Source organism: Thermobia domestica, chromosome 15, assembly GCF_964235325.1.
Source record: "Thermobia domestica chromosome 15, izTheDome1.hap1.1, whole genome shotgun sequence".
NCBI classification, from domain to species: Eukaryota; Metazoa; Arthropoda; class Insecta; order Zygentoma; family Lepismatidae; genus Thermobia; species Thermobia domestica.
This window is the reverse complement of record NC_137468.1, coordinates 29,307,923-29,380,011: the sequence shown is the minus strand read 5'-3', so window position 1 is coordinate 29,380,011 and position 72,089 is coordinate 29,307,923. Positions and strand designations below refer to the sequence as shown.

Genomic DNA, 72,089 nt, shown 5'->3' with positions numbered 1-72,089 from the left:
AATTTAATTTTAGGGGGTTGGCAACGAATTACGGGGAGAAGTACGGTCTATACTACTGTTCTGGCTAAACTTTAAGTGTCTGGAACTTCTATGATCCTAATACTGGTGCTTCTACTTCTGACAGTGATACACACAGTGGCGGATATAGAAGGCAAACACTTTGAGGGGGGGAGGGTAGCCAGAACGAGTGTAGGACAAAATCCAAGCGGACAAAATCCAAGCGGACAAAATCCAAGCGGACAAAATCCAAGAGGACAAAATCCAAGCGGACAAAATCCAAGAGGACAAAATCCAAGCTAAATTCTGGTAAGTCGGACAAAATCCAAGTGGGTAAAATCTAAGTAACAGTACCATGTGCGTAGCTGTGGTATGTGCCTGTGAACACCCTAATTAAATTGTGTGTTTGTTTCTTTCTTCAATTGTAAATTGCATTCTAAAATTTTATCTGTAATTCTTCAATTTATTGAAATAACATTTCATTTACTTTTAAAGAACTGAAAATCGAATAAAATATGAAAGATTGTCACAGTAAGAGTGCAGATGAGCTTTAATTACTCATAAAATATTCTGGCTACTGCTAGGACATGCCCAGGTGGATCCAATTTAGGGTGATCAGAAATATTTTGACTAAAAAGAGTATATTCACATAAATAACCAGAAAATGAAAGCACTGACTTGCTAAATCAGAGATAACAAATAACAGCAAAGCAGCCCATTCTTAAAAAGAATACACTTACGAAATTCTATTCTATTCATTAAGAATTAAAGTAGAAATAAAATTAAAAAGATATAATTTAGATTAAAAAAAATACTTCTCTACCCTCAAAGTATTTACATCAGTTACATTTTTGAAAATAACCAATAATATATATACTTTCATTTAGTTTGTCTAGACACATTTTCACATTTCGATTTTCTAGATAACACTTTTACATTATTTAATTCACAAACATTATTACATTATTACATTATTATAAATACACACTTCAATAACATTCAAACATAATAAATGGTGGATAGCAACGAGTTAAAAAAGAAAAAAAAAACATTCAGCATTCTACCATTACCATATTCACATTTTCATCTTGATAGATACATCTATATCTCACTTATTTAAAGTATAAGCGAAACACGAGAATACAATAAATAAATAAATAAATAAATAAAATAAAACAGCATTCTACAACTACCGTACATATTTCACATTTTGATCATTTCTGACGAAAATTTGATCAGTATATCAGAATTATTTGTTTCAAAATACTGTGTATAATAAAATTGAGATGAAAATACATACTTTTACAATGTATTTGTACATACATAATACTTTTACATACTTTCATATGGATATGATAAGTAATTAAAGCTCATCTGCACTCTTACTGTGACAATCTTACATGTTCTATTGGATTTTCAGTTCTTTAAAAGTAAATGAGATGTTATTTCAATAAATTGAAGAATTACAGAAAAAACTTTAGAATGCAATTTACAATTGAAGAAAGAAACAAACACAATTTAATTAGGGTGTTCGCAGGCAGATACCACACTACGCACATGATACTGTTCCTTGGATTTTATCCGCTTGGATTTTGTTCGCCTTGCCAATATTTAGCTTGGATTTTGTCCTCTTGGATTTTGTCCACTTGGATTTTGTCCTCTTGGATTTTGTCCTCTTGGATTTTGTCCGCTTGGATTTTGTCCGCGCCCCAGCCAGAACCCAGTCTATGATAGGTATATCATGAGTTTAAAATTTTTCATGGAACCCGGAGAAGTTTCCAACTTAACTCTCTCCCGATAGATATTATGGCTATAGCACGGCCAACAAGAGATGATATCTGACGTTTCTTACCACATGCGGTGGGACATTGCAGCCAATACTTTGATACCAGTGTTACCAACCACGATCACTCTGTCTTATACCATTAATTAAATTGCCACTAGAGTTGCACCGAAAAAAACCTTGACACGCGAGTAGTGGCAATATCACTGCGAGCTGTCAGAGACGTTCTCTTACTGGACGCACTATAGGTTGGCCGTTGACATTGTGGACCTCAAATATTGTTTTACACATTGCATAACAGAAACACTGCAACTGAAACTATATCTAATGTTTTACAAATTTTCTAATAAAGAATAAAAAAGAACGCTTACTATAAGCTGTCAAAAATATATAAAAAATAACTTCAATCACTTTTGTGACTCAAAGAACTGGGGGAACTTGGGCGCCCCGGCTCCGGACTGGATCCGCCACTGGATATACGCACTACTTATGCATCATGCAAATGAATTATCGTTTCATTCTATGATTTCTCCCAAAGTCTAACTTGAAAACATTAGTATAATAAATGGGAATGGAATGGACTAATAAAACACCAAGAAATTGTAAAGCCACAAAAAGTTTGTTTCTCGAATAAGAGATGTCGTTACTTTCGGTCAATCTTGTTTATACGTAAATTACATTTAATTTCGTCGTTGCGCCTCGAAAAACCACTGTTACACTTCCGTCAAAGATAATTATACACTACAAATATGGGACAGAAAGTTATGTTGCATTTTGCTTTATACTATTCCTATATGTGAATTTTTAAAATGAAAAATGAAAATTAAATTAAATCTGTTTTACGTCCCACAATATGCCGGCAGGCTGTAGGAGACGGTGATGATGAGAAATGAAGGCAATGGTGGATGAGGTAAGTGGGAGGAAACGGGAGAACCCCGAGAAAACACACGCACACGGTGTTTGTCCACGACAAAATTAACTTGGTGCAAGCTGGGATCGAACGATGTATATTGGGGGATAACCTGAATTCATTTTACATTCGATGTTCCTTACTACATAATACTAATACATAATACTATTATGAATTGCGATGTTCCTTTCATGAGTTACGAAACAACAAAAGCATTTGAACTGTATTGAACAAGTATTACAGTTTAATGTAATTATAAAAAAAGCTTCTGAAAATTTCCAATTTAATTACAAAGTGAATATAAAAAATACCTACATGTAGAAGACAAAACCAGCTGGATTTTTTTTTTTTTTTTTTTTTTTTTTAATGAGAAGCAGAAAAAGGATTTAGGATTTAGGATTTAGATTTGTGGGCTTTCGGCATCTAAGACCATTTAGCCCGTCACGATTTGAGGGATGACGTCCCTCGACGAGCACACAATCCGGGGAAAGGGAAGGAAGAAAGGATTGGGAAGGGAAGGAAGCGGCCTGGGACCTGTAAGTTAGGTACCACCCCGGCATTTGCCTGGTGTGAATGAGGAAAACCCAGGAAAACCTCATTCAGGGTGGCTGGCCTGAAAAAGCGTGTTACACTTTTTCGACCGAGTGACCCAACGAGAAGCAGAAAAAGGAAATATTGAACTACCAGATTAGCATAATAAATAAATAAAATAAAGAAAAGGCATTCTTGCTTCACAGTTACCAGGAATAGTTAAATTCAATGGCAGCAACCTCAACGATAACAGAGCGATCAATCAAATAATAATAATAATAATAATAATAATAATAATAATAATAATAATAATAATAATAATAATAATAATAATAATAATAATAATAATAATAATAATAATAATAATAATAAATTAATTGGTATCTCTATTCCGTCCCAGTGTCAAATCTGAACTTTTTATCTCTCTTGCAACGAAGTAAACTATAAGAATTACTTGACTCAATATTGTTGGTGCGTATATTTATCTAAACAAATAACTAAAAGTTCCGTATGTTCAAGGCTGCAAGAATAGCGTTATCATTATCATAAGGCATACTCTTAAAAAAATAAGGGGGGGAAGACTTTTTATAAATAATTTATATTACTTGACAAACTCAACAATCAAACTTTACAATAATGATTATGGAAACATTCCTTCCTTCACGCTTACCCCTCTGGATGTTATATATATTTCCTTGCAAATTACACATTACAACAATATTTAATATCAACAATTATTTACAAGCTGATTGCATCATCCAGAAAGAGGATGTTTCCCTATTTTCCTAAAAAAAAAAAAAAAAAAAAAAAAAAAAAAACTCTCTGGGACTATTTCCAGGGCCCAAATGAGGGCATCTGGTAACCCTAAGGGGTTTAACTTCACTAGCCACCCCTAGCTACGAGTTTGATGAGGTCTAGAAATAAAACAGAAAGAACAAATAATTCATTTGTCATTATTTATTTAATTTAGTTATTTAGTTATCGAACTTCAAGAAAAGAATCCCTATTTTTAAAAGATAAAAAATATTTTCATTCGGACAACACAGAAAAAAAAATCTTTTGGACATTCCGTTAAAAGGAAAATAGTAATAAAAAATGTACGGAATGAGGCGGCGATATAACACAGAACTTGCATTTCAACTTCATTTTTTTCTTTTTTTCCTTCTTTTCTGCCTCCTACTTCGCTTGAGTCGTCCATTGGGGAAGGAGGAGACGGAATATGAGTAAGCAAGAGATGTCTCCGAAAAAAACAAAAAAAAAAGTAAAACATGCTTAGCCCATCTGGGAAGAAAGAAAAAATCATAAGAAAAAGATAGTGAGTGGAGTGGGACAAAACCAGCGTTACCAACCGTTACTAAAACTTCATTTATTGTATAATGTCAGAGATTTGACTTATTTCTCCATTGTGGTTATATAATGGTGTTTATAATAGAGGTAAGTGTAAAGCTTCACTATCACCGATAGATGGCAGCATGTGCCTCTATCTTTCCAATGTATTTCGTAGGGAGTGACAATATTCAAAATAATTCAAAAATCTTTAAGATACCACGATTATGCCTGTTAGGCTAAGGGAGACGTTGATTAAAGGAAGTGAATAATAATGGAAGCATTGCTGGAATGAGAAGGTGGGAGGAAAGGGAAATACCCCGAGAAAACTCACTAGTATAATGTCGTCCACCACAAACTTACTTCGCCGGGGATCGAATCAGGGTCCCCTGCACCAGAGGTAAGCGCTCTAACACTGAGCCACCGTGCCCTCTCAAAATAATTCAATCCAAAAGACGACAGATGAATATTCAAACATTATACAAAGCCAAGTTGAATAAATAACCAGAGATTAATCCGTGCAGTTTGTTGATATTTTGTTTCTTTTATTTTTTTATTAGAGCAGTAATGGGCAAACTACATACCGCTGAAAGAGTTAAAAGGCTCTCGACATTATTCCTAATCTGATGAGTGAAGAAACAATTGAGATACTTTGAAAGAGTTACGCTTTTTTTTTCCTGTTTGGTAACATTTCCCTGTTTAAAATAGGAAAGTTATGCTGTATCTGGGAATTTGTTCAATAAATAAATAAATAAATAAATAAATTAGAAACAGATTGACACATGAGTATATTTAACTTCACTTCCGAGAATCAGTGAATCTCTGTTCGAATCAGATTATGAAAAATTCAACCATTAATATGAATTAGTGTTACAAAAATTCTGTAAAATATACTACATTATTTTTAATAATATTGGCCGGCCTAGACTTTTTTCTGTTTTATTTGGCCCTATCCTAGAAAAGTTTGGCCATCACTGATTTACAAAGTCACTATTGGGAACACGTTTTGTGAGTAAAATTAAATGCTCTTAGCAATGAAAGAAACAATGTATGTATAGATCTGGCGAATACGGAGGGTGGGAAACAATAACCGACCCCTCAGAGTCCAAATAGCTGTTCATAGGCAAGGCATTTCCCTTAAAATGGTGAACAATAACAGAAAATCGGAAATGAGCGAGGACTCTCTTGCAGCCTTTTAGTCAAGTAGAATGTGAGAATATTCAAAAACTACAAGACAAAGGATTATATTCTTTGTCTTTGGATAAAATTTGAATGTTCATCTCTTGACTGATTGATTTTATTGTTAATATTATGGATATTTACGAGTGTTACTCACGAAATGAGAAACATTACAATTCTCATCTTGTTTCCGAGACAACACGAGAAATTTCTTGAATCTCGTAGACGCAGACAACACTAGTTCACCCAAAGCCTTAGTTGTCGCGAGAAGCGGTGCCCCAGTGTTACTAGACATTGAGTAAAATAATAATCATTCAGGGTGTTGTATGACCACTTTGTTTCCTTTGCGGTTAAAAAAAAAAAAGTGATAAAATTGGAAAATAAAACAAAATGGAGTGCTCGAGTGAAGGAATAAATTTGATGATTAGAATTAGGAATGCCATGCATACAAACAACTGAGTGATTATGGGATTATGGGACACATGTAAAATCCAATTCCAGATGCTAGGCAATATTTTTCCAATACAATAATTGGACTTCCTGGGTCTGATAATTTCTAGCTACAGAGTTGGCAATCCTATATGAAAGACTGCGAGGGAAAGGAGAGGGATAGGACAGAGGGAGATGAGGGACAAGGCTAAAAAGGCTGCTGCACGACGTCGACGAGCAGCAAACGCGTTCCCACGGTCTCTCTAGGCTACGACCTTCACTCCTGCTAACCACTATACAATACATTACACCTACACGCTGCTGGCTACATGCTGCATACTATACATACATTATTAGATGCATTCATATATACAGTACATATCGCGGGCTTATTTATCCTGGCTGTCACAATCCTTTTCTGTACGATTACATGCCATCAGTTCTTCCGACCAAAGAAAGAAGGAAAAGATAGAATAATAAAAACAAACGTAGTACTACTTAATGCATACTTGGATTATGAACGATACTTCAGTTAGAATGCCTTAGTTTTTATATTTATTTATTTATTTACTTTTATGAAGATAAACTTACTGTACGAGAATTGCAAGTGCCGATCAAAGGTATTTATTCATTTATTTCCAACCAGAATTCTTTTAAAATCGTTATTTGAATAACGAATATTCAAAGACTCTATTACTTGAATAACGAATATTTGAAGTATTCATTATTCAAATAACGTATATTCAAAGAATCCATTATTTGAATAACAAATATTCGAAAAATCAATTATTCGAATAACGTATATTCGAAAAATCCAAGGGGTATAGTAGCTCAGAGGCAGAGCACTTACCTCTGGTGTATGAGGTCTCAGGTTCGATCCCACGCTAAACAAACTTGTGGTCCACAAGATCGTGTCCGTGGGTTTTCTCAGGGTACTACCGTTTCCTCTCACATTCTCATTCCACCAAATTCTTCGATCATCATTCACTTGTATTAATCATCGTCTCTCTCTTAGTCTAAAGGGCGTAATCGTGGTAGTAAAAGATTCACTGGACTGAAAGATTTTGTCCTCTCCTTATTTTTCCTTCTACCTTGTTTCCTATCACTGCAATCGTGATTTTCCAGTACTTAGTAATCTACATACTATTGAAAGAGAATTCTTCGAGATAATTTTCATAACAAATTACGAGACGAGACACCACTTTCACGCCTTTTCGAAATTAGAAAGTCTCAACTTTTGTCTCGAAGGCAACCCTAATCTACAATTGCATATTTCTCTCCTTACTTTTTTTTAATTATATATTTTTTAAAGCATTTCCAGATTTCTTTTTCGTTCTCTCGTAATATTTTTCTTCTTATTTATTTTTTGTCTTCTCGTTTTTAATACCTAACTAGTCATTCTTTTCAGTTTTTTTCTTTTTCTTTCTTTTTTCTTTTTTTTTTTCATGGGGAAACATCCATGATTCTGTTTCGTGTACAGCACAATACTCCATACACACGAAAAACATCTGATTACTTTGGAATGCAAGTAAATACCTTTAAATCAACCAGTGTAAGCACACGAGAAATTAGTTTTAAAATATTAAAAAGAAGAATGAGAGAGAGAAAAAAGTAGTTGGTCCACAGCTTCTGCAGACTAAAGTGAGCTTCTGTAGTACATTAGCTTGTCGTCTACAAGCTATAAGCAGCAGTAAAGAAAGAAAGAAAGAAAGAAACAAGAAATTACCTCCTCGCCTACATTTCAAATAATATATCAGGTTTCCCTAAGCAACTTTTTTTCATTTCTTTGAAATATTTACAAAAAGAAAATGAAAAGAAGCAGGAATTTAAAAACTTGTTTGAACGAGGAAGGTTTTGCAGATACCAAAAACGTTTCAACTAGTTTGAATGAATTCATTATATATACGGTATATGCTAATTAGGATATTCTGTTCTTTTTTTCGTGTGAGTATGTGTGTGTTTTCTTCCCTTCATTTGGTAAATTGGGACCCATTAGAAAAGTTGCTCCTTCACTTTTCTTTGGGAATGTTTCGTAAATTGTTCATGGTGTAAGTGGTGAAGCGTGTTCATCTCTTAATTGCAAGGTTTCCTCCCCTCCCTGCTTCCTTGAGTATATTAGTCATTAACGTTATGTCTGGAATGTGGAATGTATGTGGGAAAATATTACAAATGCCATTTACATTTTTGGAAAAAGAATCTTCAGTACGGTAACTAATACTTATTTCAGAATTCTAATTATATTTAAAGAACTAAAGACGTCATGGCCGCAGAAACAGTGAATTCTAACTTATGGCATTCCAATGCAAATCTACATGTGTCAGAAACATGTACGTTACGTAAAAACGATGTAAAACGACTGGGAACTTACGAAATGCGGGTGTGGAGAAGGCTGGAGAGAATTAGGTGGGTTAAGCAGAACATGTGAGAGGGTGTTAGAATGGTGGGAGAGAAAAGTGCAATTTTAGATATTATCAAGAACAGGAAGAGAAATTCTTTGGGACATTGGATAAGAAGGAACTATATCATGAGGGGCGTACTGGAGAGTATATAGTGGCAGGAAAGTAAGGGAGGGGGCGAAGGAGACTACAATTAATGATCAATATCAAAACAGAAAAATCGTAGGCCTACATGAAGACGAAGAGATTAGTAGAAAGTCATGGAGCATAGGAGATTCTCAGTTGACCTACTAAGAACGGCAAAATATCTATGATGATGACAATCTTCTCAACTTTTTTATTATATTGTCCCCCCCACTTTCTCATTGGTCTAGCCGAAGGGCTCTTTCACAAAAGCTTCCCTATTAAAACTTTGCACATAATAGTAACACATCCTGTCATAGATATATCTGGAGCAACGGGTCGTGGGTTCAATCCCAAACCATATGAGTTATTGATGAAGAAAATCGTGGGTTTCCTCAGGATTCTCCGGCTTCCTTTTACAGTCCCAGTCCGTATATTCTTCCATAATAATTCCCTTTCATTAATCACCCTTTAGGCTAAAGAACATAGTCGTTACATTAAAGATTTCATTATTTGAAAGCTCTTATGCCTCTCGATTTAAAAGGTTATTGACTTAAAATTCCTGGAAAAATTATAATTTTGAGTTCACATGCATATACTATATAACCCAGCATCATATTATAGATTTTATACTTCAGTTCTATGCGTAGGCATAAATGAGATACAATGAACTCTGTAACATGTACGTTTAATTTCGAAATTATTCTTCATAAAAAGTTGAATGTAATTGAACCTCTAATATACTGTACGAAAAAAAAGTGCATTTGGACATCCCGGTTGAAGTGTCATAAAATCTATAATTTCCTTTCTTTGAACAGTAAAAGAAATGTAACAGAACGAATATTACTCTCTAATTTCACTGCACCAGATGCAAGAACGATTCTGTGTAGTTTTGTGGTGAGAAAAGCAGTTTGAAAGATTTGCATATTGCCATAATGTCATGTTTTAAGACGATGCACATAATAAGAACGTTGTATACGAAAAGGCCCTACGGTCAAAATTTGCACACAATGAAATGCCAAAATGCAAGGAGAAGAAAGGAGAATAACAAGGTTACTGCTAAAATATTTTGTAACATCAATGAATGCCCGGCAGACACCTGTTGAGGAATTTTGTCTCTACTTTCTACAGTACCGCTCGCTCTTTTCGCCTACATAGACTGTTTTTTTTTTTTTTTTTTTTTTTTTTTTGTTGAAAGAGAACAACAAGACCAAATAGCCTAGACAATCGGCAAAGAGGTTAATGGACATAATCTCAGTATTAAATTGTAGTGCGACCTTAGTTGTGCATCGGATGTGGCGCGAGACTTGACTGCAGCCAGTCACGGACGTGTTTACATTATGCTAAGTTGCCGATGGGGATCGTGAAGCTTGGATACGGAGATACTTGGTCGGTCGAGCTTGCCTCAGCTTATTGTCACAATCTTAGGCTGCGTTCATATGGATACGAAAACAAGTGCGCCAATACTACTATTACTACTACTACTACTACTACTACTACTACTACTACTACTACTACTACTACTACTACTACTACTACTACTACTACTACTAGTAATATTTTCTTCTTCTTCTTCTTCTTCTTCTTCTTCTTCTTCTTATTATTATTATTATTATTATTATTATTATTATTATTATTATTATTATTATTATTATTATTATTATTAAGGGGACTGCGGTGGCTCAGTAGTACAGCGTTTACCTTTGGTGCGTGGTGTCCCTGGTTCGATCCCAGCTCGCGTCAAGTGAACTTTGTAGTGGACAAACACCGTGTGCTTGGGTTTCCTGGGGGTTCTTTCCTTTCCTCCCACTTTCTTCATTCCACCATTTCATTAATTTCTCATCATCACCGTCTCCTTCAGCCTACGTGGCATAATCGTGGGACGTAAAACTGAAATATTTCATTTAATTTACTACTACTACTACTACTACTACTACTACTACTACTACTACTACTACTACTACTATTATTATTATTATTATTATTATTATTATTATTATTATTATTATTATTATTATTATTATTATTATTATTATTATTATTAAAATTGATTATGGAGCTCATGTGATTCGGATACGCGTCTGTTAAGCTCTGCTTCCACGTCTAATATAGCCTCGATGCTGAAGGAGACGCTACAGTCAAATCAACCATCAACCAAAATTTTCATTCATTCCATTCATTCCATGATACCATTCATTCCTCAATTATGAATGCTAATTTAATTATTCATTTCCATAACAAACAGTATTTATTCTATACGATCTTATCAATCTAACACTCGACATGGGCTCTGCAGGAAGCTAGAGGTAATGGGAACCACTGCTTTAGATCCGGGTTTAATTTTCGATGGAAGTTCATGTGGTTTATATTCCACATTAAAACCGTTGGTCCATGTCTGATATAGCCTAGTATTGAAAAGGAACATTAAACTCCTTCCTAACCAATCACATCATTATTAGAGTAACCAAAAGGCGGATCGTGCCCCTTCGAGAGTAGAACAAAGGGCCACAGGTAAGAATCCCACTGGATAAAAGCTCACTCTATTACTTTTCTAAAGCTAGGACAAAAGCCCACTACATATTTTATAAATACACGTTAAACACTTCTCTATATAGGGAAACAGTGCAAAGATTAAAAACACAGTAAATCTAAAATTAAGGGGGAAAAAAACACGTAATTTATTCAGTATAATTACTATATTATACAGTATATTGTAATAGGGTAGATATGTGTAAGCGAAATTAAATAAATAATAACGCTAAACTGCTAATGTGATATGTAACATAATACGTTTTTATAGTCATTGTATACCAATACATCAATACATTATAATACAGTACAGTACAAAAAACACTGGGCAATAGACACTCCCATTGATTAAAATCTAATTGTGTAAGCAACTGAATTCAAGTAACTTTGAATGTCTCTTGTATGTACTACTCCTTATTTCATAATGTAAATTGGGCAGCATATTATCTAATTTTACGTTTCCAATTTCTTCTCTTCGTAAGATATCGACCAATTCTGACTGAATTATACATATAACTACAGTATAATATTTGCTTTCTTTCCTACACTCAAAATCGCTCCCTTCCCCAAAATGATGACTTACTAACACCAACCAACCAAACTTGTAAAGATACGACTCCAAGTTTCTGCGTGGTTATACTAGTTCTATCACTCCCACTTAATGTTCTCTCATGCACATTACATAGTTCTTTCAGAAATAATTGTGATGTTCTTCCGAAATTCTCTACAAGTGGATTTTAGCGAAGCAATTTGGACGCGACACAATGATTCATTGACGTAGGTTGTAGATAGACTTGAAGTAAAAGAGAAGACCCCTGACTTTATATGGGAAAACTATCTTTAAATAAAATAAACCCTCTTCTATGCATCGAGTGGGAAAGCTAATGCGACTATACTCGCTAGACCTAGTTGTTGGACTTTTCTTCAAGTAAATTGCATGAAATTTAAAAAGCATACTTTAAATTAACACAATCGTGAAATACAGCTTTCACTGCCTGATGAAAATCAAATTCAAAGTCAACAATTATCTTTTTGAGTAAAAAAAAAAAAAAAAAAAAAAATCGGATCTTACTTTAAGCAATAAATTCTATCTTACCTAACATTGGTACTGGAAAGGGACATTACACGAGTTGACATAACAACCAACCAAACGCCGGATTACTGAAGAATGACTGAAAAAAACACACATAACAAGTAGTTTTGTTTTAAACAGTTCATTTATGAATTGTCTTATTACTTTTATACGTATGGTGTATTCCTGTGCACCAGCACATGTAAATATCCATAGTGGATCCTAATAATGTTTATTTCGAAATAACTGTTCAATAGTCTTTCATTTTATTTATTTTTGCTATAAATATGTTGCTCCCAGTGAAAAATACGTATTGTCGTGAGAAATCATCCACCACAAATCCTTCTTCGAGACGGCGGACTAAGGATACAATCCCCCCCTTCCCCCCGTTATAGTCATGATACATCCCCAATAAATTCTCCTACTGGCATTTTATACTCATACAATGGCTCCAACACCAAATACTTCCTTTCTCTGGGTATAGTTTCAATCTTTATTTATTTTTTTTAAAAAATAAATTATATATTTTAAAAGTTCCTTAACGGTTTCAACATTTCAATTATTTTGTTTCAACATCTTAATAAATAAATATCAATATCATAAAATTGCAACGATACACTTATCACCCAGCCTTGTGGTTGCATTGCGCCGCGCGCCGGAGTACTAGACACGCCCAGAATAAAAAAGTAAAAACCGCCAGGATTGCGAACAATTTTTTCTAATTTTCTTACCGCTAGAAGCATTTCACCCTGTTTAATATACAACCCATTTTAACTTGAAGTAATGTTGGTTGCCAGTCATTCCAGGATAAACTGGAGAATAAACGGCCGGCCGGAGGACGAGAAAGTTGCATGCGAAGCTTCATGAAAATATGCAGATACCTATTCAATGGCGTCACTATATATATATATATATATATATATATATATATATATATATATATATATATATATATATATATATATAAAGTGCCAATGAACAATACAGAAAAATCCTTGAGCGAAACTAAGAACAAGAATTTAAAAACGGCTTTTTTTTGCCTTGGAAATTCTGGGCATTTTTGAATGTCCAAATTTAATTATGGCTGGGGGGAAAAAGCAGGCTTTTGAGTGCGTGTCGGGCTGCGGAATGTGAAAGTTTTTTTCTCATAAAAAATAACGAATTTTCGGTAGAGAACTGGAATTTTCGTTTTCATAAAACTTTTTATTATTTTCTTACTTAAGTATCACCAAGTATTTTGTTGTAATGGATTCTACATTTTTTTAAAGTATCGTTACAACATTCATAACTTGTGAGTTCTATTTACAATCCGGTATTGATGGCTATCTTTATTGATTTTTGAACTTGCATTTAATTGGTGTTCAGCAAGCAACTGCAAGTTATGCAACCCAACATACCAGAACATTCGTGATGGTTACGTAACCATCTGACAAAGTTCCTGAAAGCTATACATTTTGGCTTACACCTCGTTCTCCGTTTTTCGTGAAACAGTTTATTTTGAGTTTGAGATATTCTATTAAAACCTATTACAGTGTAATATCAGTTTACAAAATTAAATCCATACACGGCTACTTTGGATTATAACGTTAGGTTAACGATAGTAAAAGTACATTATTTGGAGAGTTTTCTTTCTTTAGTGTTATATCGTGCCAATCTATCTGTCTATCTATTATAAATAAATAAAAGTCAAAGTGACTATGTCTGTAACTTAATAACTCTTGAACCACCCGACTTGTGACTCTTGAACTCGGTCAAACTTTCCACACAGATGAGGTTCGGTTCAGGGAGTGTTTTTGTCATATCACTTTGACAGTGCAACTTAAGGGAGAAGGAAAGGTACATATATATGGTAAAGACGGGGCAAACGGACATGCTAAGCAGTTATTTGTTGCTTGTATGAATACGAATGACCGAAGAGAACTCAAAATGTTTCTTACAAACCAGTAAGCTTTCTACAACTTAAAGGTATAATAAAGAAATCAGTTTGTCAGTTAGTCAAGGATATATTGAACAATTAGTATATAAGGGTGCAAGATGTCCATATGCCCCATGGGGTGGGGTAGAAGGACAAAAATAGTGGGGCAAACGGACAGTTACAGTTAGAGTTTACAATCCACTAACATTCTTACAATGAATACATAGAAAGTAAGCATCACGACCGTTTGGATCGCATCCTACATGGAAACAGAAAAAACAATGCTAAACATTTCCATTAGTTAAACTTCTAGCTCTAGAATAGGACAATGATTGCGCTACGCACACACACTAAGTGTTTAGTGACGTTGTAGAGAACCACGCACTCAATATTTACCAGCATTTTTACATCATTATTGAATGTGTTTTTGTATTTGTTTGCAACAGCAAAGTTGTACGCCAACTTTCGAAATTCGTAATTCGTAAAGTTAACCCAAATCCCATTTCATCCAAGGTGAGAATATTCTATGATCTCCAAACTTTCGGATTATGTGCGGTGACATAACGCATCGTCGTAATTTATTACAAGGGACATTGAAAGTTGTCACTGCAGTTGACAGAACGTCTCCTTTAGCCTAGCCGGAAGAATCATGGTACGTAAAACTTAAAGATTTCATTTCATTTTTATTTCATTGGCAGTTCACAAGCCATCTTGTCTTCGCGTATCGGCCTAAGAGCAGCGGCCATGGACACATCTTCCAATTTGCATCTGTCTGTTCTGCGAGATCGATGACGTACCATTTCTGGAAAAAATGGTAGTACTAATAAGAAACCCGCCTCTTAAGTAATATCACACACAGAAATATTGTTTTCCTACTTTATATTAACCATTTAGGTCACTGTCCATTTGCCCCGCTAATTGCGTGTCCGTCTGCCCCGCATACACTTTGGTTTCAAATATTTCTGACCCTACTTAATAGAGGGTACGTAACGTTCATTTACTCTAGTGGCGCGTGTGCATATCCATGCTATTGTCTGCTGCTCTTCCCGCGAATGTTTAGCAACTTTCCTTCCTTGTCAAATACTTAATTTCTGAAGTCGAGTTTTTAGAAATCATGTTTTGGGACACTTACTTCTGTGTAATTATTGCCGATTTCCTCACAATAGTGCTGTAAACACACGATATTCAGTGAATTCCACTCCTGCGATGTGAAGCACGAACTATAAGCATACACCACACACGACTCAAATCACTGTTACCAGGTTAGTATATTTCCTATTACTATTTTTCTTAACCCCTGTCGGTCTGCCCCCACCGTCCATCTGCCCCGTCCTTACCATATGATCGAAAATGATCGATATTAGTGTCGAATCCATAGTTTTCGGGGTCACTGAGATGAATAATAATACTTCCGATGCCCTTTAAATCGAAAAATATATAAATTATCGAAAATTACTGACATCACAGAGGGCTTCAGTAATAGTAAAAAGTGACTGACTAACAGAAAATAATGCCTTTTTTTCTTATTTTAATCCAGCGAAGCGGGTAATTGATGCGAGTACATTTGAAATAAAAAACTTCGTAAAGCGTCTTCACTTTCTCCCGCTTTAACGGCCTTAATAAATGCTATTTAACTTATAGAGATAAATTTGTTGCCCGTAGCCTCCGACATAAAATGACTTTAGCTCAAGAAACGTAACTAACCTATAAATGACAGTTTTATTCCACTAACTAGTAAGTCTGAATACTACCTTTTCAGAGCAGTTATTGCTACCATTATTAAATTTTCACTAAAATTGTTGGTGATATTTGTTAAATTCGACTTTTTGGCACTGAAGCTCTATGAGACGGGATTCGACTATTTAAAGTGGGATTCAAAGCACCATTTGAGCTTGGAGCCGTATTAAATACTCCTAGCAAGAACTGAACCTGGACTACGTGTACAGAAAACACGCGACTACACTTATGCAACATTGTTCCTTTGTTGACTTTTTTTTTTTTTTTTTTTTGTACAAATGCATTCTCAGTGTCACATGAAAAAAAATATTAGAACGATAACGGACAAGATAGGGCTAATGTTAAAGAACCAATTAATTATCAATCCATTGAAGAAACGAAGTCTATATATAGACAATATGAAATGATTTACTCAACTGATGTCCTTATTTACACTGATGTAAACAATGTTAATACACACGCGAGTCTCTTTACGTACTCTTGTATTCTGCGATAAAACACTTGACAGAGATAGTTGTTACGTCGACAATGATATGCAGAAACGTTTGCACGTGTGTACAAAAGTGTCAATCTTTAATTTACAGTGTAATATTATCATAAAACAGTAAGTAAGGTTTCGTAAAGGAATAAAAAAATAAACAGTTCATTACTTTACACAGGGGTGTAACATACACCATTAAGGTTAGTGCAAAGGAACAAGTTTTGCCTATAGATGTCACTACAGTCTTCGTATGTCTCCCATGTATTTTTTACCTTTCACGAAAATTTTCAATTTCTCTTATAAATTTCAACCTAAAGTTCATTCTACGAACCTTCTGATCCTGATGTAAACATTACAGAATGGTATTACTCCGCCAGTCATCGGATGTTTGACTATCGGTCAGCGCTTCATTCGAGAAACACGTGCTTGTACCTTGTCGATGTTCTACATATTCCCCGCATGCGGCCGCATTGCAAACTGGCGCGTAAGGTGAGTCAAAGCCACTTTCTACGCATGCGTATTCTCTTTTATTTCGTTAATTCAATTTAGTTCTTAAATACAGTGTTGTTTCTGTTATTTGATTTAAAGAAATTGAATTTCTGATAATGAGCCTTATAAGCAAATATATATATATATATATATATATATATATATATATATATATATATATATATATATATATATATATATATATATATATATATATTGTAAAACAGCTTACTTGACAATGGACTATTTTCTTCTGCCGCATGGATGTTCCAAGGCTCTTTAACCAATAAAATGAAACAATCACCACGTGTATTTGTTTACATGAGGTACTGAACGTTCCTTGAATAAACTATAGAGACTTCAAATTTTTAGAAAAGGAACTTCATAACTTATTAAAGGGAACAATCCGTGCTAATTTTTTATTTAGAATTTTCTTCACTGTTGAAACAGTTCCATTGCTAAAGGTTTGGGTATCCATTTCAACAATCAAGCCAATTTCAACAATGAAGAAAATTCTAAATAAAAAAAATCGGCACGGATTGTTCTCTTTAATAGGTTATGAAGTTCCTTTTCTAAAAATTTGAAGTCTCTAGGTTGAAATTTGTAAGAGAAATTGTAAATTTTCGTGAAAGGTAAAAAAAAATACATGAGAGAGATACGAAGATTGTAGTGCCATCTATCGGCAAAACTTGTCCCTTGAAACTAACTTTAAGTCTAAAAGTCGCTCTACTTTTCGATAGATGGCAGTAAGTTTTCACAAATTTCCGACCAGGAGCGTCATTTGGCGAGAACAGGGAGGAGCAATTGCCCCACTGAGTTTGAGAAGTACATAAAACCAAACCAAACCAGTTGGTGTAACAGCCCATTTTGTGGATCTAAGCCTGCTCCAGTGCCATCTGCTCGCAATCGACTGAACTACATCCAGCCTTGCTATGAGCACGTGGTGGATGCGCTGCGACGCTCTGTGCCTAACAGGAGCATTAGGAGCTTCCTAGACCTAGTGCCCGTCACTTCTTGTTCTCAGGTGACTCCCCAGTTTGCCTCACGACGCTCGGTGGTCAAAAATTAGGAAGCGCCGATCGGGAATCGAACCCAGGACCACGCGGACATGAGTCCAACGCTATAACCACTAGACTACGATGACGGTGTCCCCACTTGAGAAGTACATACACATGTTTTATTAGTAATATACTAATAAGAAACCGTGAAATTCTTATAATGAGTGGAGAATCTTGTCTCCTCCTCGAGGAAAAATCTGAAATGAGGTTGCTGTTTCCAATGTAATTCTTGAAGAGTTACCATGTTCATAATAATTTAGACAACATCAACAAGTAGGCACTGAAATTTCATTTAAAGATAAATTGAATGATTGAAATTTCAAACGTAAAGATGCAAACAACCTGGCTTTCTTCGGGATGAAGTTTCTTTAAAAGCGAAACGTTTTTTGGGGATAAAACAGATTTTTTGCCTTTATTTGTATTTAAATATCATTGTTGTTTCCGTGTAGTGTATTCTAGATTTTTTAAAAAAAAACACCTTTATAACATTAAGCAATTGTAAGTCCTATATTCAGTTCGGGTCTAGCCATCATTATTAGTTTCGAACGGCACTTCATTGGAAGCAAACAAGTGTAAGTTAGGCAATCCAACATTTCACGACTGTTATGTTGGTTGCCTAACCATCTTATCATGTTCCTAAAAGTTATACATCTTGTCGTGTGTGTTGTATGCACTGACTGTCTTGATTGATTTTCAAACTGACATTAGGAGAACACCGAACGCACTGGTCCAGTTTTCGCTGCTGACAAATGACGTAAATGACAATCAATTGGTCGATGATTCTTGACAGTAAAGGGAGGTATAGTGCCTTTTTATTAGTACTGCCCACGAGGAAGCAAGGTTTGGTCCTGTCATGTCTCGAAATGGTGTCGCCAATTTGCCGTTTCGGTCGTCTCAAAAAAGCATGCCTGTTTCTATTGGAGGAGCAATCTTGTTACGAATTTTTTTTTCATTAATAAAAAAAATAATCCGAGACACTTTAAAAATGCGAAAAACATGGGGAAAATAATTCCTCACAAAGTTAACGTAACTCAATGACATAACTTAGTATTCAGAGAGGGATTAGGATTAAAATTAGGAATTAGATTTATGGGCTTTCAGCATCTACGGCCATGCTATCCCGTCACGTATGAGGGATGACGTCCCTCGGCGAGCACACTATATGCGAGGAAAAGGAATGACGGAATCAGCATGGGACTTATATGTTACGTACCATTGGGGCATTTGCCTGGTGTGAATAGGGAAAACTCAGGAAAACCTTACTCAGAATGGTTGGCCTGAAATGGACTTTTGTTTCCCATCTTACAGGCACACCAAACTTATGTTTAAGAATCCTCGTTCCGGCGAAATTAAAATACCGCTAATTTTACAGTAATTATGTGATATCTTCAAATAGATAAAAGATAATTGAAATATGGAACAAGAGCGCCCTAGACAATATTATTTTGCGTGAGGTACCGTTATCACAAGTCACCTAATGGCTTTCCGTTTTCAGCTGTTTAGAAACGCGAAAATAAATGCCGATTTTCAAAATGACTCGAAATCGAAAGCAGATAAGTGAGTCGTGATAACGATATCTCATGTAAAATGATATTGTCTAGGGCGCTCTTGTTCCACATTTCTATTATCTTTTATCTATTTGAAGATATCACATAATTACTGTAAAATTAGCGGTATTTTAATTTCGCCGGAACGAGGATTCTTAAACGTAAGTTTGGTGTGCCTGTAAGATGGGAAACAAAAGTCCATTTCAGGTCAACCATAGCATCTTAGCCTTCGTCTGTCTCGATCATGCTGCAATTTCGATTGATTGTGATGTACATAAGTTAGAACAGATGCTACTCTGAGTTAATACAAGCAACACTCGAAGTGATTGTGAATTTCGATATGTCTTGCAAGAATTGTTTTGAACGTATACAGAAAAAGGACGACAGGACTGTTAAGAGATGAAAAATCTTCATTAAAATATAATTGAAAGATAAGGAAGTTTTATATATCTAATATATTTTGTTCGCATCCCTTTCAGCAACAAGGCTATTTGAGATGAGAGTCTATAGCTTAACGTGAAATCCGAACCACGTGAGCTCCAACCACTAATTGTAACATACTTCTTTGTGTTTTATGTGTTGCATTGCAATTACTTTTTAACGAAACAGTCCCAGTTTCCAAATACAATTATTCTACGTTACTAAAAGATTTTTTTTTTTTTTTTTACAGCTTTTAGGGAAAAGAAAAATTCTCACAGTTCTTAGGGGAAAAGGAAGATTCTTACACTTTTTAAAGAAGAAAGAAAAAATGAAATGAAATCTTTGAGTTTTATGTCCCAAGGATATGCCGGTTAGCCTAAGGAGGCGGTGATGATGAGAAATGAATGAAATGGTGGAATGAAGAAACGGGAGAACCCAGAGAAAACCACGAGCACGATGTTCGTCCACCACAAAGTCCACACGGCGCGAGCTGGGATCAAACCAGGGACCCCAAGCACCGGAGGTGAACGCTCTACCACTGAGCCACTGCGCCCCCCAGAAAAAAGAAAGACATGTGGAGACTATACAGGGTGTTTCAAAACAACACCGACAACGTTTAGGAGGTGATTCCTGACACCAAGATAAGTCAAAAAGTATAGACCAACCTGGGTGACACAAATCCTTCCTTTCGGAGTTATAGGCTGCAGAAAACATGAAAAAAAATGAACTTTAAAGGTCCATAGCTTCAAAACTATGGGATCTACCGTAGTCGGGTCAAGACTTCACTTAGGAACTATTATGTGGGTTATCCAAAAATACATTTTACAGAACCTTAAGGTACTCACGAAGCAATTTCTATAGAGGGAGTTCGGCTACGGGCATACAATTTGAAGTACTCTCCAACTACGTTCATAAAAGTTGTTGCAGAAGTGCCGCAGGATTTGTAAAACTTGGATATTTGGATAGGGCACACACTAGTCCCTATGTGAAGTCTTGACCCGACTACGGTAGACCCCACAGTTTTGGAGCTATGGACCTTTAAAATTCAATTTTTCATATTTTCGGCAGCCTATAACTCCGAAACGAAGCATTTGTGCACCCAGGTTGGTCTATACTTTATGTCTTATCTTGGTGTCAGGAATCATCTTCCAAACGTTGTCGGTGTTGTTTTGAAACACCCTCTATAGTCTCCACATGACATATCTTTCTTTTTCTCTTAAGAATCTTCCTTTTCCCCTAAGAACTATGACAATTTTCCTTTTCCCTAAAGACTGTAAGAATCTCTCTTTTCCCTAAAAACTGTAAGAATCTTCCTTTTTTCACCAAGAAAAATTTTGCTACCCTAATGTAGTGAGTCTAAACTACTCAATTCTGAAACATATGGTGTGCCTAATTCCAATTTTCAATCTAGTCCTCCCGTCTGGTCTAATGACTTGCACGTCTGTGCCTCTGGTGCACTTGCTCCTGAGTTTGATTCCCGGTGGAAGAGTATTAAGATAGGAACGCATTATGTTGGTTCCTACTCCACCTTAAATGTAGGTTCACGTCTCATATAGCCTCAGTGCTGATAAGAAACGCTAAACTTTATAACAAATCCTGAATCTACTCCTCAGTTTGCCAATTTGAATGTACCACTGAGTTCGCCAATTTGAATTTACTCCACAGTTCACCAATTTGAATGTACCCTCTCAGCTAGCCAATTTGAATTTACCCCTCAATTCGCCAATTTGAATCTACTTCTCAGTTTGCCAATTTGAATCTACTTCTCAGTTTGCCAATTTGAATCTACCCTTCAGTTCATCTTTGTTGTTAAAGAGCTTTTGTTTGTGAAAAATTAGAAAAAAAAAAAGAAACAAAGAAAGAATCCAAAGAAATGTGTGTACTCATTATCTATATCATGTGAGTTAACACGACAAGCAAAGAAAAAATAACATCCCCTTATCAGTTTATAAGTTGCTTTACCTCGCTTTGTGACAGGAACTACTGTTTTAAAACAAGAAGGGTTCACAATGGAAGAAGACACTGGACAAAAAGATAAATAAAATAAAAATAAAACAAGAAAACCATGTAAGTGACAAAGCAGCAGCACGAGGTAATTGTTGACCTTGCCTTGTTATCTTGGGTGACACATACAAGTACATACAAGTACTATCTATCTCCCCGTGGTCACTTTCAAAAACCATGTTTGTGTATTTGTACACAAGGGTGACTCATTTCCGGTTACTTTATTTTTATTTATTGGAGAGGAGGAAGAGAAAAAGAAAGCACGTGCTGCACTGACCAACAAAAATAAGATTTTATTGTTGAATTTCCTCATATCTCGGCTTGCTAGCAACATACTGACTCTCCAGAATTTGGAAACCGAGAGACGGAGACTTAGTCTTTCATTTAACCTTTATAAATTATGGTGCCTATTTTTAGGTATTAGGATAGTGTCTTCATTATTCGATTTTAAAAGTACCAATAAAGCTTTTCACTTAGGTTTTTTTAAAGCCTGGAGGCATTGTAGAACACGTTACGTATGATTTCACGCCTTTCTGCGTCGAGAAATAGGATGTGATGACGTCATAACTTTAAAAAATATTTTTGTTATGCCAATTTTTATTATTTTTAGGCTGGCTTACTTTTGCACTTAGAAGATTGAAATTTTGCACACACATTAGGTATTTTTCAGATTTTTCAGATCTTTGTGTTAAAACGGGGGGAAGGGGGTCCAGAGGGGTAAAAAAGAATAAAAAAGGGATATTTTTAAAACAAAAATTCCTTTTTTCGTGATTGTCCAGCCTCAGATACATGATGAAGACATGTGAATGGTACCGTTTGAAAGGCTGTTCTATTCTGAAGAAAATGAGGTAGGAACCATGATTCTAGGATAAATAGGGATGATGCTGTAGCTGTGTGACTCAAAGTATATAATTTAACTAAAAAAAAAATTATAAGGTGAAGAGATACGTTGTAATTTACATATGTGTATCTGTCGGAATACAGTAAAATCGATTAATTCTTGTTACTCCTCTAACCTGGCCATTTAACCACTTGAGGAAACTATATAAATACAGTCATCTTCTTTATATGTGAAAGAAGAAATCTTTACTGATTGATTGAATTAATGAATGATCAATATATAGGCCAAATAGCTTATCCTAGAAACTTCAAATATGGGCGGTACATAGGATTTGTGACGTGAGATACCACTAAGGAAGGAAGATTGAGTTGAGTTAAGTTGATTTTATTTTGAGTTTAACATCCCGTTCAGCAGCGAGGCTATAAGAGACGTGGACCTACTGATTAACGTGGAATCCGAACCACATGAGCTCCCGCCGGTAATCGAAGCCGGGTCTCTCACGCCAAAGGCGCGTACGCTAACCGCTTAGTCACAAAGGAGCTCTAAGGAAGGAAGGATTTTTATTTTGAAATTCGATGTGGAAGGGGGAACAAAGAATTGCAGTTATTGCAATAAGATGTCCATATTTCAAAATTTTTTAAGGTTAGAAACATAACATTTTGTACTTAGAATTTTCGCTAAAATAATTAACACCTTGACTGTCATGTGTATGAATTCCATACACATGGCTCTTCCGTGCAGCGTCACTTGTTTGAGTTTTCATACACAAACAATATATTGCACTTTTGTCGCGTTTGTTCTACAGGTGTGTATGCAATCATTTTATTTATACATGCATGTTTATACATAGAAGTCAAAATTTAATGTCCACGCCGCGTAATATATATAGGCTAAAACAAAGGTGAAAACAAAGTATTACTGGCGGACTGTTGCCCGTGGCGCACAAGTGATAACGGTCAACAGATAAGGTGGCAGTCAAGGTATTTTGGCGTTTATCCTAGAAAGGAAGGATAGAGGTGCACTGTAAAAAATCGTTGTGTTATTTCAACGACATGCCTATGTGTTAACACGATTGTGTTAAAATATAACACAAACAAGTGGTTAGAACAACTTACTCTCCATTTGGAGTTGTGTGTCAAATGCCGGTAGTTGAAATGACACACAGCCTGTGTGTTAAATTAACACAAGTGTATAGAATCTTCGGTGTTGTTTTCTGCGTGATTGCCAAATATGTTGGGCATCTAATTATAAAGGCTTATGAATTGAAGCTACAGACAAACACAGTAGAAAGAAATACTTAACCTCTACAGACCCGAATATTTTTACTGCACCAAAAAATTATTTCTGAATATTTTCTAGTTAGTGCACTGTATACTCGGCTACCATATGATTGGACCCAGAGTGTACTAAATGTGTTCTAGAATGAGTACTTGAGTAGCAAAACTTGTAAGGATGCAATTGAAATGAAACGACATACGTTTACGTAATATTAAAATGAATGCACTCAAATGAGCACTGGGGTCCGTAGAGGTTAAACAAATCCAGATATACACAAAATTTCAAAATGCAAACCGCGCGATGTGTTTTCAATTGTTTTACATAATATTTCTGAAGAAACCCTAACAGCACAAGATGTGCTAGGCATGTGCTATTTAGGTGTTCTAAATTTATCTCCCACATTTGATGCATTTATTGCTTCTTTTTCTAAGCGATTGTGTACTAGAAGCAACAAACGCATCAACTTTATTAGATTGCAACTGGCGCCGATCATTTGAAAGTGAATATGGAAGAACTATAAAATAAAGTTAGGTCTACATGGAGAGCAGATTTTATTTTATCCCGAACGGTTATCGTCGAATATACGCGGCTTAAAGAAGCACTCTGATTAGCCAAATTCAAAAGACATCAACAATTTATCCCTCTACAAGCGACATTTTCTTCATCGCCTCCGTGGCCAAGTCGGAGCCGGTGGGTGTAGCCGAGCGGTCTGAGGCGTTAGGCTGATGATTGTTAGGTGAAGCCCATTAGGGGTTCGAGTCCCTCTGTAGTAGCAAGGGTGGAATTTTAACTGTCCTCGATGTTTCTGTGTTCGTATCCCTGTTGTGTCTAGTAGTCCTGAACAGTGGTTGCAGTAGAAAATAATTCAGGAAGTTTTAATAATAAAAAAAAAGTCGGAGAGCATGCGGCTAGTAACTGAAAGGTTGATGTTCGTGCCCCCCGCCACTGGAGTACATTTTTTCATTTGTTTAAAGTGTTTTTTTAGACTCAGCATAATGTAAACACATTACGCATATAGGCGATTTAACATATTTTGGGGGAGTAATTTTGTGGTTCATTAACGCTTACGGAACGGCTCAACACCGGTTATGTGTTAAAGACGTAACACACCCCCTGTGTTAAACGCCAACACCGCGGGGTATGTGTTGAAGTAACACCGCAAAGTGGTAGTCACGCTGGAACCACTGCCCTGTGTTAAAATTGAGTTGAATTAACACAACCATTTTTTACTGTGTAGGAAGAAAAGGGACGAGGATTTCTATTATTATTATTATTATTATTATTATTATTATTAATAATAATAATAATAATAATAATAATAATAATAATAATAATAATAATAATAATAATAATAATAATAAATATATGTCCTTATCTCGGGATCCTGAAATTTGGCATTTGGTTTTTAGAGACACATGAACTTGGGTATTTGAACTGTTCATTTAAAATAAATACGTGCTTGTTCTTTTTTTTTATTCTTTTAAGTCTTTTTTCCAGTTAGTTTTTTTTTCGGGTCGCTGTCTTCCACTTGTTTCTATCTTGTGTCATATCCACTGTGGCACGAACAATCTTTCCACTTTTTTCTTTGGCCAGCCTCGAGCTCATTTTTCATTCAGTTCTACATCATCCACTTGGTGAGCCACGTATTCCGAAGGTGTTCTTCTTACATGCCCAAACCATCTCAGTCGATTTTCTTGTAAACATTGTGTCTATGGGTTTTCTCGGGTAATCCCGTTTCCTCCTATATTACCATTCCACCAATTCTTCCAGCATCATTCCCTTGCCTTAATCATTCGTCTCCCGTAGCCTAAAGGGCGTAAACGTGGGACGTTAAACTGGAAGATACAATTTCATTTCATTTTCTAGTTTCTTGTAGTTTTTCTACTACTGATCTCACCTCTACTGTTCCCTGGATCATTTCTGTGCTTCGCATCCACCGCAGCATCTTCATCTACGCAACGTTCTGTTCCTTTCTCTCTCTCCACGTGTTTCACTGCTTGTTTTCTTTCTTTAACTAGAATAGATGGAAACCCGGCGGAATTAGTTTACTATAGGATCTATCTGTACAAGGCGTTCGATTTTTTTTTTTTTTTTTTTTTTTTTTTGTAAGACTAGGAATTTAGGCGAATTCTACATGAAAGGTGGAAGAGGTAGCACTCAAAATATTGCTCTTATGCCCCATGGTTATGCCGGCCAGGCTAAAGGAGACAGTGATTATGAGAAATGAATGTAATGATGGAATGAAGAAAGTTGGAGGAAACGGGAGAATCCCCAGGAAAACCCACGCACACGGTGTTTGTCCACTACAAAGCTCACTTGGCGCGAGATGGGATTGACCCAACGACCCCATGTACCAGAGGTGAACGCTCTATCACTGAGCCATCGCTGCCCCTTCTTTGTCCTTTAAAACAAGGGATGAGTGTACACTGTATTTGGCATGAAGTTGAGACGGGGGATGGGAAAATGCCTACTTCGGCCTGTTATGAGAGATCCCTACAGAGGCGTACCCACGCGGGGGTCTACTGGATCCGGCCCCCCCGGAAACTTCGAAATTCAGCATACGTTTATACACTTTCTTAATAAAAAACAACTATTTGTTTGGCAGAAAAAAAGATTGATGTAGCCATAAGATTTTATCTTTCACTTTATTTCTACCCTATCTGTCCGTATACAAACTATTACAATTTTTTTCTTTCTGAGAGTGTAGATGACAATAGTTAGCAATTGTTTTTCGTCTTTTTGGGTGCAGAATAACACCAGTACAATACTACAAAGACGTAGTCTTGCAGTATTGAACCCCTTTCAACAAAAATTTCTGGGTGCGTGCCTGGATCTCTACGACATTAAACGAAAACGAAATGCATTATGAAAATGCATAAAATAGAAGGTCAAGCCAAGGACTGTGGAATACATCATCAACCAAGTTTCGTCATGTGCTGCAATAATAAATATATAAATATATTAATTTTTTTGTTACTATTTTCTAAACCTTATAGTTGCCGTACCAGGAATTCACCTTGGCAGTGACCTTGTCCACTTCCTGCAAATAAAGATTTCGTTCCCACGACCTGTCTCTATACATTTTCTATATTCCTCAAGACCTATACTCTTATGGTTATGGCTTCCAAGGCCATTCCAGTAATTAGACCATTTAACCTATTCTTTGTAGTGTTGGTGACTTTGTGCATACACGTACGTACGTAGTAATTACAACGACGACCAAAGCAAGACATTCTGTCTCGCAATTAGGATTCTTAGTTATTTAGTAATGTGAGAATTAGCAGAGGAGAAAACTCAATTCTGACGTCATCACCAAAACTTTTCCATCTTTACTAGTATTGCCTACGAGATGAGAAGTAAATTTTCATATTCGATACACAAGACCAGAAATATTACAATTTTTGTCCCATTTTCGAGACGAGACGAAAAGTATTATTTTTTCTCATTTTCAAAACGAGACGAGAAATATTAAAATTTTTGCCTCATTTTTGAGACTAGACGATAAATATTACAATTTGGTCTCATTTTCGAGACGAGACGACACGATAAGTACTAAAAGATACAGGTTGTGACGAGAAAATTATATTTCTCGTCTCGTCTCGTCTCGAAGGCAACAATAGTCTTTACTGGCAGATTGGTGAGCAGATCGCTTTCAGCAATTTTATAAAAGTTGCGATCTGCTACGGTCCTGCGCTCACTTCGTCGTTCTGATATGAAGATTTATGCTTCTTAATGTTGTCCATCATTTTCTTCACCTCCCTATTTTACTTGTAATTGTATATTTTCTAACATCTCAAGTAATAACTTAACCATCTTCTTTACCGGTCTTTCAATATCTCCAGTACTATTCTCTTTCCAGCTTTTGCTAACACTTCGTTGTATTTTTGTGCCACACAACGTATTCGCTCCATTTTACTCCCTACGCACATTTTAGAAACCTGTGTACTTTTTTGTTATTTTTCGTAATATCCACGTTTATTATATATAAAACTTTTTTTTTCTTTTTACAAATTCATACAGTTAGCTTGACATATCTCTAAGTAACTGTACCAAAAAGACAATAGACTAATTAACCACTTTTAAAATGCGTATCCTATGAGTGGGAAAAGCAGATCCAAAATGGAATATGGAGAATAAGAACAAATGTAGAATTAGAACTATTATATAATAATAGATAAATAGTAACGGAAATAAAGAAAGGTAGACTAAGGTGATTGGGACACCTAGAACGCATGGAAGACCATAGAGGAGTGAAACAAATCTACAAGGGAACTCTCGAAGGAAGAAGCATCTGGAGACAGACTTAAATGGTTGGATGATGTACTGAATGGAAAAAAAATGGGAATTACGGCATGGAGAAGTAAACAAACAGAGAAGAGTGGAAATCTATCCCGAATAGAGTTGCCAACTAGCCGGTATTTCATATTCCTGGCCGGAAATATTGCTGTTATTTTGATTAAAGCCAATGACCAGTTCAAACTTGTTACCAGTCCCTTTATGACCGATATTTTGAAATCTGTAATTCAGAATAAAACATCGAAAATCGAAATTATTCAACAGTCCCTTTAGAAGTACAATTCTTCATTGTATTATACATTGAGCGATACTTTATTTTTTTTTAATATATGTCAATTTTCTTTCATTTATTTAATACAAGAAATTCGATAAAATTAGATTTTATTGCGAAACATAATTTTCAACAATAGAGACAAAAGTCTATAATTTTTTCATAATTGTGCGACACAAATAGGTATAGCGATAAATTTAAATTGTCCATCGATTGTTAGCAAATAACTCTTAGGCATTTCGTTAGTACAACGTTTTTTGCATTGTTTAGTTTCACGTCCCTAGCATACAGCTTTCCTTAAACTTCCAACTTCCTTCTTTAGGACTTCTTAAGGGAACAGACTACTAAATATTTTTCAAAAGCTAACAATTTTTATTTTGCCCGTTTTTCGTAAGTGAAAGGAGATAATGAAATGTAACTTACCTCAGTAATAGATAATGTTATTCTACACCCGAAATTACCAATCAGAAGAATTTTCAGTGTTGCCATCCATAGAAATTAAAGTGTGGCCAGAATTTGAATTACTCTAAAATCTAGGTTATGGCAGCGACTAGAAAAATGAACTCAACGGTAATTGATGACTTATCATGTTGTCTCGGTTCCTTGTTAATTACTTTTTAAATAATATTTGTATTTATTTTGTAATAACGTACATAAGTTATTACAAAATAAATAAGTTATTACAAAATAAATAAAAATATTATTTAAAAAGTAATTAACAAGGAACCAAGACAACATGATAAGTCATCAATTACCGTTGAGTTCATTTTTCTAGTCGCTGCCATAACCTAGATTTTAGAGTAATTCAAATTCTGGTCACACTGTAATTGCTATGGATGGCAACACTGAAAATTCTTCTGATTGGTAATTTCGGGTGTAGAATAACATTATTTATTACTGAGGTAAGTTACATTTCATTATCTCTTTTCACTTACGAAAAACGGGCAAAATAAAAATTGTTAGCTTTTGAAAAATATTTAGTAGTTTGTCCCTTTAAAGCAATTTCCTGTAGTTGAAGTATAAGTTTAAAGGGTAAATTCCATTTTGTAAGTCCAAAATTATCACGTAAGAATTAATATAATTTTATTCATCTGTTTCGATATTTTTTTAAAAAGTGGCAGTTACTGGTAAATACAATAAAATGATCAATGCGGATTTCAGTTTCTCATTTATAGCACAATGTATCTATGTGAATGTACTAAGGATATGCAGAATACAGGTGCTAAATACGATAGTACATTTCTTTCCCATAGATGGATCCGAACAGAGATACTTCACGATTATGCCTACATCGTAGGGAATTTTGAGGTGGTGACGGGGTAATTTTATTTTCCACAATTGGCAACTCTAATTTTGAAGGAGGTCAAAGTTCTACAGGGACTGTAGAAATAATGGGTAAGGTAGAGTAAGCATATAATTTTGTAGGCCTATACCTCAACTAGATCTAACCATTAGTATATGTTTTGTATCGGCGATTTTTTTTATCGCTATATATTGATAATATTGTAGAATATTAGGAAAACTGAACAAAAAAATCTGCTGAAAACAATACAATATAAATAAAACAAAGAGAAATAAAGAAGGGTAATGACGAAGGACTTATAGCATGGAGCTATTATTGCACAAACATTTCCTGTTTCGCGGTTTACTGGCTTCCGCCATGTTTAGTTGAAACATCACTATATAGAATGACCACAATCTTTTTTTTTTTTTTTTTATGAGATATTACATCGTTCTTTATTTTTTTCTCTAATAACACGCGACTGCCAGTCGGCAAGTTTAATCAGGATCCGCTCCCTTCGCTAACCATGTTGATGATTCGTGTCGGACATGCAACGAAATAAAAAAAAATTAAAAAGTAATATGTTTCCAGGAAGTTAATGGGGGAAAATTACACATGTCATCTTCCGCTATAAGTATGTTGCATTACCGTGGGAACGAAGTTATGACGTCAAGAGAACGACAATTATATGACATTAATTCATTACTTCATGCGACAACCATGTATTCATAAAGTATCTGCCTTTCCGGGAATGTATGAGACCATCCGAGCTCCAATTCTAAGGCGTTATCGTTATTTTCTCCCAATAAGTGTTCCACTGGTTCAGTTCCCTTTCTACCACTGATCTCATTTAGACTCTTCTTTAAATTCAACTTCTGATAAGTTTATTAGATTATAATTTGAATTTAAATGTATTTAAATTTTAGTGTGAATAATGTTGGGAGTCTTGATGAAGGGCGACGGTTTCCCTGTAACTTTGGGGAAGGGGGCCTTGAGATGTGTGCTTGGTAGGAGATAGGAGTCTAAGAATTCATATATGAGATTTTAAGAAAATTGAATTCAAATTATGGCACATACGTATGTATATTCATAAAAATGCATATAGCAATAAAAATACATATAACAATAAAAATGCATATAACAATAAAAATACATATTCATAAAAATGCATGCGGGCCCACATGAGCATTGGGCGGCTCGGCCACCTTGGCCCCTCCCCCAAGATCGGCGCCCTTATCTTGAAGTGGATTCTGGCTAGTTCCAGATTTAAATGCTTTAGCGTCTCTCCACTGGATATTTCTGTTGCCTCTAAATTCTCTACTGCTTAGCCCACAAAGAAAGCGCTGGGTGGAGTGGAGGGAGGACGGTGACTAAGTTGCATAGTGCTCAGCTCTAATGCGAGAGACTTCTGGTTCGATACCAGGACACGTGAGTTTGTGCTGCACTAGGCCCGCAACTAGAGGGGGCTAGGGGGGGCCTGGCCCCCTTAAACTTTTCGTGGCCCCTCCAGACCTCCAGGCACAAAAAACACAATTTAAATGTGTGCAAGAGAATTTTAATGGCTTGGCCCCCCCTAACATATCTATGTCCCCCCAAACCTCTGTGGCTGGTTTCATAATCATTCACTTTCGTTAATCACCTGTCCTCTTCAGTCAACATGACGTAAGTGTGGGACGTTAAAAAACTAAGTTCATTTCATTTCAGTATAAGCTGTTAAATTGGCCTCATGCTTTAAGAGCAATCTTAACATAGCTACGTGTAAAGCTAGGTTGCCATTCTACAAGAATCTTGTAGCTGTCATTAAAAAATCTTGCAACCCAATTTTTCTATTTACTGTTTACACAGTTACAGCTTTCTGGAAGCAAGAAATATATCTCCACCTTGCGCTGCACTCTAGTGGACAAATTGTGAACCTCCTCATTGAAAACGTGTATTTTGGCGCGCTTCCCCTCCCTATCCACAAGAAACCGTCGTTTCGGAAGCGGCAAAACTGTTCCCTTCTTTATGTTAGTGGGAGGGCGATAGCAGGTAGCAAGCAAGACGACCCATGGTTTGTCTCCTTGCAAGATGAAAAAAAAAAAAGTTGCATGTCGCTTTCAAGATTGTTTACATGGACAGGGTTCCAAGATTTTTTTAAACGACAGCTACAAGATTCTTGCAGCATGGCAACCTAGCTTAATACTGCCAATGTTTCTTCCAAACATAGTTCCGAAGAGACAAAGCTCTCTCAGAGTTGGCAGACATTCCCTGAAGCTAAGAAAAGATAAATCGTCATTACATGTCACTTTTGTGCAGAACACTTCCTTTAACAAATACTGTACCAATGCTGCCAACTCATTTTTGATTTCCGCCCACCCTAACCCCCGCGGACAAGATTTCTGAAAGTCTGAATACTATCAATTAATAATTTAGAAAAAAAATGAAAGCTTTAAGTTTTACGTCCCGTGGTTATGCCGGCTAGGCTAAAGGAGACGGTGGTGACCTGAAATGAATGAAATGGTGGAAAGAAGAAAGTGGGAGGAAACGGCAGAACCCCGAGAAAACCCACGAGCACGGTGTTTGTCCACCACAAAGTCCACACGGCGCGAGCTGGAATCGAATTAATAATTTAGAATTTCTCATGGAATCAACGTGGTGCATCTTAGATACGGTCTATTATTTTTCCTATGTGGTTGTTATGAGATGTTGTCACACCAGCAGCCAAACTGGGACCACACGTATTAAAAAAAAAAAGAAATATTTAAGTTTCACGTCCCACGCTTATGCAAGCTAGGCTAAAGGAGATGGTGATGATGAGAAATGAAGGAAATTGTGATATGAAGAAAGTGGGAGGAAACGGGCAAACCCCGAGTAAACTCACGCACACGGTGTTTGTCCACCACAAAGTTCACTTGGGCGAGCTGGGATCGAATCAAGGATTCCATACATCTAAAGTGAACGCTCTACCACTGAGCCACCGCATCCATAAAGTTTCTCAAACTAACCTTTCAACTACTTCGGATGCCCAGAACCGAACTGCAGAATTCTTTCACTGTCGAATGGTCAGAGTTCGCGCTTCAATTCAGTAGATCCTCGTTCGATTCCTGGGAACGCAAATTACATGGATCCCATGTTAAGCCATAAGTGCACGTACTAGCAAGAGACATTAAACTAAAAAAAAAAGAAAGAAAAAAGAATACTAAGTGGTAGAACACATCTCTGGTGTGAGTAATCCCTGGTTCGATTGTAGATCGCGAGTTTGTGATAAACAACAGTTTGTCCGTGGCTTTTCCTCATTTCTGCCTAGATTGTCATTCCATTAATTCTTTTAGCCTAGAAGTAGTAAGCGTGGTACGTTAAACTTAAAAAAAATTCATTTCATTTTCAAACCAAACCTAACCAAAGTACAGAACAGTTTGCTGAGACGTAAGAAAAATGAGTGCTTTGAAAACCTGCTCCTTTTACATGTAATTTCCTTTGTATGTATATGTGCGGTTGGGTGTACAGTTTTTTTTCCTTGTTGAATACTAACCACATGAGGAGGCGTCCGACCTTATTTTGTGTGGTCATTAAGCGCTAAGTCGGAGTTGAACCTCCCTGAAGATTACTCACGAGTCCCCTGGTGATTGACAGTCGGCTTGCGAGAGGTGGAGTTTTCCCACACTCCTGAAGCGGACTCAGAAGAAAAGTAGTGGCACGTGCAAGCGTGATAGCTGTTGTCACGGTCGCAGGGACATGGACTGGTGTGGGAGAGAGAGAGAGAGAGCAAGAGAGAAGGCGCCTGGAGGGTGGGGGACACTGTATCCCATCGGAATGCGGGCATGGCCAATGAGGGCGAGGGTGGCGCATGCCACGACAAGCGCTCTTTACTCTGATTGGTTGTCGTGGCATGGGAACCGGCTGCCTCCCTGGTTTCTCACGGCCCCCGAAGGCCCTCACACCGATTCCACGGAATGTCGACTATACTCATCCGAGAACAGTTTTACCAGCCTCATGAACGTTGTATTAAACTTTGTCTTTAAAGAAAATAAGAGACAAGTGTAACCCAGTTCTCATTGTGGTTTTGGTGGTAGGGTTTGTGATGTTTTGGGATTAAAGAAAGTAATCCTTTAATACTGGAGAAACGTTTATTTTACATTAATTTACGTATATGTTTTAGTACTCTGCTATATACAATTACATTTAAAAACATAGGATTAGTTATTACATTTGCCTTTGGTGGATGTAGCCCTCTCGTTCAAGCAACTAGAGTAAATTTTTGGCGTTCGTGCCTTCAGTAAGCACAAAACTCAATCTAATTTCCGGCAAGTGTTTCGATTCCTACTCTAAGTTGGAGATCCACGTCTCAGTGGCAACTACAGATACACACATAAAGGGGCAGTGCTTACAAGATGAGACAAAGTTTCTCCAATATAAATAAACTTTTCCGAGAAAAGATAAAGTTTCTCTAATAGAAACAAACTTTTTCGAAACGAGGGAAAGTTTGTCCAATAAAAACACTTTTTCGAGACGAGACAAAGTTTCTCCAATGCAAAGAAGCCTTTCGAGACGAGACAAATGTTCTCCGGTTAAAAAAAAAAAATCAGAACAGACCAGACGAAGTTTCTCCAATAGAAACAAACTTTTCGACACCAGACGAGACAAAGTTTCTCCGGTAGAAACACTTTTCGAGACGAGCCTGCATTTTCGCGACATTTTTGCGAAATGAAACAACAGGAACTCTAGTCTTGTGAGTAACACTATGCATTATATCAGAAGATTTGGCCTCTCCCCTAGTATAGTGTATTTTTAAAAAACATTTCTGTTATGATTGAAACCAGACGAGACATAATGCCCGATTTTCTGCATTTTTGTGCACTGTTTTCAGACACGTCATTTGGGGTTTCATGGAGGCAATTTTTCCCCTGAATTTAAGAAATATATACTGTATATGTTAATTAATAGTATAAAATATAGCTACTAATGAAAACGCAAAATTTTACTTATATTTGGATGGTTTTTGCTTCCCCTCTGGCCGAAGCAAAACCTCAAATGACGCTTCTGAGTGTTTTATATATAATAATATTTAATTTGATTTAAAAAAATGTTATTTCTTGATTTTATTCGCATCAATCACATCAAAACTAAAAGGATAGAATGTTATTCCTTGTGAATAAATAGCCTTCCCGCGACCACGTTTGACTCCTGGTGATGCACCTAAACCGAAAATCCTCTTTAAGTACAGTAGTTCTACGTTTGACAGTATCTCGGTGCTGAAGTGGATAACTAAATACCAAACAAAGATACAATATTAGCAATTGACAAAATGTTACACAGACCCATCCATGTTTCATATCTGCTGACAAAACGTTACATAAACCCATCACCTACGCTTCATATCTGCTGTTGTAGTATTTTCCTTCTTCTGTATATTAGCATCTTATCCACAATTACAAATGAATGGACGTTGATTTTACAGTGTTTTGGAAATCTCGACTCGTGATCATGGAAATAAGTCTGTGAAGATACTGATCAGGATGAAACGAAATCCATTACGGTCTTTAAAAAAAAAGCGCTAACCATTAGCTCACGGAGGCACAAGGTCAAAAGGTTTGAGAATCTTTCCGTTGCAATAGAATATATTTTGAAGCATTATTCAATGAATTTAGGTGTTGTTTGAATGCAGCAGTTGGCAATACTGCCACTCAGCTGGTTGAGCGAGACAGCGCTAGAGAGCTTTCATTCTAACCGCGGCAGTTTTGCACCGGTGACTGCGGAAGGAGGTGGGTGAGTCGTGTGGCGATCACATTCCGGAAGAAAGCCCGAACGAACGAAAACGTAGCGAGGTTTTTACCTCAGCTCTTCGTTTCGGAATTCTGTCCCCGCCCCTCTTCCTCCCATGACTCAAGTGACCACTTTTTCTTTTTTTGTTCTTTTATTTAAATCATGCTAATAGCACTTTGAACATTATTTTGAGTGAACTTTTTTTTTTTCTTGTTTTGTTTTGTGGTTTTGGGATTTCCCAGCAGTGAGTGCAGACGACACCAATGTGTACTACGTCGTCCCCGATCATGGCTTCGGACAGCAATAACACTACTACTCCAACACACAGAAAACCATGTGAAAATAGACGGGTAAGTGTTAATAATAGTTCCATGTATATTTTGAAGAAATCAAGAATTTGTATTCTCTGTTTTCTCTGTTAGTCACATGTTGTCAGTAAATAAATTTGCAGCCAGTGCCGCTCATTGTTATTTGATTTTTCAGTACGAAGAGTATATGAGACAGGGACCTACAGTTTAAGGAAGAATTCGGGTTACCGTAGTGAGTTCAAATTTCAAATGTCAATGCTTTTCACCCGGACTACGTGCAGTGAAAGATTGGAGCGCTAGTCACTAGACCAGCCGGGGCTGCTGGTGCTGCCAAGGGCGCCGATTTCTCTGTAAATTTCGAGCGGGGGGGGGGGGGCATTCAGATGCGGAAGGCATATGTATGAGGATTTTATGACAAATTGCATTCAAATTATGCCAAATATTGTATATTCATAAATACAATGCGGGGGCCCACATGAACTTTGGGAAGGGGGGGGGCTCTCGGCCCCCCAGATCGGCGCCCTTGAGTGCTGCGTATTCAATATGCTATATATATATATATATATATATATATATATATATATATATATATATATATATATATATATATATATATATATATAACTTTATTTTCAGTTATTCAGATTTCAGTAAAAGTTTCGCATTTTGTTGTGTGCGGTTCTGGATTCGAAACTAACTTTATGTCCCATGCTTATGCCGGCTAGGGTGATAATGAGAAACGAATGAAATGGTGGAATGAAGAAAGTGGCAGGAAACTGGAGAATCCCGACAAAACCCACGCCCACGGTGTTTGTCCACCACAAAACTCACTGGGATCGAACCAAAGACCTCATGCACTACAGGTCGTTTAATATGAGCCACCGCGACCGCGGTTCTGCATTGGATTCCAATGTAGAAGCCAATTATATTATGACTGGGAACAGGGGCGGATCCAGGGGGTGCGATCGGGTCGATCGCCCCCCCAGAAGAGGAAACTCTTATTTTATATATATAAATAAAACCCATCCTAAAGTTTGGAGCCCTTAAAAGTAGCAGTATGACAACCCCCCCCAGAAGTCGGTCCTGGGTCCGCCCCTGACTGGGAACCGATATGCTGACTGGACAACACGTTAATTAAAGCATTTGGGCTGTTCACTTCCCTCCGTGGTTTATAAGAGGTTTGGCAGGTAGTTTCGTGTACTAGCAGTAGTCAATGGGAGGACATAGCGTTTAACATGAGTAAGTAGGGAGAAACTAATACCCTTAGGATAAGTAGGATATGAACTCTGAGTCTCTTGAAGGAAGAATATTTACAGAAATGATAGCTATCTTATCTCTAAGAAGGATTCATATTAGCGCGAGTGAAAATTATTGAATTCCTCAAAGACACAGGCTTTCTATTCGCGTGGTTCTGGATTCGAATATCAGATTCAAACCTAACAACTGGTTTGGGCCCCGTGTCATACATCCTTGGTGCTGAAAGACGTGCAAGACCAATCAATTAGTGTTATTTTAATTACTGCACCCGTAGTATCAAGAACGAAACGCCTGACGGAAGTATGTTGGAAAATGGAATACGCATTACAATAAAATTGAAATGGTAGCGGTATATGTAGTTTGTTTGAAATGTCTTTTTTTTGGGGGGGAGGGGGGTTATGCCCCGACGGAGACGGATGATTATGATTATGGAATAATAGTGTACTGAGAATGGGGGAGGAAACTGGAGAACCCTGAGAAAACCTGCGGACATTATGCTGTCCTCCACAGACATAGATGACCTGGGATCGAACGAAGCACGGATCCTTAGAACCAAGCACTCTATAATTAAGCTTGGTTCTAAGCCTCCCCTCTCATGCTTTGCACCGTGATTACAGGTTCATATAATTTGGTTCAAGTAAGAATTTTATCTACCCAAAGTCATTACCAACGGACCACCAAGGCCTACCATTACAATGGGAAAAGTTTAGACCAGCGTTTCCCAACCTTTTTCAACTTGCGGCACACTACAGGTGTAACTTGAATTCTCGCGGCACACCCATATATATATATATATATATATATATATATATATATATATATATATATATATCATTACCGTGGTATTTTAATGTGATTACTTATTTCCTTCTTACAGAGAAGAAAGCTCGATCACTGATTTTCCCCCGTGCTAAATCATTATACTTATTTTTCATTCTAATTTTAAAATAGAAAACAATAGCAATGAAATATAGGACTCGGGTTTTTAAAAATCCATTTTCTCTTTCGAAAACTGTATCTAACCTCTAACTAAAAGGGAAGATCACTAAATAACGAACAAATAAACAAATCTCCTATACTTTTAAAACACAAATGTAGGTAATTTGTATGCATGCTTGCTTTGTTGAATTTATTGAATGATATGTTAAAATTTCAAGTTACGAAATAGTCTGCAACAATAAAGAAGTAATAATGGTCATGACAATAATAAATACGTTTTTCAACATTAAAAATGTACAGAAAAGTAACACAGTATGAAATTTAAAATTGTAGATTTATAGTAGAGGTTCATAGTAATGTGAAATATAAATATACATTTTCCCCTGTCTTGCAATTTGGTTCGTATAGATTTAATAATTTGTTTCGATTTTTTCGCGGCACACCAGCGGCCCATTCGCGGCACACCAGTGTGCCGCGGCACACCGGTTGGGAAACGCTGGTTTAGACAGTAGCATAGAGTAGTATCGCATCTGTAATTCTCAAGTTTTATTTATTATTTAGTGTATTTTATGCAATACTTAGTATATTTGATAGATTACGATTACGTATTATTCGTATCAAAGATTAAGGCTGAGTTTCTATTTGTGCAATTCATCCTATTCTCATGTCCCCCCACCCCCCTTGAAGATTTACCAGAGAAAGAAGGCTGCAATGGAAAGAAAAATAACCCAACTTGTACATTAAAAACTTGGTTACTCGAAAATGAATTCTGTAGTCATGCATATTTAAAACGAGTGGAACAATTTAACCAGTAGCTTCAAGACCAAGGAGAGCAGGGGCGTCATTTCAGACTTCGCTTGGAAGGGGGGGGGGGAGAAGAGCACCGACGACATAAGACTTTCATGTTTTGTACTAGTATATTAGTATACAATTGATTAAAGTATATGTGTTCCTCAAACTCTTGGGGGGGGGGTCAATTTCCCCCACCTAAATGACGCCCCTGAAGGAGAGGTCTTTCGTTGTGGCTAGTATACTAAGTGCTCTTCCGTTCAGATTAAAAATAGCCCAGCGTATATGATTCTTACATTTTTAATACATTAAATAGTATTATTCAATTAGCATGTAACCATTCGAAAGGTCAAGGCTGAGAGAGCAACCCCCACCCCAAAATTCCGACTTTCCTGTAAATTTAGTCTAATTTTATGGGTTATGTTACAGTGACGGATCCAAGGAGGGGGGGCAATCGTTCTCCCCAGGAGACGAAACTTTCTTATTTTATATATAAATAAAATCTATCCCAGAGTTTGGAGCTCTTAAAAGTAGCTCTAAGTAGCAGTATTACAATCCACCGTCCCCCAAGAAGTCCATCCTGGATCCGCCGTGGTTATAAATTTTGATATAATTTATCCTCATATTAGATTGGGATCCACCCTGAAATAAATTCCTACGTACGTGCCAGAGAGCTCTGGAGAAGGCACTATTAGAAGTCATTGAGCTTCAAAATTCCTATGAAGTGCATATAGGCTGTGGAGGCATATGTGGGAATGACACATTATGTGCTACCTTATTACAGAATTTCCTTAGTCACTACTCTCCCTTTGTGAAGTAATATATTTTACCCGTAAAAATTCCATTTTATGCTGGGCCGTTCTTAATCTGTACCTGTTGTTTGTATCCGTTCAATGTGTCTAATACTCAGATTTTGCTTTATAAGGTATCGGAAAGTTAGGTAAATAACTCGATTCTCGTTGTCAGATAGACGACAGTTTTTAGTTGGGTAATTTGTGGTTACTACACTTGTCTTTCATCGCCCCACTTATTCATGCCAGATGGGGGCGCGGTGGCTCAGTGGTAGAGCGTTCCCCTCCGGTGCTTGGGGTCCCTGGTTCGAACCCAGATCGCGCCGTGTGTACTTTGTGGTGGACAAACACCGTGCTCGTGGGGTTTTCTCGGGGTTCTCCCGTTTCCTCCCACTTTCATCATTCCCCCATTTCATTCATTTCTCATCATTACAGCCTCCTCTAGCCTAACCGGCATAACCGTGGGACGTAAAGCTTAAAGATGTCGTTTTATTTTTTTTTATTCATGTCAGCACTGAAAATTGTGTGGTTCTACTAGCAGCTTCTAGCCTCGAATCGGAGGATCAGGGAAGCTAGCATTTTTTTTAAAAGATTATTATTACTATTACTATTATAATTTTCGTCATTCACCGAAGAATAACAAGCACAATCACTCGTATTTGATAAAACAAGTTTACAACTGCTAGTTATACGTCGTACAGTACAGTACTGTGTTTCTCAAACTTTTTCTCACATAGGGATCACTTTTATTAGTCAGCATGCTGTACAGATACTCTTTACTCCTGAGAAAGGAAATGTATCATTCAAAAATTAAAGAAAAGAAAAAAAAAAAAGTAATATATCACGTTAATGAAATGACATCTTTTGAGTTTAAAGGTTCCACGGACGGTTATGCCTGTTACGCTAAGGAACACAATGATTAAAGCAAGTGAGTAATGATGGAAGAATTGGTGGGAGGAAATGGGAGTACACTGAGAAAACTCACAGACAACATGTCCACCACAAACTTACTTCGTCGGGGATCGAACCAGGGTCCCCACGCACCAAGGTAAGCGCTCTACCAGTGAGCCGACGTGGCCCCCTTTATATCACAATAATATTTATATTGACTTGTAATTTTATATTTTTTTTATTATTTCTTTTCGTAGTAAGTGATGTTTTGAACACACATTAGGTCCGACTTTTATTAAATAAAAGCGACTCTAGATTTGTTTTTTTTTTATTCAGAACATAATCTTTTTTGATGATTTTCCCAATTATCAGGATTATGTTCAGAATTCTTAAATCCGGATAATTGGTGCTACACTGTAAATATACTGAACCGAGGGAGTTAATTTTTCTACAATTAACTATGTTTAAAATTTCACGAATTAAAATGTTAGAACTGTTCTTACAATTATCCTTCCTTGTAATGCAACTTTCAAACGGTGCTACAAACATCTGGCGACGTTATGAGTCCACCTATGAAAAAAAAAAAAAAAAAAAAAAAAAAAAAAAAAAAAAAAAAAAGGAGAGGAACATATTCCTCAAAACTAGATTACGAGTAATTAACTGGCCATCGTCAAGTCAGACAACAAATGGGGCCGCGGTGGCTCAGTGGTAGAGCGTTCAGCTCTGGTGGTTGGGGTCCCGGGTTCGGTCCCAGCCCGCGCCAAGTAGACTTTGTGCTGGACAAACACCGTGTGCGTGGGTTTTCTCGGGGTTCTTCCGTTTCCTCCCACTTTCTTCATTTAATTCATCACTCATCATCACCGTCTCCTTTAGTCTAACCGGCATAATCGTGGCACATAAAACTCAGATTTCATTTCATTTCAAGTCAGACAACATGCCTCTTGGGAGTTTCGGGATTCATACTTAGGTTTGCTCCTCCTTGTTTTCGTAGCCTGATGAAGCCAAGTGGATATTTGGTGAAACTACCACGTTAACAGTTTTTACAATAAAAGTTTTGCTTTGCTCAGTGAGTAGTTTAAATCAATTTTAAGTCTATAAAAAGCAAAGCTTGAACCTTGGAAATCATTATTAATACTTGTTACCAAAATTCAGTGTGGAATTTCTCATAAGTATGCCAAATATGACTTAACATCAATGGAATGTAGTGAAAAATATAAGATTGTTTTGTTACTGCATACGTCATTATCCTCTAATCCATATTAGGACAAAGAACATCCTCACCTCTGGTGCGAGAGGCCCTTGATTCGATACCCGACCACGTGATTTTGTGATAGTGGATAACAGTTTCTCGGTGGGTCTCTTCGAATCTCTCTCCATTTCCTCCAGCATTCTCATTTTATCGATTGTTTCACAATCATTCACTTAATACTATAATAATCGTCCCATTTATCCTAAAAGGTATAATCGAGGGACGTAAAAGTACAGCTCACAGATGACGAGAAGAATCCTAAAACGGGGGTAGCGGGGAAAGATCGACACGGTCAAGTCCATTTTCAGTTTTTGAGGTGTGGTCTATACTTAGATGTCGTCTGCCCCTCCGGGTAAAGTTATATGTCTGCTATTCCGTGGTGTCATTTCAAACCCCCGAGCGAAAAGTGGGCGAGCCCATACCTACGTCACACTACTTTTGCTAGGGTTCTTCTCGTCATCTGTGAGCTGTACAAATTTAATTTCCGTTCATTTTACCACACGAAAGGTTTGAAAAATCCTGAAGGCGAGATTAGTCGGAAACTATTTTCATTGTTACCGTACAAAAAGCTAATACATTTAATAATATGATTTTAATATCTTGTGTTATATTTGTCTCAATAATAGTCAAATTAACATGAAATAATTTTTCCTATTCTTCTGTTCCTTTACAGAGCAACAAGCCGATCATGGAGAAAAGACGAAGAGCACGAATCAACAACTGCTTGAACGAACTGAAGAATCTCATTTTGGACGCCTTGAAAAAAGACGTAAGTTTCAATATTTGCCTATCTCTTTTGGAGAGCATTAGCACTTAAAAGGGGGGGAGGGGAGGGAAGAGAGCGGAATAAAGAATAACAGCTGAGAAAGACGCTAAAAAAATCACCAACGGAAGAAACTTCTTACACGTTTTCCCGATTTGGTTGAGTCAATTTCTTTTTTGGTTACGAGGGTTGTATATGGGTTGACAAGTCAATTTGTTTGTTTCACATTCTGTTAACACAGAAAGTTGTATCTCAGAAGGGGTGGGATGGGATTGGGGAAGAAAGAAAAAAAGTTATAATCACTTCCGGAAGTGAGGATTGAACACCCTTGCAGTATTCCCCACTTCTTACCCTATGGTAATGTACACTCATGTTCAAAATGGTTGTCGCATATGTAGCGGCCGACCTGAGGCGCCTTCGGGCCGACCTAATTTTTTTCTTTTCTTACTGTTATTAAATTCATAATTACTATTTAAAAACCTTTTAATTGCTTTATTGCCATGTAATTATTGCAGGTATTGGTCAATGTTAAATTTCTCTCTTTATATTTTGTTCTTTCTGTGGAATAACTAAGCCAGACGAATACTTAAAGTTAGCTATTGTCTCGTAAGAGGAAACTCATATCTTTTTCTCCCCTCTTTGCATCTTGAGAAACAGATCTGAATTGGTAACCTATAACCTTCGATTCGCTGCACGTGCAAGGGAGTATCTAACCCTTGTGTATTATCTGAGAGTCTGATGTTATTTTCTGAATACTCTCATTGTCCTCTGTTTAAGCCCAGATGTTCTCAAAAACATGGTAGACGTATAATTAACATTTTGGCGCCGAAGTTGACACTTCGAAAATACTAAATATGTCTATTTTGACACCGTATAAAATAAGTGTCTTGGGAACACTTGTATTTTTGGTATCATTGTGAAACGATTAAGAAACCTGTAAAATCTGGATAAAGCTTGATTTTCTTTGTAATATCAAATTAACCTTTGACTTTTAATTTGGATATTATGTACCAGATGACGCTAAAGCCTTATACTGTTTGTAATAACGCGCATGCGTGACTATTCTAGTTAACACCCTAAATAGTCGTTTAGATTATCAATACCCAATCTAAACGTAAAGACTAATTTCATTGCACACGAGTATCCGCCCTTTTTGGGAAGATACCACCCTACTATACTCCCACGTACGTAACGTGTGAATAAACTCCCTGAATACAAAATAGCTGTACAAGCTGTTCTCAGGGGGAAATCATTGTGTGTCTACGAGGCACGAGCTTCGTGCTCGTCGCCGGGGGCTCCGGCCCACTCTTCGGGCTCAGGCTTCTGTCCTTCGCCCGCCGGACTTGCGTTTCTTCTCTGACTTTGTTAGAGTCATAGAGAGAAGAACTTAGTGCATTACCAGAGTGTGTTATTACACTGTGTTAGTGGAGAACTCCGTCATCTCCGTTCTCCTACCAAGGACCATCTCTGTTTTCATTTCGTGTGTGCAATACAGCAAGAACTTTGTTACTGTGCTGAACGTTGTTTCTAGTAAGTTTACTACTACTACTTGCAGGCAGTCGTAATTCAATCTCTTCATTGAACTGCCCTTGTTTCTCTTTTATCATTGGTCATATTCTGACCCCTCTCAAGTTTCACGCATACGCCACTAGACTTGTGCGTCATCTAAAATTATCTCTGATGTATAACAACTTATTGCTTAACAACTCTTCTGCGCTGTACAAAAGCAACTTACAATAAAACTCATACTATTCTAACTCGGCGTTCCAGTTATTTAAAACGCCTATCTAAAGTTTTCAAAGTACGACCTCACCTACTCATATTCTCTCAGAAAGTACCTCCGAAGAAGCCGTTCGTCGAAGTCATTATTATCACATCTCTTTCGTTCTCTGGTTCCTACGTGAACCACTACACCAGTCACGCCTGTTGAGGACCGAACTCTTTATCTTCTGTAGTTGAGTGAACCATCACCCTTCTGTGTGTGTTCTGCGACTCCAGTACTATTCCTGCATTCGCCGTGAGAATTCCGATTGGAGAAAGAACTTCACTCTCCGTAGGGAGTGGAAGCATCTTGTTGGTTTTACCGCTCGAACCAATACAGACATCTTCTGGGAATTCTTGGTCGCAACGAACATCTTGTTACCACGCTAAGCTCAACTGGACTTATACAGGACTCGACGATATCTCCAGAGGCCACTTGGAACTCTTTCATCTGTGTAGGTGTTCAATTGCGAGGTGAGTGATTTAAGTTGTTTTAGTGATCTTAATTGTGCATCTTGATTCCTCGCATCGACTCAGAATCACGTCTACTTCTTTGCACCCAATATCCGATTTCAGTGTTTGTGAAAAGTGATTCTACAACTAAGGTTGTTAGCGATAACTATCTCTTCCATTTTATTGTTTTATCGATTAAATTGTTATTAGGCTAAATTATTTTAGTATAGCCAAGCCTGACCTTGTCTTGTGAAGTTTATGTATTTGAGGTCCATTAAGTGTGTTAATAATCCTGCCTCCATTGCATTAGCTTTATTTTTAATTCATTGTTGTATAATACGTGCCTAATTATTAAGTTGTCGTCCCGCTACAAATATTTATTTCTTTGCACGAGTCCTAGTGTATATTATTTTGGTGTGCTAATTAATCTCGTTGTTATGTGGGCTTCACGTTAACTAGTGACCCCTTTGGAGCCGCCACTGCCCTAAAGTGCTGGCAATTACCTGCGGGACATTCACGGATCAAGGCTCCCTTATAATCTCGTAAACTCGTGCTTAAGCTTTGTAATTAATTATTGTCATACCTAGGCACTCATCCTGTTCTCTCTCTCTTCCTATCAAATCACCTTGCCGACAGCCTTGTTAGTCGGACATTGTTTGAACAGGACGGACCTCCTCCCTACCGTACTAATAAATTGCCGAGCCCCATAGACTGCTCAGCTCCATTACATTTTTAATGTCAGGCAACCCTCTAAGTCAGAGATATTCTTGAGACCTTTCGTGGTCCTTTATTAATTATTCTGTTAGTTTGATTTCGGCTACCTTTGGTAGAGATATTGTCGCTAATAATCTCTTTTTATGTTCGTGACCTGTGGTGGGACTCCCTCACCAGTGGCCGCAAAAGTTCTGATCGCCTCCTGCCACCGGCCCCGACATAAATTTGGTGTTTCAGCAGTGAGATTCGATCATTAGCTCGTCATCTAATAATGTGTTAATTGATATTGATTATAGAATCCTATGTTGCTTTTGTAAATGACAAAGCAGGAGTTATTTATATTATTACTTTCATTTGTGTTAAGTAGTTTGCTTAGGGTCACATTTTATATTCTAGATGAGTAACGTATAATTTAATGTTTAAATTGTGTTAATTGAAATGACAGGTTTCCTATTACGTTGCTCGAAATTTAAATCTAAAAGTAAACATTTTGTGTTAATGTGTTGCGTTGGGCAAATGCCCCCTTCTACCCTGAAAGCTTAACTATCATTTTGCTTGTTCTAGAGAAGTCAATGAGGGAAGGAAAAAGAAACAGTCCATATATCAAAAGAATAGTTCGTTCCTTTTTCTTCAACACAGAGAGAAAACATCTGTTCTCTGTTAGTTTCCCCAGCTGGGCAAAACAAAACAAAAAGAAAAAGAAAAAGAAAGAGCGAGAAAAAGGAAGTGTGTTGGTTAGCATTCCTGGGTTGTGTACTGCCTTAGTATTCAAAAAACTGTAGGGAAAAATATCAACACAATACCTTGAGAAGGTTTATGGCGCCAAATACGAAACGGATACTTTCTTCTTCACCTATCGAGATGAAAGCTATTCCGTTCTGTATTCAAAGCTTCTCAACGTATTCTGAGTTCGATTCTTGCAATGGATTTTCGCGAGATTCATTTCAAGAATCATCAGTCGCAAGGCTGGTGTAGGAACTCCAAGTATTCAAATTCTGCTTGTGTAATTAATGAACAAGTCAGTCAAAACAAACATCATTGAAATTTTGAAATTTATTTTGAAATTTTCATTCTGTGAGTCCTTATACTCACGCGTTGTTAGTTCTTTGATTGTGGGTAAATTCTTGATCTTTCCCCGACTGGCTTCTCAGCGTTAGTGGTAAATTAAATATTATGTTAGGTGCTAAAGAGATTCCTTACACGAATTGTGCGAACTAAAGCCTTAATATGTTTCGTTTCTCAGTAAAAGTTCATAATGAGATTCATTATTGTGATTTTGAAGTTTCAAATTATTTTAAAAATCTTCTTGGAGGCCAATTTAATTTTATTGTTTATGAATGGACGTGCTTTTTGTTAATTATGAGAGAATTAAGTATACCAAGATTGAAAGTTTAAAAAGGCAATAAATTCAGTTTAGTAATTTGTTTTAAGTAGAGACCATTCTTAATAAGTTGTTGTAATATTAAGCCTAACTCGTTATTTTATTATTTTAAGTCGTGTTTGAATAAAGACAACACTAATGTGGGACACCCCTGAAGTATAGTACCCTGTATTCTAAGACCGCGAAGTCCCTTGTATTTTGATTGAATGATAAGAGCGTAAATTATTAGGATATGCGTTATTGCTTTTGAAGTCCATGGCATCAAAGTTTTGTAATTTGAATAAAGCTCTTGTAAATTTTAATTGCCAGTGTAAGGCTGTTTTATTAAGGAAGAAATACGTGAACTTAATGTAGTAGAAAGACTAATCCTAACAATTCCGTTTGTGCTTACTATTGTTATTAATTAAGGAGACGTTTAAATAATTTATTAGTAGACATTATTAATCAATGAATCTTTTCTTATTCATTATGTTAGAAGTTGAATTATCTATAAATTTATTACTTTCCGGTCACGATAAATTCGACCGTAGTCATTGTGTTAATAATTTCATTTGTTCAGGACGTAAAACCGTGCTCTGTAGTATTGTTATTAATTTTGCTATTCCTTGCCGAGCGCTAATGCCTCGAGTTGTGTAATTATTTTGTAAATTTTAGCGAGCTATTTAATTTTGGGACGTGTCGTTGGGAGACACCCTGTCGGAAAATATTGAGACAGTGATCATACCTCTCCCTTGTTCCATTAGTAATTCATGGAGTCTAGATTAGGTTAGGATGTGTCAATTCCCTTTCCTAAAAAGAGTACCAATTCCATCAAACGTGATAATTAACTATAATTATCAGCCCCAAAGCGTACATTGGTCGTTCAGAGAATTGCCACCTGTTTCTATCGCTTGTATTAGCTGAGAATCGTGCAATCTCTGATGTTTATACTCCGTTGAATCGATCTTATTGTACCAATTCCATCAAACGTGATAATTAACTACAATTATCAGCCCCAAAGCGTAAATTGGTCGTTTCAGAGAATTGCCGCTTGTTTCTATCGCTTGTATTAGCTGAGAATCGCGCAATCTCTAATGTTGATCTTCTGTTATATCGACCTTATTGTATAATGGTGCGTCCGCGTAATTGTAAGGATGTTAAGCCGGATCTTTGAGAAGGCTTACCCCCTTAAAGGTACGGGACCCTCCTATTACATCCCAGGTCGCTATGGACCCCCTAGGTCCCGCAGCTGTTTATTATCGTTCAGTTTACTAACGAACGACCAGAGAATGTTTGGTTCTTTCGGAAGGAAGCCCAGTGTTTCGTTCGAAAGACACCCTATGGTGTTAAAGTTTTAACTATGTGCTTTTCGAGATGGTAATGATATGTATGGAAGCTAATGTTGTATTTAAATGGTCATAAATATTCTTGCTCGCGAGTGCCTAATCTAATCAAAGGTGCGTTTGTGTAGACCTAATCCTTTTGAGCACTCTTGCTCCCTAATGAGACCAAGCACGAGTCCTTAAGAAAATCTAAGGTTGTCCGAAGAGATAATTAAATTCGCTTGTCCAATGTATCAAGTATTGTTATGTTTTCTAGCTTCCGCGTAAATTAGTGATGTTATAATATCATGAGTAAAGAAATGCTTTTGCAAGTCCAGGAATCGAGTTATTTTCTAGAATAAAATTCTTATCGGGCCTAAATGTCAAATACAGCCGCCCTGTTTAGTAAATAAGTGCATTATTGATCATTTTGTAATTGCATATAAACTCTTTCTTGTCTCCTATTTGAAATGATAAATCGTTCTTTTGTGCGTATAGATATCCCAAAAGGTCTCTAAAATGTAAATACGCGGTTAAATTCCTCAAAGTTAAAGTTATGAATAAACGCGAAGTAAATGTAAGTCCCAGGGTCATATGAGTTAATATTAGATAATAGGCTAAAAGTAATCTTTATTATACCTCTCTTGCCTCCTGCCGTCCGAGTGCCAACTTAATTTGTATCTAAGAGTCGACATCATGTCTCCTGTAAGGAATTCTCGTTGAATTGTATTAATTGTTCTTAAATGTATTTAAGTAATTATAGTCTATTCCCGTTCGATTGTATTTCTATAAGGTTGTGGCACATTCTATTTTTATCATTTGGATATATTGATTATTGTATTTACCAGGAATAGACATTTTAAGCTGTAATTCTAATAATATTCTAACGTGAATATACATTATAATAAATATGATAATGGCATTTGATATATTATGCGTTATAATGCCTATGATAATTGATATCTACTATATGTTATAATTAATATGAATTTTTGGTGAATATCCAGGTTGAAATTAAGACCTACCAATTGAATGATATCAATATTTTACTGTAAAAGGTAGTTGTTATCATAGTAAGGCAACAAGATAATTGCCTGAAGTTATATTTAAATTCATTGTTAATTTCTAAACGTCAGTACTTCAGTTATATTGGTTCCTTTGTTAATAAAATGACGTAAAAGCGAAGTACCTCTGTGCGAAGAGTACAATTAAATATATGTTGATTTAAAATTCTATATTGTAACTCTACCTCTCTTATCGATTAACTATTTGTGGTAGTTCATTTTATAAATTGAGACGATTTATTTGATTAAGTTTATTAAGCGTCTGTTCAACTGCGTTGATTAATTATTTGTGGTAGTTCATTCTATAAATTGAGACGATTTATTTGATTAAGTTTATTAAGCGTCTGTTCAACTGCGTTGATTAATTATTTGTGGTAGTTCATTCTATAAATTGAGATGATTTATTTGATTGATTTTTATTAAGCGTCTGTTCAACTGCGTTGATTAATTATTTGTGGTAGTTCATTCTATAAATTGAGATGATTTATTTGATTGATTTTTGTTAAGCGTCTGTTCAACTGCGTGACAATAGTCACTAAACAATAATATTGAACCACGCGTTAATTGGCATATTGTTAAATGAAAATGTTGAAAGTCTAGACAATAATTGATCTTGTATATTGGTCGTTTGCGCCATATTGTAATTTAGGTATTTTTTAGACGTAACTATAAAATTGCCATTTAGTTTATGAACACCCGGTATTGAGTCGTGTTCCATATAAATGCTATTTAAAAAGGGTTCATTTTGAAACATTCATACGCTGTCCCGTACTGAATTCTAATTGTTTAAGGGATGAATGTTATAAAGTGATTAAAAAATATATATATATATATATATATATGTTCTAGTTATCCCTTTCGCGCTAAAAGAAATCAGCCTTCATTTCATTCGAAAGATTGTATGAAAACATAGAAATTCTTCTTTTGGCCGTTCTCTGTTTAAAAGAAAAACCAGACCCTTACCAGACAGGGCTGTAGTATAATTTCTTTTTCTTCACACCACCCTGACCTCAGCGTGGAGTGTAGTAGCAAAAAAAAAAAAGAATAGAAAACATCTGAGCGTCAATTCCCAACTACCCTCCGGTAGTGGATAACCTTCGACCTCAGGGAGTCCCAGTAACCCAATTTTGGTAAAGACTAGAAGAGCATAAAAACAAACTGGCTCCCTTTCTTATCGTGTAACTAATGGTTTGTTTTGACAATTTTGGAGTAAGTGATAAAGTGTAAATTTTTAATTAATGTATCAGAAAACAAAACGTAGAGAAAAAGAAAATTTACATATAGTAATAATAATAATAAAAAAAAAATGAATTAAATACTTCATTAACTAATGTAGTTATACTCTGTATACGGTAGTCTTGCGATTCTATGTAGTGTTTATAATCTCTAGAATTTTTAGGTAGTTGATTCTTGTACTTCTAATAATATAGAAGTCATTCAAATCTTTTGTTAAATTTAGTAATTCTATATATATACCTAGTGGAAATTTCGTTTAGGAAATGTGCAGTTCCTTGAATGTCTAGAGAGGTCAAGAATACAACTATCGTTAATGATTGCAAATTAGTAACAAAAAAAAAATGCGTGTAAATATTTGCTATCTATATATACTTCCTTTGTAGTTATAATTGATTTGTAAAGCATAATTGCATGTTACTTGAGTTTAATATCTAACTATATTATTTTAGTATGGGTCATCCATCTCCTTTACATATAGGTATATCCTTTGTATATATAGGAACTCGTATTATAATAATAATAACTATAAAAACTGAGTAAAAAAAAATATTTTAAATGTGTACTGTACATAATTGAAGTCATTTGTGTTATCCCTCGCTATAGTGTTTTAATAGGTATAGTGTATTTATACGAAATCAGGTTGTATTGGCCTTGTTAGTCTTTGTATATTTTTATAGACAAAGCTTAGTTTTGTAAATATGTAGGAACAAATCGTACCAACTAGGGAACTCTTTGTATTATACGTATATAACCACTGGTAGAGCCATGTAGTAATTTCTTAAATTTGTGAGTCACTCACAATCGAGATTTTATATCTAAATAATTGGTAGTCTAATGATAACTTTGTTTATTAACGTAGTTTAATAATGATTTTGGGTTCTCATATTTAATTCTAGTTATAGAGGTATATATATAAACATTTCTTTAACTTTTTAATTGTTTGGGTATGACCTAGGTATTAGACCTTTAGATAATCGTATATCTTCTTATATACAAAAAAAAATATATATATATACTTAAGCTATTTTGGGATTCTAGTGAATACTTCGGTACTACTGATATAATTACTTTTGTGTCATATTATTTTATTATGGTGTTACCTAATGCTATATAATTATTTCAATGGGTTTTTACTTTATGGATTTAAGTACTTCGATTATTTAGCTATAATTGTGTATAAAATAATATTCGCTGGTATAAGCAACAAAAATGTTTTACCTTTATGAACTTTACTTAAAGAATTAGTAAGTGTTGCCAACTAGGACTAAGAAATTTTAATTGAATATATCTATGTATGAGTATTAAGCAGTGTTGCCAATCCTAAAGATTAAAAAGTGTTGCCAACTCTAAAGTTTAAAAACAATATTGCCACTTAATATTTTTTTTTCAAAAAAAAAATTTAAGCCCAAGTAGTCAAAAAAAAAATATTCCTCAGTTCCCTCGTCTATTTTTTTTTTATTTTACGCGGGAGGACTGTAGCGGCCGACCTGAGGCGCCTTCGGGCCGACCTAATTTTTTTCTTTTCTTACTGTTATTAAATTCATAATTACTATTTAAAAACCTTTTAATTGCTTTATTGCCATGTAATTATTGCAGGTATTGGTCAATGTTAAATTTCTCTCTTTATATTTTGTTCTTTCTGTGGAATAACTAAGCCAGACGAATACTTAAAGTTAGCTATTGTCTCGTAAGAGGAAACTCATATCTTTTTCTCCCCTCTTTGCATCTTGAGAAACAGATCTGAATTGGTAACCTATAACCTTCGATTCGCTGCACGTGCAAGGGAGTATCTAACCCTTGTGTATTATCTGAGAGTCTGATGTTATTTTCTGAATACTCTCATTGTCCTCTGTTTAAGCCCAGATGTTCTCAAAAACATGGTAGACGTATAATTAACATTTTGGCGCCGAAGTTGACACTTCGAAAATACTAAATATGTCTATTTTGACACCGTATAAAATAAGTGTCTTGGGAACACTTGTATTTTTGGTATCATTGTGAAACGATTAAGAAACCTGTAAAATCTGGATAAAGCTTGATTTTCTTTGTAATATCAAATTAACCTTTGACTTTTAATTTGGATATTATGTACCAGATGACGCTAAAGCCTTATACTGTTTGTAATAACGCGCATGCGTGACTATTCTAGTTAACACCCTAAATAGTCGTTTAGATTATCAATACCCAATCTAAACGTAAAGACTAATTTCATTGCACACGAGTATCCGCCCTTTTTGGGAAGATACCACCCTACTATACTCCCACGTACGTAACGTGTGAATAAACTCCCTGAATACAAAATAGCTGTACAAGCTGTTCTCAGGGGGAAATCATTGTGTGTCTACGAGGCACGAGCTTCGTGCTCGTCGCCGGGGGCTCCGGCCCACTCTTCGGGCTCAGGCTTCTGTCCTTCGCCCGCCGGACTTGCGTTTCTTCTCTGACTTTGTTAGAGTCATAGAGAGAAGAACTTAGTGCATTACCAGAGTGTGTTATTACACTGTGTTAGTGGAGAACTCCGTCATCTCCGTTCTCCTACCAAGGACCATCTCTGTTTTCATTTCGTGTGTGCAATACAGCAAGAACTTTGTTACTGTGCTGAACGTTGTTTCTAGTAAGTTTACTACTACTACTTGCAGGCAGTCGTAATTCAATCTCTTCATTGAACTGCCCTTGTTTCTCTTTTATCATTGGTCATATTCTGACCCCTCTCAAGTTTCACGCATACGCCACTAGACTTGTGCGTCATCTAAAATTATCTCTGATGTATAACAACTTATTGCTTAACAACTCTTCTGCGCTGTACAAAAGCAACTTACAATAAAACTCATACTATTCTAACTCGGCGTTCCAGTTATTTAAAACGCCTATCTAAAGTTTTCAAAGTACGACCTCACCTACTCATATTCTCTCAGAAAGTACCTCCGAAGAAGCCGTTCGTCGAAGTCATTATTATCACATCTCTTTCGTTCTCTGGTTCCTACGTGAACCACTACACCAGTCACGCCTGTTGAGGACCGAACTCTTTATCTTCTGTAGTTGAGTGAACCATCACCCTTCTGTGTGTGTTCTGCGACTCCAGTACTATTCCTGCATTCGCCGTGAGAATTCCGATTGGAGAAAGAACTTCACTCTCCGTAGGGAGTGGAAGCATCTTGTTGGTTTTACCGCTCGAACCAATACAGACATCTTCTGGGAATTCTTGGTCGCAACGAACATCTTGTTACCACGCTAAGCTCAACTGGACTTATACAGGACTCGACGATATCTCCAGAGGCCACTTGGAACTCTTTCATCTGTGTAGGTGTTCAATTGCGAGGTGAGTGATTTAAGTTGTTTTAGTGATCTTAATTGTGCATCTTGATTCCTCGCATCGACTCAGAATCACGTCTACTTCTTTGCACCCAATATCCGATTTCAGTGTTTGTGAAAAGTGATTCTACAACTAAGGTTGTTAGCGATAACTATCTCTTCCATTTTATTGTTTTATCGATTAAATTGTTATTAGGCTAAATTATTTTAGTATAGCCAAGCCTGACCTTGTCTTGTGAAGTTTATGTATTTGAGGTCCATTAAGTGTGTTAATAATCCTGCCTCCATTGCATTAGCTTTATTTTTAATTCATTGTTGTATAATACGTGCCTAATTATTAAGTTGTCGTCCCGCTACAAATATTTATTTCTTTGCACGAGTCCTAGTGTATATTATTTTGGTGTGCTAATTAATCTCGTTGTTATGTGGGCTTCACGTTAACTAGTGACCCCTTTGGAGCCGCCACTGCCCTAAAGTGCTGGCAATTACCTGCGGGACATTCACGGATCAAGGCTCCCTTATAATCTCGTAAACTCGTGCTTAAGCTTTGTAATTAATTATTGTCATACCTAGGCACTCATCCTGTTCTCTCTCTCTTCCTATCAAATCACCTTGCCGACAGCCTTGTTAGTCGGACATTGTTTGAACAGGACGGACCTCCTCCCTACCGTACTAATAAATTGCCGAGCCCCATAGACTGCTCAGCTCCATTACATTTTTAATGTCAGGCAACCCTCTAAGTCAGAGATATTCTTGAGACCTTTCGTGGTCCTTTATTAATTATTCTGTTAGTTTGATTTCGGCTACCTTTGGTAGAGATATTGTCGCTAATAATCTCTTTTTATGTTCGTGACCTGTGGTGGGACTCCCTCACCAGTGGCCGCAAAAGTTCTGATCGCCTCCTGCCACCGGCCCCGACACATATCTATAACTATCTTTTTGTAAGAATATAATTTGATAATGGTTTTGCAGGGTACTTTTAATACTGATACTCAGTGTATAATCGGAAAATGTATATTTGTGGCAAATTTCATAGGAAAAGAATAATAAATACGAAAACCAGAATAAGTGAAACAAAATGTTGCTAAATGGACAAGAAAGTTTTATTTTTGTTTTATTGTTCTTATTTACTGCTCTTTTGACATGAAATTTGCCACATACATGTCTTTGCCGATTATACACATACTAACATTATAAGAAATACCGGGCGAATTCGTTATCAAATTATATACCTACAACAACATATTTATAGACATGCGACAATAATTTTAGACATTAGTGTACGTATATGTTTCTGGATTTAGCTGCTAAAGACGATTCTTTGATAAATTAAACCGTATCTGTTTTTGATAACATTCCATAAACTGCGTGGTATTAGTTTTCTTCTTCTTCTTCTTCTTCTATTATTATTATTATTATTATTATTATTATTATTATTATTATTATTATTATTATTATTATTATTATTATTATTATTATTATTATGGTCATTCGAAGTCACTATTCTGTTAGTTTCAAATCTTGCCTCTTAAATTTTACACATTTACATTCTAACGCATAGAGCTCCAAAATATTGCACATACAAATAAAACCGATGACAATGGAATATTTTCACACAATTTTCGCCGTAGATTGTTGTTTTACTTTAAAATTAATTGGGGACGCGGTGGCTCATTGGTAGAGCGTTCACCTCTGGTGCAGATCGTCCTGGGTTCGATCCCAGTTCGCACCAAGTGAGCTTTTTGGTGGACAAACACCGTTTGTATGACTTTTCTCGGTGTTCTCCCGTTTCCTCTCACTTTCTTCATTCCGCCATTTCATTCAGTTCTCATCACTGTCTACTTTAGCTTAGCCGGCACCATCGTGGGACGTAAACTTAAAGATTTTATTTTTCGTTGATTGATTAGAGTTCACCTCTGGTGCATAGGGTCCTGGGTTCGATTCTAAATCGCACCAAGTGAGTTTTGGTGGTGGACGAATACTGTGGGCATGGGTTTTGTCGGACTTCTCCCGTTTCTTCCCACAATTTTATTCATTTCTCATAATCACCGTCTCCTTTAGCCTCCATAACCATGCGGCGTAAAACTTAAGAAAGATTTTGTTTCCTTTTTTAAATTTTTGATTGATTGAAATGTAAACAAACAATAAAGCGTTTATTTGAAATTACAAATCCTAAAACTATAATTGCAAATTTATTCAACAAACTGGACATGTCTTAGCATTTAATTTGAATGTCAAACTGTAGGAAGTTATATTAAAAAAAAAAAAATAAAAATAAAAAATAAAAAAAAAATCATTGCTTATAAATTATGGTAAGAATAGGGAACAGGCGTACTTAATCATTTCTACATAATCTAAGCAAAACTTCTTTCATTCTTCAAATAGAATTCAGTACTGAAAAAAGAGAGTAAAAGAAATTCAGTAGTACATTGTGTTGTGGTTGTAATTCTCTGCTTTTCATCTTCACAAAAATAATGCCCAGTCTTTCTCATAAGAAATAAAAGAAACAAACAAACTGAAGAAACAAATGAATATCGAATAGATAAATACAGTTGGAACAGATTTATGAATTTGTGCACCTGCTTTTCTGCTACCTGTGTACACCTACCTGCCACGCGAAAAAGAACTGATCGAAGTGGCTTCCAGTGGTTTGTGTTCAATGTTGCCAGACATTTAAAGTCAAATACTTGTACGAGAAACGATTATTTAATAATAATAAAACTCATGAATAACATTGCTTCGTCCTTGCGAGCGGGGTAGATGTCTGAAATGAATATTTTACGCATGTAAGTTGTGTATCGTGCGGTTTTCAATGACAGATAATGTTGGGGACGATTTAACAGGAAGAATATTTAGTGGTTGGAGTTTGAATCTCAAGATGGATGTGGCAGTGGCAGTCACGTAACAGGACAAGATAACTGGAAAGTGAATACTATTCACTCTTTCCAAAATTAAAAATCCAACCAGAAATATGTACTAACTGCTGTATATAAGAACATTGCTGAAAATCTTCACTTACATGCTACATAAATTTACAAGTTGCTAATTTTATAATGTTAGAACAAACCGTGGTGTCTCTTGAGGGATGTCAAATCGGTAAAAATTACAACTTTATTCCTACAAGTTAAGGGAATAAACCTTATCCTAATGTTCTAGTTTTTGTATACAAAGATTAGAACATTAGTTATGGTTTATTTCCTTATGTCTACGCCGAGCAAACAATAGTTTATTGTTTTGCGCATTTAATTAAACAGCTAATGAATTACTGAAAACAATAACAATTTATTTTGCATCTGGAATTTTGGACTGTATAAATTTGTGTAGTTGCTGGAATTGATATGTATTAGAATAAGAAAATCCAATACACAAACACTGAAGATCCCGCACACGAGGCCTTTGCAGGAATGCACAACACAACACTGACAAAAAATGCGGGAGGCGGCCTAACGGTATTTTTGAAAAGAAAGACAAGAGACCGCCAGAGTAAGATACTACAAATATAAACCATATTGACCTGCAGAGACATCTCTACAGCAAAACTGACACTACATAAAACATATATTTTGTTCCAAGTTTTGGAAATGCTGCCAATAGGCTCAAACACTGAAAAAACATAAGCCTCCTTTTTCTTCTTAATTTTATGAAACCATTATAGGGCAGAATGGCCCGAACACCTTAATATATTCTAGTTTCTGTACGTAAAGACTAGAACATTGGGTAAGATTTATTTCCTTAATATATTCTAGTTTCTGAATGTAAAAATTAGAACATTAGGTAAGGTTTATTTTCTTAGCTTGTAGGGATAAAAAATTTAATTTTTACCCATATGACTTTGAAGAACTCCACTATAAGAACAAACCAATTTTCCTTTAGTCTGCCATAGTTGTTCTCATTTCCGCTTTCAAGCAGAAGTGCCATTTGAGATATTGCGCGCGAGGAGGGAAGGGGGAGGAATTTTCCAGCGATGTAAATGAGGCTTCATCTTTTTGATTTAGTACGTTTATATTACCGTATTATTTATTAAAACAAATACTGTGTATATGAAACTCGAGGTGTTCCCATGCCTCCTAAATAACTTCCCAGCTTCCAATGTACAATAATAAGAAACGAAAAATTATTATTACACAAGAAGTGTTAATACCTGGCAACGCTGGGTATGTTATTTAAAAGGGCACGTCTGGACTTGCATGGTCAGTAGTTTCGAATTTCTTCTAAATTAAAACACACATTGCTATTGCATTTTCTTCTTACTTTAGTATTTTTTTTTCTTTCTAGTTCGTTTGCTTTTGTTGATAACAAAAAATTTAAGAAGAGATAACTCATGGAAATATGCTATTATTTTGCTTCTTTTGTTATGATGGCGTTAAGAAGCGGTTGCCGTTTGTAAGCAGTTTACCTAGGGCAGTTCATTTATCATGTTCTTATTATTTTTTCTACTTTCTATTTAAAAAAAAAAAAAAACGAGATTCAGTTGAGTCAAACTTAAATTAGGGAAGAGAAAAATAAAAAAAATAGATAAAAAAAAAAAAAAAGAAAATTGTAGTTACGGTTTGGAAAGGCCAACTGCTTGTGCGATGCGAATATCGATTATTTGCGATCGTACGTGCTGCGAATTTTGAGAAAGACCAAACTAGTTACGCTATGTGTGTATGTGTGTGTGATGATTTATACAGTACACGTATGTGTGTGTATATATATTTTTTTTAGTACTATTTCTTCTGGGGATCTTAATTTGTGAAGCTCATGTCCCGCCTTTTCAACCCCCTTCCCCAAAGGAGAAAAACAGCAAATGATTAATTATCACACATCATACATTCTCTCGAGAACTGTCTTACTATTCCTTTTGTCTTTCCCCCTCTCTATATACTTGTCATAGTTCTTTGTGTAGGCTACATAATGAATGAAAGTGCTAAGACAGTTCTCGTAAACGATATATATAACTTTTCCAATTACTTTGTGAAAAAGGAAGTTTCAAGAATTAGCTTCTCAATCTGTTTTTATTTGCGTGATTATATACCAAAAAAATCTTTTTGATATCATCTATTCATATTAATCAAACGTCATACATATTATAGAGGTGTATTTGTACAGACACTTTTATTATATTTATGTAATCAAAAATAATTTGCTTGCTGCCTCATTATAGTTTTTTTTTGTTTTGTTTTGGCTCCTGTGACTATTTTTTAAGATGTTCTAATCGCCTTTTCGCTTTATAATTAAGTAGAGAATTGTTATTATTTGTACGGTATTATTATTATTATTATTATTATTATTATTATTATTATTATTATTATTATTATTATTATTATTATTATTATTATTATTATTATTATTTAAGTGCTGTCGAAACCAGGACCACGATAGGCAGTGCTGCCAATATTTTCATTTAATTTTGATGGAGCACCGAAGAAAGAAAAAAAAAAAAACTGATTCTTAGTCTAGAAAATCCGGAGAGTTTCGAAATTTAGCAAGGTTTTGTATCATACACAAGATTGTTTGTACCAAGTTACGTATAGGTGTGTTGCTTAGTTATGACCGATCTCTATAGCTGCAAATAGGCAGAAATCATGTGTGTCCTCCGTCGGCAGGTGCAGGATACAGAAAGCCATGGTTTATATATTTTGATAAACATTATCTGGTTGTTTACCGACGGTTACACACTCTTATTCTTGTGTAGATCTAAATTTTCTTTCTTTGGTTGGAAATAAACATACGGGAAAGATACTGAGTACGTAGCAGCACTAAGAAGATTGTTTTTATACAAAGATAAAGAGTAATGCAACATCTACGCTAACCTAGTTCCAACGTAGTACGACCTCCTCACTAGTCTAGTGACTAGTACTTTGTCTTGGAACTCGTGGTCCCGGGTTCGATTTCTAGTGAAAGAGTGAAAAATTAATCTTACATGATTCATTTTCATTAAATATCAGTCTTCTTCAGCGTAAAGGTCATAATCGTGGGGCGTTAAACGAGAGAAAAAAAAAGAGAGAGAGAGAGAGAGAGAGAGAAAAAGAGAATCATTTTCGAACGTAATACCTACAGAAACTCTGCGTCACATCAGAGCGAGCGAAATTTTGTTTGAGGGGGGATACTTAAGTTTACTTCAAATTTTTGACTGTGAATTTTTTTGAATATGTATTTACTTAAGCAGACAACGTAAAGTTTCCAGGGGAATCTGAAGGAGATAGCACAGGGGACCTACAGCTTAACGTGAGATACAAAGCACATGAGATCTCACTGGGAATCGAACCTGGGTCGCGCGTACGCTAACCATATAGCCACGAGATAGCTCTAATAGATGTACAGGTTACGAATGGAGACTGCTTACTAATAAATTACTAATTAGTGTTAGTTCTTTTCGTAACAAAACAAGGTGACCCATTTCAGGAGCGATCTGTCAAAATATAAAAGAAGAAAAAAAAAAAACATGGGAACTGTAATAAGATTAGCAATTTTCCATTGCGTGTAAACTTAATTGAATTGTTCTCTCTCATACTAGTCCCTAAAAAAGGTTTGACTTAAAGGATGGAGTGGTAGAATTCGATATCCCCAACTCAAGGCTTTACAGATTCGTTTCCTCCGAAGTAAATTAGAATAAAATAAACTTTACTAGGTCTTCAAAAGCTACTGTTGTTAGAAATATTCATAATAACGTAAATTCAAATCTTTTATTCATGCCTATACTATACTTCTTTCGCATTAACAAAATACTTACCTAATTATGCGCTTGGGCATGCGTGCATGGTACATTTTGCCCACAATCACATGTTATCATAATATGTAATCGCATATTCATCATGCTTATGATGCGTATGAATAGAATACAAGAATTTAATTTTTAACGTCCCACGTTATGCCCTTTAGGGTCTGTACCTAGTTCTATTGTGTGAACTTGGCTTGTTTTACCGTACATAAAATATGTGGATTTGTAATTATTTATTATTATTATTATTATTATTATTATTATTATTATTATTATTATTATTATTACTTTTTTGTAATTTTGTGCTTTCAATTTTTTAAAATAAAGATTTAACATTATTTTTATTTTTATCTACTTATAGCCTGCTCGTCATTCCAAGTTGGAAAAGGCCGACATTCTGGAGATGACAGTGAAGCATTTGGAGACGCTCCAGAGACAACAAGTAGCCATGGCAATGGCTGCTGACCCCAGCGTTGTCAACAAATACAAAGCAGGCTTCAGTGAGTGCGCCAATGAAGTCGGAAGGTTCTTAGGACGAGTGGAAGGTTTGGACGTCAAAGTGAAACAGCATCTGTTATCTCATCTTGCCAATTGTATCAATGGCGTTGGGAGCGGAAACGGTGGCTCTACAAACCAAGTGGTCACCTCTGGACATGTAGTAGCAGCTACTCCAGTACAAGTGCATCTTCCAACAGCGACAATAAGTGTTATACCTCAATCAACAGCAAATGGCGGTAGCAACGTAAATGGAGAAATACCGTCCAACGTCTTTCGAGGACTCCAATTGGTGCCAACGCGTCTTCCAAGTGGAGACATTGCTTTTGTTTTCCCTAATGCTCCAACGGGAACTCTTACAGTGCAACAACCCATCACGTCACCAACTGAAACTTCATGTGAAGTGAAGTCTGAACCAACAAGTCCCCGTCCTCAATTCCATCATGTAGTGGACCCAAAAGTTTCAAATTGTGACTCAACATCTGATGTGTCAAGACTTTCTCCACATTCCTTTTCGTCTACGTCATCTCTTGTGAAAGTGATTGATCAACCAATCACAACCTCTTCTGTCATAACTTCTGGAAGCGGTAGTTTACCCTCTGGAACTATTTCCAGTGGCGTAACATCAGTTTTGTGCCATTCTTCGACAGCTATCAAACTTGAACCATCATCATCAACAGTTTCAGGAAATTCTTTAACGTCTTTTGCAACAAATGTTTCGAAAAGTACAACTCCTCCTGCAGTTTCCTCTGCCATGTTAACATACTCGTCTCCAATTAGCATAAGAGGACCAGCAATTACCACTTCTCCAGTGACTTTACAGCCACCATCAGAATTAACAACCTTACCAGCTGGAATAACTTACAAAATTACTAATCAAGAGAAACAACTGAAAAGAGCTGAAGTTATTGTCCCAACAACGTCAATGCCAGCCTTAAAACCATTCGAAACAGTGAATGAAGTGACAAGTACAAACAATACCACAGTATCCAACGTTAGCAGCAGTTCTTACATAGCTGATAAAGATAAAATGACAACCCTCGCTGCAAGAACTGCTGTTGTTGCCCCAGTTTCTGTTATCCCTCCCCCGTCAACATTATCACCAATTTACGTTGAAACAGCATCATCAACGGAAGAGAAGTTATCTTGCGGACTAGATCTGAGAATTAACCAAACATCAAAACAACAACATTCTGTAGTGTATGGTGGAGGATCCTCAAAATTGGTCTTCAGTGACTTAAAACCAACAGCAACTGTGATACCAAATATGGTATCAGTGTCATCGTCAGCGGGAAGCGAGTTTCACATGGAGCACCAATTCAACAACAATAGACTTGTGAAACCGGAAAAAAGTGATGACAGTGATATTAATATGTGGCGGCCTTGGTGACAGTGTTGCAACATTTCTGTTCTTAAGTTAGCAGTACTTAATAATAATACTCTGTGATCTCATTATTCGAAAATAAAACAAAGTGCCAATAAGGGATTAAAGATACCTGTATAATAAAATTATATATTAGCTGATATTTCTTTATTATAATATTTTACATATATAAATAACTAAAAAAGATTTTCACTTAATCTGTCATCTGTGATCGACTTTATACAATTTGTAAATAATTTTAAAAAGTCTATTTTTGTACTCTATAAAAGGGAGAAAATTCAAATATATATATATTTTAAGTTTAAATGATAATTCATGCGGTTTTCTTTCTTGATGTTTATTTATATATATTTATACTATGAGTATTGTATATCTGTGATTATTTATATTTTATAAAGTTCTGATTATACGAGGAGCAGTCAAATAGTTCCCGGAATTTCATTATAGCTCTTTATTACCAAAATATAAGTAGGGCCTACACATTTACTTAATCGCGTTTCAAAGTAGCCATCTTCGGAACATGACACTTGCTTTACCGCTCTTGCGATTGCTGGAAACGCCACGGAAGGCCTCTTTTGGTGTCTTCCGAAGTTCAGCAGTCGCGTTGATTTTGATATCTTCTAGTGACGAAACGGGTACCGATGCTGCTTTCCTTAAAGCATTGCCACCGAAAACTGACTTTAAAAGGCCTCATCCCGGCGAAATTAAAATACCGCTAATTTTACAGTAATTATGTGATATCTTCCTTCAAATAGATAAAAGATAATCGAAATGTGGAACAAGAGCGTTCTAGACAATATTATTTTTGCGTGAGGTACGGTACCGTTATCGCAAGTCACCTAATGGTTTTCCGTTTTCAGCCGTTTAGAAACGCGAAAATAAATGCCGATTTCTCAAAAGGGCTCGAAATCAAAAGCAGATAAGTGAGTCGTGATAACGGTATCTTATGTAAAATGATATTGTCTAGGGCGCTCTTGTTCCATATTTTGATTATATTTTATCTATTTGAAGATATCACATAATTACTGTAAAATTAGCGGTATTTTAATTTCGCCGGGATGAGGCCTCTTAAGGCTATCAAAGTAGGTATCTAAAGCAGATTTCCCCCAATTTTTTTTTAAATAAAAATTTAATGTTGGCGCGTTACACGAACTGCGACAATACACCAACTGATGAGCACATATTCCTTCGTTTAGGTACACTACTCGTAAACTGATTGTTAAGACCTGTTCACACTTGCCATATTTATAATCAGGGAACCTAATGACTGTATAATACCAAATTCATTGTGATGGCACCACAAATGCCAAAACCACAACAACATTCCGGAAACGTTTTGACTGCACCTCGTATAGAGTATGTAAAGATTTCTATGCACTGGACGTAACATCAGTTTGAAATGATTTTGCATAACAAATATTAAAAAGAAACTCCTTCAAACGTACAAATATCTCTGCTTACACACTTCTCTGTTTGTGAAGCGAAAATTCTTTCTTGGTGCACAGTCCACAGCAGGGACTGCTTGTGAGGGAAGTCATACTGATAAAAGTTAAAAATTTATCGCATGAAACTAAAGGTATAAAGGTTACGTAATATATTAATTGTTGTATTTAACAATTAATACATTAAATTTTTTTCTTTATTTTTTAAGAAAATTTTTACCAATGTGACTTCCCTTACAAGCCGCCTCTGCTCCAAATTTATTTTACGGAGACCTTGTGTGCAATCTTTCTTTTAGAGACACTTAGTATTCCGAGGGGACACTGCTGGTATTATTCTATTTATTATTATATTATGAATGTACAATTTTGGTCTCCGGGGGGGGGGGCAGTCTCAGAGCTCGGGGGGGGGGCAGTGTCCCCCAAAAACGTGTCTGGAAGAAACACTGCTTGTGTGTATATAATATTAATGCATTTTTCACATTTTATTTTTTAAATAGCAATTTGATAAACAAATTCCACTTTGCGCAGCATTTTATAGATATTCTGAAGCATTACGATGGTATAAAAAATACTAAATTCATAATGTGACAGCTGTGCAAAATATAGTTTAAAATAAGGCACAGTTCTAGTCATTGTACTTTTACTTAAAAAAAAGAAAAATACTGACTCAGAAATAACAATGAAACATATTTCGTATCAAGCTTCCAAATTTTCATTCGTATCGCATTTCCATAACTTCAAGTAAAAATTTACTATGCAATTCTGATAATAATAATACGTAATAACGAAGCATATTACTTGAACAGGATGTTATGAGCGTTTTCGCTAAAATACTTCATTAGATGGGAGAGGAAGGAATAGTTAAGACTAGGAAAGAAAAAAAGAACAAATAGAAAGGTGAGAAGAATCAGTAATTCTGTGGAACATCCATCTGAAGACTTCTGAGCTTTTCTCTCTCTCTCTCTCTTTTTTTTTTTTTCTTTCTTAATCCTCCCGTATAAAGTGTTTTTGGAAAATTTAAGAGTTGTTATGTGAATTAAAATTTGTTCAGCAGTTTAAGCTAAAAGTAAGATGTAAATATTAATAAATAAACTGCTGAGCAAATTTCAGTTCACGTAGCAACTTACAACACTTCATCATAGTTGTCTATAAAGAGAAATAAGTTATTCTGCTAAATTTATGAAATATAAGTCCAACCAAATTCCTAAATCCGCAACTAACTCCATTATTTTTATTATTATTCCGATATCGAAAGCAAATAAAATAAAAAGTAAAGCAGAAAACGTAATATTTCAGAAAAAAATTACTAACTTTGTTATTCTATAGATTTTCTAAACAGGTAATTGATTTTGAAACAGTCATATTAGTCTCCACCTTTTCTCGTGTTTGTATTGGATCGGCGTTTCCGTTTTCAATTCTTTTCCTCCACTCTCTTCTATCCTGAGTGCCCTTTCGAGCTCCTTCGTGGCTAAGCGGTTAGCGTAGTCGCCTTTGACGTGGGAGACCCGGGTTTGATTCCCGGCGGAAACTCATGTGGTTCAAATTTCACGTTAATCACTAGATCCTGTCTCATAGCCTCGCTGCTGAAAGGGACGTTAAACTCAAAATCAACTCAACTCAACTGAACGTCCTCTATTTGCCATTCCTTCTTCAGATTTTCATGTACCTTGTTCTTACATCTCATCTTGGACCTTTCCCTCTTCTTTCTCTAGTTACTTCGCTCTTTTTCCCATATAGTCATAGTTTCTTCGTTCTACGTGTTCAAGCGATCTCATTCTCCATTCTTGAAACTCGAACTTCTACTCAAGGGTCCTACTTTTAACAATGACTCTTATATAATCGCTCCCTATTCTACACTTCCTATACATCTCTACATTTTCATCTCCAGTTCCATCTTTTTTTTTTTTTTTCCTGGACTTTAGTCATTGGCCAGGTTTAACTACTGTACATCTTGTATCAGTACCAGTTAATAAATTTAAAACTTCAACACTCCTTGATCTCAATTTCAATTTTTTTAATGAAAAAATCGTAATAAATTAATTTTATTAAATGCTGATTCCCTAACTAACATTGTAAAGAAATGTTACACAGTGTCCTGTTCCTTCTACCAGAACATTCTTTCGTTACTTCAATAAGGGAGAAAGAAACTTGGAAAAAGAATATTTCTAGATGAACGCAATGAGACCAATAGATGTATTATTGGTAAGCCCTATCACTGGAGCTTCAAGCATATGACTGGATAGAACAAAACAGAAGAGCAGAGAAAGAAGTACTGGAATTTTTTTTTTTTAAGTGATCAAGTTTTCACAATGAAAGCTGGTCTCTCTTTTATCTTGTCGTAGTATTAGTAAAACCCGTTGAAGCTAGGGATGCGCACGAGACAAGATTTGAGGCTATCTCGTCTCGAAAATGGCTGTAAAAGTAATGTCTTGACTCGAAAAATGTATATTACTCTATTGGAAGAGCTGTATCTAAGATTGAATTTTATCCAAGAAAATTCTGTTCCGTCTCGTCTTGTGCGCATCTCTAGTTGCAGCACTTTCTTTTCAAATGAAATAAAATATCAAGTAAAATACATGTGATTTCCTTGTTGTCAGTTCTACGACCAGTTCTCAGTGATACGCTGTACTGTCCACAGCGGGTTGGGCTGCATTGTTGAAAACCTGAAGGGGGGCAACTTCGAGTTTTCTGCCATTGAACTTTTAACTATGTACGTATGAAATGAAAGGAAAACAGTTCTGTCAGAAGAATAAGTTCACTTCGGTAATAAGTAACAATCGTGCATCGCATTTTTGCTATCCAAATTTTCCGTTGATATCTCATATCTTATGACTTTGTAGCAAATTGCGGCGCGATACCGTTTCGGCATCAAGTGAGTTTCGTTTCACACTCTTAAAGTATGGTAAACTTACAAGCTATGAGAATTCAGTACTAAAACCGGAAGTACTAGATTCGGTTGCAATAGGTGGATGACGTCAATGAATGAAATCTATTCTTCGGATGCTGAATCCATATCAAAGTGAAGTTCTCCGATATCTCTTAATATTGTTATTATATACAAGTAAATAGTGTAACCAGAAGTTCTACTAATCTTTACTCCTTCCGGGTTCATTAGAAGGATGGGACCTCAGATGACATTATTCTTAGGACCTTGATTCCATGTCGAAAAGCCATTTCACATCTATTACTGTTTTTTCGCTTTATGGGAATCAATATTGAAACCGGAAATGGTAGTAGATTTCGATCACTTCCGGCTGCAGACAGATAGATTCTACTTTTGTGGTATTGAAACTACATCAGAAACTGCTTCTCGCTATCTATTGCCGTTTTTTAAAACTATGTATCAGTATTGAAAGCAGAAATAGCTGTCCAGCCCTTGAACAGAGAGCTCTCTTGCAGAGTTGGCGTGGGTCAATGAAAACTTGACCCACCACCCACCGTGACCCACGACCCACCACCCACCATGAACCACTCTCATCCACTTTGACCTACCTACTCTGACTCACCAAAATCCATCGTCATCAACTCTGAACACGATCCACGGCCTCTTCTAAACTGACTAAAGAGTTTAGACTTGTAATAAAACAAGACTGTGAAATTGTCACTAATCGGAGTTTGAATTTCTAGTCAATCGCTCAAGCACCACTCTGTTACAATAACAGTGGATCTGACCTTTACGATATAAAATGGTAAAGTGTTTGTCAGTGAGGAAATTGAAACAGTTCGAGGTGGGGGGAAATTAGTGTGTGCCTAAAATATAGTTGTACTAAGAGAGTATTCTTTCAAGTGTTTATTTCTGAACGCATTCCACAAGAAACTTCTATTCGCAGGAAAATACCCCTGTACAATATGGAAAATATTATGGTTTCTCAGTTCACAGTATTTTTCTCTCAAAAGACTTGAAAAATCAGTTATTTATAGGGTATAAAGGTGCTCGGTTACCCTCTGTGAGAGCATCTCCATAAAGTATACTCATAATTGTAATTTGTGTAATCACTAAAACACCATGTTAAATTTAAGTTACAAATATGCATAATTGCAATTATTACGAATATTTATTCAAAGTACTGTAGTTTACCTAAAGCAAAGAAGAGACTTACTAAAAAATAGGTACAAAGTTGAATAACACAAATAAGCCATTAGTAATACAAGTAACAAGTAATTTTTCCACCTTAAAACAAATCTGAAATCGGATTTATTTCCTGTTGGTAACTCTTTGGCGGTAAATTATCCGTAGTGGAATGATGTCTATCCTTCAGCCAAGAAATAACTAGCTCGTCTACTTTGAGCTTGTCTAGCGGTGGGCCATTAACATTGATGAGCAACAAGTTAGACAATGTGTGAGTGTCGTAGTGTATTTCTAATATTAGTCATCTGTAAATTCATCAGGGGAAATTCCCGTTCGCACTCTGTCGTGGAAATTGATAATATTTCTACCCGATTTCTGTAACTTCTCATCGACAATCTACTTGTTAGACTTAAGTCTGATAACGATTTTTCTTGGTTAGGTTTGAAATACTCAGCAAGAAGTATCATCTCTCTATCACCATACAACATCTTTTCCATATCGACCATGTCAGTTGGTAATGTCGACCCATGTAGAACAGAAACTTCATCTACCACCCCTTTGATAGGGAATCTCGTGAATAAATTATCAATTAAAGCCTGATAAACTGATGATTTCTTATTTGTTTATAAATTTAATTTTTGTAATTACACATGAAGGTTTGATGCCATTACCAAGTTCCCTCCCCCGTCTAGAAAGCGAAAGGGAACGAGGTTCCTGGAAAGTGTTCAGAGTTGAATGGGAATTTCCCTCCTTCTTCAACTTCAATTACCACACTGCTGTTTGCCATGTGCCAAATTACGATGAATTTCAATTAAATTATCATAGTATAATTATTTCCTTATTGAATTATCAATACTTTTCAGTGGAAAAAAGGATGAAATTTCAAAGTTCCAAATCAAAGTAAGTAGACCAACGTAAAGGGAGAAAAAGTGTTAAATTTTCCATACAATTATCCGTACAATCCAAACTTCAAATTTCAGTGTAATTAAGCTTGCAGTACAAATTTTATGCCTATTTTTCTCACAACTTTATGGGTTGATTGCCCTGTGCCGTAAGCACTCCATGTAATAAACATAAGCTTCAGCAATTATTATAGCAGAAAGCAATGGATATATGAAGCCAAGCACTGTATTTTTTTGTTTCTATTTTTTTTCTTAAATAACATCGATCGTTTTCGATCATTTTTACAAACCAACTCACTACCAATTTTCCATATATAGAAAGTGCCCCCCCACATAAAGGAGAATTTTCAAAAATGCTAGGACACACACTGTTTATTTTCAATAAAGAGTTAATACACTGAATTTCATCTCCGTAAGTTTAACGGCTTGCGAGATACTCATTTTTTTTTTTTTCGCAAAAATTCGGATCCTCACTACCTCCTTAGGATATTATGCATTATAATAAAAGCAATATAACATCCCAGTTTGGATTAAGGCCTAACTATATACCAAAAGTAATTTCATTTGACTGCAATTTGACCGTGATGATCAGGCACACATAGTTACATTCAATTTTTAATATAATAATTTAAAATTTGCAGTGATTCAAAAATGTATTTTTTCAGTAGTTAGCTCTAAAAACTCACAGGTCTCGAAAACCAAGTAGTAGTGTAAGTCCTATTGCTATTATTACTATTAAAAATATCAATATCTAAAAGTGCCTGAAGTTCTTTTTTCACTTGGTTAGACATACTCACCTCAGGTAAGTAGACAGAAACAAGTGGAAAAGACAGGGAAATGAAGGTCTTGAAAGTAAAACGGAGACAAATTTACCAGTCCTCAGAAGATACTGTCTACAATGCAGTGAGCAGAGAAGGTCGGTAGATCATACTGAGTCGGTGGGTCGCAGTGGGTCACGGTGGGTGGTGGGTCACAGTGGGTCATGGTGGGTGGTGGGTCACAGTGGGTCACATGCTGTTGACCCACGACCCACTCCATCTCTGCTCTCTTGTGGCTAAGCAGTTAGTGTACGCTCCTTTGGCATAGGAGGTCCAGGTTTGATTTCCGGCGCGAGCTCAAGCGGTTCGGATCCCACGTTAAGCTGTAGGTCCACGTCTCATATAGCCTCGCTGCTGAAATTGACGCTAAACTCAAAATCAAATTAAATCAAACCAGTTTGAATAGACAGATAAAAGCTTCTGGTACTAAATCAATATCAATAAGACTGTTTTTGACTTACGAAGGTCGCTATTAAACCGGAAGTGGTAACTTTCTATCATTTCCGGTAGCAATAGTGGTAAGAATTTAGAGATAGAATCTATTCTTGAGGTGGATAGAACTCATATTAGGAAACTGCTTCTTGCTGTTTATTTGCTCTATGGTGAAAAACGTTGAAACCGGAAATGGTTCCGGTTTGAATAAAATGATAAAGGTAAAGATGTCGCTGTCTTGAATCTCATAAGTTCATCTCAAAAGTCATTTTTTGGTATCAGGCTATCAACTTCCGATTTTGCTCTATGCACAACAAAATGTTGAAAGCGAAAGTACCAGTACTCGTTGAGGTTTTCTCCATTACTTTCGGTTACAATAGCAGGTCAATAGAGTAGATGGAAACCAATTCTTGGGACGTGCAAACGACTCCACGAAACCACTTCTTGCTATATGTTACCGTTTTTCCTCTAATGCTCGTCAACAGACAGATGGACTTTGCCGTTCTATAAGACTTCCTACATTTATGCATAGCATTGTTTTGATTTTTAAATTTAAATTTTAATTTTTTTAAAGAAACAATTTTTGAGATACAACTTAACTGTTAACTTTTGTTATTGAACGATTAATTTAATTTAAACAAAATGATTTATTGATGGTTACAGTTACAAAATTAACAAATAATATAATAAAAGCAAATAAAAGAAACATTATTTTCTCACAGAATGACAATTTTTACTACTTTATTTACAACTCAAAAATAAGAAGAAAAAAAACTTACACAACAACTTTCAGTCCCATACTTCAGAGATTGTTAGACCTGTGGTGAACTTGAACTGTGAATTAGGGTATAGTTTATGCCGGGGAGCTATGATTCGATCTTTAAATTTAGATTTCAATTTTTTAAAACAATTAAAATAGAACTTAACTGTTAACTTTGGTTATTAAATAATAAATTTAATTTAAACAAAATATAATTTATTAATAATTGCAATTACAAAATTAACAAATAATATAGTAAAAGAAAATAAAAAATATTATTTTTTCACAAAATACAAATTTTTACTACTTTATTTACAATTCAAAATTAAGCCAAAAAAAAAAAATACATAGCACTTCCAATCCCATCCTTCAAAAATTGTTCAACCTATAAACTAATAAGCTTAACTGTCGTAAATTAAAATAATAATAATAATCCCCGCTGCTTCCACCTACCTTTTTATTTCCAAGTTTACCTTATTATTTAATTTTTTATTTAATAATTAAAAGTTACTTTAATAGTTATTTATTTAAAAGTTAAATATTAGCATGCAAAGTTAGGTGAAATTTAGTTTTACTTTGGTTTTTGTTTATTACCAATTTATTACCATTTATTATCATGTTTTGTAAATGTAATTTTTAGTTATTAATTATTTTTCAAAAAATGTTTTAAACAATAATTTTTTCCTTCGTCCTTCCTGGCGGTTATATAACAGCATAATTCAAAAGTCTGAAAACATGTATTTGTTACCTGCAGATTACGGGAAAGTACTTAGAAAAGTGTTTAATTATTTTTGATCCATATGGAACAACATTACTATTATTACTATTGAAAATTCTTCTATTATGCCCCACAAGATAAGGAAACTTGACTACAGAACGTATAGTTCAGTTACGCAATTACCAACGAAATAAAATGTAATACTACGTCATGCTCTGTCATTTAGAAGAACACGGATAAAATAATAAGTGAATGCTGGAATGATTGGTTTGGAATTTTAAAAAGTCCCTCCCAGCACCACTGGCGCAAATCCCGAGGGGATGAGGGGGACATGTCCAATCTTGGAACTGGGGGGGACTGTTCCTCCCAATAATCCGATTTGATTGATTGATTGATTTATTTTTGAGAAATGTGATGTTTTGTGTCCGTTTGCCGGAAAGGAAAGTGAGATGAAATTGATATCCCCCAGAATAAGCCTCAAATCTGCCTGGCTCTCAATGTTGAAGACAATTCTGCTCCCCTGA

The 72,089-nt window shown here is 35.9% G+C and overlaps 1 protein-coding gene across 2 annotated transcripts; it reads left to right on the top strand.

Annotated features, from left to right (window-relative positions):
- The first annotated feature begins 35,587 nt into the window (after window positions 1–35,587).
- Window positions 35,588–62,732, top strand: LOC145672147 (uncharacterized). Of its 2 annotated transcripts, XM_081741472.1 has the most exons (3): window positions 35,588–35,986; window positions 42,534–42,629; window positions 60,907–62,731. In XM_081741472.1, the coding sequence occupies exons 1-3, from the start codon at window positions 35,900–35,902 to the stop codon at window positions 62,428–62,430; spliced, it is 1,707 nt and encodes a 568-aa protein (XP_081597598.1). In that variant the 5' UTR covers window positions 35,588–35,899; the 3' UTR covers window positions 62,431–62,731. The 2 variants fall into 2 exon arrangements, with proteins under 2 accessions (XP_081597598.1, XP_081597599.1); XM_081741473.1 differs by lacking the exons at window positions 35,588–35,986; window positions 42,534–42,629 and adding an exon at window positions 53,447–53,849 and having other exon boundaries at window positions 60,907–62,732.
- Window positions 62,733–72,089: the final 9,357 nt, after the last annotated feature.

Coding starts and splice junctions, on each gene's coding strand:
- LOC145672147 (XM_081741472.1), top strand. CDS start 35,900: ATGTGTACTACGTCGTCCCCGATCATGGCTTCGGACAGCAATAACACT. Junction 35,987..42,533: donor AACCATGTGAAAATAGACGG/GTAAGTGTTAAT, acceptor GTTCCTTTACAG/AGCAACAAGCCGATCATGGA. Junction 42,630..60,906: donor TGGACGCCTTGAAAAAAGAC/GTAAGTTTCAAT, acceptor ATCTACTTATAG/CCTGCTCGTCATTCCAAGTT.